The sequence below is a fragment of the Elgaria multicarinata genome, chromosome 5, assembly GCF_023053635.1.
Source record: "Elgaria multicarinata webbii isolate HBS135686 ecotype San Diego chromosome 5, rElgMul1.1.pri, whole genome shotgun sequence".
Lineage (NCBI taxonomy): Eukaryota > Metazoa > Chordata > Lepidosauria > Squamata > Anguidae > Elgaria > Elgaria multicarinata.
Genome location: NC_086175.1, coordinates 99,095,953 through 99,156,900, shown reverse-complemented (window position 1 = coordinate 99,156,900; position 60,948 = coordinate 99,095,953). Strand labels below are relative to the sequence as shown.

Below are 60,948 nucleotides of genomic sequence, written 5' to 3'. Positions count from 1 at the left end.
TCCCCCTCACCCCCATGGAACCAGTTTGTGCAGTACTCACAACATTCTCTTAAAATTTCAAATGTGCACAACCTACCCAAAAAGGTTGGGAACACTGCTCAACTTGCTCTCCACCCTTAGGCTCTGCTCTCCAGGTAACACACTTCAGGACCAGGAATATTCCTAATGAATATGCAGTGGAAGTGAAGAATAGATTTAAGGGACTAGATTTAGTAGATAGGGTCCCGGAAGAACTATGGACAGAAGTTCGCAACATTGTCCAAGAGGTGGCAACAAAAAACGTCCCAAAGAAAAAGAAAACCAAGAAGGCAAGATGGCTGTCTGATGAGACACTGGAAGTAGCCCAAGAAAGAAGGAAAGCAAAAGGCAACAGTGATAGGGGGAGATATGCCCAATTAAATGCAAAATTCCAGAGGTTAGCCAGAAGAGATAAGGAATTATTTTTAAACAAGCAATGTGCAGAAGTGGAAGAAGACAATAGAATAGGAAGGACAAGAGACCTCTTCCAGAAAATTAGAAACATCGGAGGTAAATTCCAGGCAAAAATGGGTATGATCAAAAACAAAGATGGCAAGGACCTAACAGAAACAGAAGAGATCAAGAAAAGGTGGCAAGAATATACGGAAGATCTGTATAGGAAGGATAATAATATCGGGGATAGCTCAGACGGTGTGGTCAGTGAGTTAGAGCCAGACATCCTGAAGACTGAGGTTGAATGGGCCTTAAGAAGCATTGCTAATAACAAGGCAGCAGGAGACGACGGTATCCCAGCTGAACTGTTTAAAATATTGCAAGATGATGCTGTCAAGGTGATGCATGCCATATGCCAGCAAATTTGGAAAACACAAGAATGGCCATCAGAGTGGAAATAATCAACTTATATCCCCATACCAAAAAAGGGAAACACTAAAGAATGTTCCAACTATCGGACAGTGGCACTTATTTCACATGCCAGCAAGGTAATGCTCAAGATCCTGCAAGGTAGACTCCAGCAATTCATGGAGCGAGAATTGCCAGATGTACAAGCTGGGTTTAGAAAAGGCAGAGGAACTAGAGACCAAATTGCCAATATCCGCTGGATAATGGAGAAAGCCAGGGAGTTCCAGAAAAACATCTATTTCTGTTTTATTGACTATTCTAAAGCCTTTGACTGTGTGGATCATAACAAACGGTGGCAAGTTCTTGGTGGTATGGGGATACCAAGTCATCTTGTCTGCCTCCTGAGGAATCTGTATAATGAACAAGTAGCAACGGTAAGAACAGACCACGGAACAACGGACTGGTTTAAGATTGGGAAAGGAGTATGGCAGGGTTGTATACTCTCACCTTACCTATTCAACTTGTATGCAGAACACATCATGCGACGTGCTGGGCTTGACGAATCCAAGGCTGGAGTTAAAATCGCAGGAAGAAACATTAACAATCTCAGATATGCAGATGACACCACTTTGATGGCTGAAAGCGAGGAGGAGTTGAGGAGCCTTATGACAAAGGTGAAAGAAGAAAGTGCAAAAGCTGGGTTGCAGTTAAACCTCAAAAAAACCAAGATTATGGCAACCAGCTTGATTGACAACTGGCAAATAGAGGGAGAAAACGTGGAGGCAGTGACAGACTTTGTATTTCTGGGCGCAAAGATTACTGCAGACGCTGACTGCAGCCAGGAAATCAGAAGACGTTGACTTCTTGGGAGGAGAGCAATGACAAATCTTGATAAAATAGTTAAGAGCAGAGACACCACACTGACAACAAAGGTCCGCATAGTTAAAGCAATGGTATTCCCCGTAGTAACCTATGGCTGCGAGAGCTGGACCATAAGGAAAGCTGAGCGAAGGAAGATAGATGCTTTTGAACTGTGGTGTTGGAGGAAAATTCTGAGAGTGCCTTGGACTGCAAGAAGATCAAACCAGTCCATACTCCAGGAAATAAAGCCAGACTGCTCACTTGAGGGAATGGTATTAAAGGCAAAACTGAAGTACTTTGGCCACATAATTAAAAGACAGGATACCCTGGAGAAGAGGCTGATGCTAGGAAAAGTGGAAGGCAAAAGGAAGAGGGGCCGACCAAGGGCAAGATGGATGGATGATATTCTGGAGGTGACAGACTTGACCTTGGGGGAGCTGGGGGTGGCGACAGCTGACAGAAAGCTCTGGCGTGGGCTGGTCCATGAAGTCACGAAGAGTCGGAAACGACTGAACGAATAAACAGGAATTATTATTCCATGTGTGAGAGAAGACTCTTGAGGAGCCACACACCAGACTGCCTCACCCCTGAGACTTACACTAAGAATGAAAAAGGCAGTCCCTGCTGTACTTCCAGAAAAGAAAGAAACGAAAACTGCAGCTTTCTTAAAGATATATACACTGGACCAAAATAGACATTACTTTAAATGTGTATCTAGCAGCTATGTCTCCACCATCCCTGGCGAATTTTACTCTATATTAGGCATACCCTCCCCGCAAAAAATCTGTATGTTAAAACTGGATTACAATCTGTATTACTTTTAAAGTAATATATATTTTGATCCACAAAATATGAGTGATTATTTGTAGTGTGTTACATTCGCCACTAGATGGTATGAAAGGTTTTTTTTTTACAATGATCTTTCCCCTTTGATGATTTCCCTCCCTTTGATTTGACACCATGTTTTGTAATACTAAAAACCCCATTGAGGTTAAGTAATCTGTATTCCCTATTTCTTCGATTCTAAGACGCACTCCCCCCCCCCCATATAAACATCTCTAAAAATGGGGGGTGTCTTAGAATCGCAAGTGTGTCTTAGAGGTTTTTTTTTCTTTTGGTGGTACTGAAATTAGTGTGTGTCTTATAATCGATGGCGTCTTACAATCGAAGAAATACGGTAATTTAAGCCACCAAATTGTGGGTTGGTGATGAAAGAAACTGCTCAATGTTTGAAACATACAGTGGATTTTTGCTGCTGTTATGAATTCAACATAAATCTTACTCCTGGAGTTCAGATTCAGACCCTGCCTTTCATTCATATCTATCTATCTATCTATCTATCTATCTATCTATCTATCTATCTATCTATCTATCTATCTATCTACACCCACACCACTTACATGAATTTACACCTGCCAACTGAATTTAACATTGCCAACTGACAAGGTATATTTCATGAAGTGGTCTCTAATCCATGAAAGCTTATCCCACAATATATATGGTAGCGTTTAGGATGCTACAAAGATGTTTTTACTGCCAAAGACTTAACATTACTACCCCTTTGGAAGTAGATTATATTAAAATTCTTCCAGGAGGAACTACATATTGGGTTGGATCCAGTACAATCTTATACATTTCTACACAAGAAATCCTATAGATTACCTCCCAGGATTGCAGCCTTAGTTAAATTAACTTAGTTCCCACTGAAGTCATAATGATCTTTTCCCTTTAATTTCAGTGGGACATCACCCTGCAGTTGTCTGGGTCTTTGATGCTTTGCAGTTTGGGAGCTGTACAGACAGGAGTTGCAAACATCTCCTCCACGGCCCACTCCAGGAACTACCTCTCCAGAAATCCTAATTTACATCTATATTCAACCCATTACGTGTAGTTCTGTGATGCTTTTCACAGTCTAATTTTGTTTTACAAAATGAACCTACTGAGGCTGAAATGTTGTATGTTGCTTTGGGCGACTCCTTTTAAAAAATAATAAAAGTACATTTGAAGGGAAGTGTGTGCGTGTTGCTGGATGAGTGAGACATGCTTCTTAACTCTAACCCCATGTCATTTTCCTGTTGACTTCCTCTTTAGCTGTTTTTATCCCCACAAAGAAAAATGTATGGATACTTGCAATTTAAGCCTTACTAGGTATATTGCTCTACCATCTTTTCATGATAGGCAGAAATTTGGCAAGTGAATTTTTTCCCATTCATAATGGATGCTTTGCCACAACAACAACAACAACAACAACACACACACACTTTCCAGGTTACAAATCAAGAGATTTTCTGTTCTTCTTAATCTGCTATTAACTGCTCCTGCCTGTTTGTTTCCTGGTTGTTTTTTTATCTGCTTCTCTCCTACTTCCCAGGCAGTACATCAACTTTCCCCAACTGGGTACCCTCCAGATGTGTTGGACTACAACTCCAAGCATGCCTCAGCCATGTTGTAGTCCAACATACCTGGAAGGCAAAGTTGGGGAAGGTTGCAGTGCAGCAACACATTCCAGCAAGTGAGAGGGAGCGGATTTAAAGGAGGGGAATATCACATCTCCCAATTCATCAGTGGATTTAAAAGAAAAGAGGATTCTCCATGTTGCAAGTTGGCAACCTTAACTGGAAAAACATAAATGCCACGAAAGGAAGGTAATAGATAAGGAATGTGTTTTATGCAGGTGCCCACTCCACATAGCTTTATAAATCACAATTGAGACTTACGGGCTTTGCCTCTTGATCAAAACTATACAAGATATACTGAATCTGATAGGGGAGATAAAGGTCTAACTCACCCTGTTGACTTTCAGCGAGGAAAAACTGGATCTGAAATAGACCTGATATAGAAATATTTTGTAAATAAAATGAATAAATAAAACCCCTCGTGTCACAACCCCAGACTCCTTCACAGCAATCAGATAGTAATCCTATAAAACTAGTATTGCCATTAGCATAGAGCCACTGTCATACCTTTATATCTCTTTAATTTGTGATAGTGAGTCCAAAATCATGTCCTCAATCAAATGAATAGATGGATATTATCTTAAATTTATCATCTTTCTGTCTAACAGGCCAATGTGAATTGGGTCAAAGTAGTCATGCCAAAGAGAAAGTTTTGCATGTCTGAACTAGGCAGATCTCCTTCGGCTCACCCACTCATCCACTCCCATCTATCTACATGTTAACTTTCTTCATAGGCATGAATCATCCTTTCCTTTCTCTCATATCCTTCCTTTCTGCCAGGATCTGTTTTACCCAAAGAAACTTTCCACTAGTTTTCTTTCCCCCAAATTCTGCAATTTTTTCCTGGTTGCCATTTCCTACACCTACAACCACATGCTATTTTCATTACGTTCCTTTTAGCATCAGAAGAGTATAAACCATGAAGTGCTGGATGTTTTGAAGCAGCAGTTGGCAGAACTGGGGTATGAAGTTTCTTTAGGAGGCAAAAGTTGGTAATGACTTAAAATACACACACACAGAGAGAGGGAGGGTGGGAGATTAGCTTTTCTCCCACCATTCTTGCCAAGTTTTGTAGCTGCTTATAAAGATGCCTTTGTCCTATGGATTACAGACTCTAGCATAATTAACTGGTTCTCTTCCTTACTTGAGAAACTAAAGATTGTTGTACTGCTGTAAGCACCCAGGTGATGATACCCTAAGCTGGACACTGGACATATGGTATTAATGCCTAACTTTGCCACTGTGCTGCATTTCTGATCTTGGGTGCTTGCAGATGAGGCTTTTATCATGCCATTGGCCTGCCTCGCTTGTGGAATTTTATAGGGGGGTAGACAATGGGTGTCTTTACATTAAGGGGGAAATCACGTTGCTTACCCAGGGCATTTGTGCTTCCTGCTTTTTGGTGCAATTGTTATGGACTGCATTGCACAGGCAGAGAGGGGTGACCTCGTGCTTTGAATTGAATACTTCACCTCCATTCACTTCAACTGAGACAACGCCATCTAGTGGTGGAAGTTTCCACTTTTTTTAGGATGTTCCCACTTTAAGAACAGTTCTTTTCATGGTGGAATTTGCAAGGGATACAGCGGGAGAAGTCCTGTTCGTTCATGATGTCATGTAATCAACCGGCAAATTTCTTTGAATGGCCAGTCACGAGCATGCTATAAATTGCTCATTTAAAGCATCCCAATGTTGTCTTTCACTTGTATCTCTCTTTTGTTTGCCTACCATTTCCTCTGTCTTTCTTTTTCTTACTGAACAAAATTTGTTAAGGAGAAAAGATCGCAAGAGCTGCACAATGTCTTCTAATGGGTAGTGCTAGGAGCCCTCCATCTGGAACCACCCCTTGAGTGTATTCTTTTCCCCTGTCTTCTTTCTTAACCACTCCAAGATCTTGCCTTGTTTTTTTTAAAAGAAACATTGCTCCAAATACATTTTTACTCTCTTGTTATGTGGGTTTGTCCTGTGCTTAACACAGAGAAGAGACAAGTTTTTTTAAAGGCTTCAGTCCTGTGGACATTGACTTGAGGATAAGTTGCATTGAAAATCATGAGCCTTACTTCCAGGTAAACATAACACAAGAAGCTTCCATTGACTGAGTCACATCTATCCCAGTAATGTCTATTCTGATTGGCAGTAGCTCTTCAAGGTTTCACACAGAGGATTTCCCCAGACCAGCTACTTGAGATCCTTTCAACTGGAGTTGCAATAGACCAAACCTGAGACCTTCTATATATTAAGCCTGTGCTCTAGCACTGAGCTATGGATGTATCCCTAACATTTTAGCTGCACAGAACAGGAGGCGGTGACTTGAACTCGAAGACCAACTGCTACAGTGCAAACAAGAATCCAGAAACTATAGGATGCCATGTAAAACTTGCTATCATTAGACATTCTGGATCACTGTTTCTCCATGATGAGAACTAAGTGGGAAGGTGATAAGCCAAATGTTCACCGCTCCGACAGTTAACTGTTCTAATGAATGTGTAGACTCACTCTAACATAATTGGATGAGACAAAGAGAAAATGCATCATCTTTGAAAACCAGAAAATGTAGAGGTGGTAGGTATCAAGTGATAGCCAACTCTCTCTCTCTCTGTTAATACAATAATCCAGAACTTCCCCCCACCCTCCATATACTTAGATTCTTATTTAGGAAGTCTGATCACATGCAGAGACCTTCCGCTATGGGGCGGTATAGAAATAATAATAACAATAATAATTTCCTTGGAAATAAGTCCCACTGCATTTGAGGCTTACTCCCAAGGAAGTGACCACAGAATTGTAGCCAAGATCTCCCCAGCCCCCTCATCATCACTGAACACTTAAATCATATGCAGAGCTAAGCACCCCTAAGCCCACTGATTTCAATTTACTTAGGCATGCTGAACCCTGCAGAGTATCCAGCTGTAAAATAATGCAGGTTTTCTACTGCTTGGAAGAAGCATCTTAAAGCAATTAAGGCCAATTCATGTTCTGCTCATCAAGGTGCTCCAGCAATATAATTATATAACATCTCTTGAGAGAACAGGAAGGCTTCACCCACTCAGCATTTCCTGGCTTCAGGGAAGGTTTCGAAATGAGAACCTTTGAGAAGGGGCGGCAATCTTGTGCATCTTTCCACTTACTCAGACGGGAGAGGGTAGAGGTTCACACACGTTTGCTTCATGCCCACAGAATCTGCTGTAGGTGGCACTGAGGCGAGAGGCGGAGGGAAGTTCCACAATGAATTCATGAATCTGCCTCTAGCAGATGGCATTGGCACTTATTCTGCAAAAGCACGCTCAGGAGAAGTGTGTGAGGCAGTAAATGCATCGGCCCTTAATATCCTGCCTGCTTTTTTTGCAAGTTGGTATGGTAAGTCCCGATGTACACAGCTGTGAACATACAACTGCGTAGATATTCCTGGATGCCATGGATATATTATTCTTTCTGCTTTTAAAATAGTGTTGCTGGAAATCTTCGTACTTTGACTCTACCAGGGCTGCTTCAGTGTAAATTGTTTGAGGAAATCAGTCACTGCGTTCGGTTTAAGGATGCTGAGATGCCAGCCTTTCCTCATCCCTTACCACTACATAAACCCACCTTGAAGCAATGCATGGATAGAGCAAGATATAAATATATTAAATTAATGAACTAACAGCATTTATTTCCTGTTGCCTAGGATGTTCATGAGACCGTTTCATTTAATCAAATCCACTGCCCCAGATCATGCACTCGTGAATAATTCTGCATCTTGCCAAAGGTACGTAGCTGCTGATGGAAATGTAGACAGACTGGGCCACCCTGGAGCACAGCACCCTACTTGGCAACTGCTCTAGAATCTAGCAAATTAAGTTTGAGATGAGTCAGATCCCCAAAGCCATGCAGGTGTTTTAAAAAGGTGAAACTTTTAAGAAAGGGCTCATGTTCTTGCTGTTTACCTTTTACTGGTGATGTGCATTATTTACAATAGCCTGGATGCAACTAGTGAGCAATGCAGTATTGGCATTAGAGGGGACTGCCACTCCTCCTCTTCCCCGGATGCACACCTCAAGCAATGGAGGAGAAGGGCTGGACCTGGGTCTTGCGGTACAAAAGCTGGGCCTATCCTGTTTGTCCTCCTGCAGTGCCAGTAACTTGATGAAACACTGGACTTTCCCATTCATTATCTCTCAGGAAACTGTCAGCACCACAACACAAGTTCTGTCAGCTTCTGTGCAAGGCTTGCAGGTGCTATCCGTCCAGAAAGGAAAGCCCAGTAGCCCAACAGGTGAATTGCATACATGTGACCAGGAAAGCAGCCATCATTGTAAAGGTAGGGATGGGAATGGACAAGGGGGCAGCCATATTGTAAGGATTCTTCATATCTGCATAGCCACACCACACAGAACTGGCATCTGTCTCTTTCCGTCTCTGTGTATGATATTCATGTATGCTTCTGTTGCTGGTTTTTGTTTTTATTTTGGTGCTATTTTGAATTTTATATGCGTTCTGCATTTAAAAAAATATTTTGTAGTTTTAAGTTGTTTTCTGTACATCATAGAGAACTTGGCAGTAATGGGCAGCATAATAATGCTGTTCATTATTATTTTTTTGAAACAGTTGCCATGGAGAAAATTATCCCAACTCTATTTTGTGTCAGGCTAAGGGTGCAATCTTATGCAAGCTTAGACAGAAAAAAAAGCCCCAAAACTCCCAGCAGGCCCCAGTCAGCCATGCTGGCTAGGGGTTGCTGGGAGTTGGAGGGTTTTTTTTCTTGTCTAAACATGCATAAGATTTCACCCTAAAGATATTTTTTTCTAATCCTGCCACTGCCAAGGGTGGATTTTGCTACTACTTTTTCTGCAAATATGCAAGCTAGAATGTTGGCAAACTCGCTTAGAACAAAGCAAGTTTGCAGCTTTTCCAAAGCTTACTCTGAACGAAACGACCCTCCCGATCCTGTTTTCACACACTTGTCCAGAAACCTTTAGCTCCCCGAGGTAAGCAATCTTATCCAAAACTGGAAAGTTTTCATAAAGAATGAGATCCTTTGTGCAGATCTCTTAGCAAGCGCTCGTTTTAAGAGCTCTTGATGAAAAACGTCTATTTGCAGTAGGAAGAGGGGGGAAAGAGAGAGAAAAGAACAGTGGAGGCTGGTGGCTCCGATTTCGGTGGGACGTTGAATCCATTCAGAACTTTAAAGGAGCTATCCAAGATGCTGGATCTGGTTGGGGTTCAGCACCTTGGGTGGCCCGTTCAGAGTACTGGCTGGTTCTGAAAGAAGGCCAGGACGGATTCATTGCCCCAACGAAATCGGACCCACCAGCCACCACTGGAAAAGTAATCGGCGCTGAAGTCTAGATTAGGAGGCTCAGAATCCTCTCCTTCGCCGTGAAACCAGTCCGGGTTTTCCAGCCAGTCGACGGGGCGGGGAACGTCCCGGCGAGAGGCTCAGCCAGCATGGGAATTTCCACAGTGCCGAAAAAGTCCAAGTTGCAACTCTCGTCCCTCCGCCAACTTCCTCCCTCTCGCATGTCACAACATCCCCCCCCCCTCCGCCACTTTTAACCATTGCAAAACTGAAAAGACAGCTCACCTCTGAATCACTGCAATAATAATTTAAAAAGCATCCCCCCCCCCAAAGACGTAGTAGAGCTGATGTGTGAAACTTTCGCTTTGGGCTAGAAGAGCAGTTGTGCCGGCTCTTAAGGCGGGGGGGGGGGGGGAAGGGTGGTTTTCCCGCTGCTTCGCCTTATATGATTTAAAACCTCGGAGGATTTTTTGAGGGGGAGTTGGTTTTATTTTGTCATATATACGGATCCACAAACTTGCTGAGGACCATTCAGCTGAGGAAGCTATTGGCTCATTTCCTCAAATCTAGCTTGAGCTTCACTCCTGAGATATGAAGGTATAGCTTTATATATATGTATATATTCCCCTTCTCATTCTTTTCGAGTACTGAACAGTGGCTGGGATTTATTCTTCCTACACAATCCCTTAAAAACACACAGAGATGGATGCTATTGGTGCGTGTGTGCACGACAGACAGAATTGTCTATATAGCCTTTAACAGCATGAGCCAAGTTTCACTGGTTGAATTTTTGCCTATTATGCGGAGTTCGGGGGTGGGGGGCGTTTTAGTTTTGGAAACGATTTAGTGTTGTAACAATTCTCGAGTTCTTTTTGGTGTGGGAAATCTGAGCTGAGGTGTATGAAAGGGCTGTTATCTAGCGATTGAAACACAAAGTTACATGGAAGTGGCTGAGATCAAGTAACATGTTCTGTGTGGCTGCGTGGACAGGTGCATATGCTGGCCCTGATACAACTGAAATTAGTTTTGCTTCATTTCCAGTGAAAACAATTAGACATGTTAGTCATGGTTGACAAGCCTAATTGATCTGAAAAGAATGTAAGTGCAAATCATGTAATTGGATCAGGATTGCTAAGTAGTAATGGGGAAAGAATAAGATGGTTGAAAGGAAGAAGTATATCATGGGCAAAGCAAGGGATTAAATTCTGGTTATTACTGAACTATTTCTGGTTTAGAGCAACAAGGACAAAGAGCCCTGTGGGCTCTTAAATGATCAAATTTATTATGGCACAAGCTTTCATATACCTTATCAGATACATAAAGTGTTATCCTAAGTTTTCAGGTAAACATGGTTGAGGGGTGGGTAGTGGGGTAGAAATGTAAGCAATATGAGGGGAAAGAGAGGCTAACATAAATTACACAACAGCTTAAATGTATGTAAAATAATTACAGTGATGATTCAAGCAGTGCCAATAATACACAAACATCCATACAGTAGTTTCTGCTTTCAGGGGATCTTTTTTTGTATGAACCTGTCTGCATCATGGAATACCTGTCTGTTGTAAATAATTCTGGGGGATTCTGTTCTGCTAGGCCTGGTTACACCATCATCCTCTGCATGCACCCCAGAATGGGGGGTGGAGTTGGTCATCACTGCCTACTGGGCAGTCTGTACTGGTAGTGTTGCTGGATGGAGTGGCTCATTTCCACCTCAACTGAGCAGTTTGCTGGAGGTGGTGGGAGCAGTCAGTACTCTTCTCCTGGGTTCAGGCCAAACTACATCTAGGCAGCTGCTTTGTGCTTGACTTCAGTTATCCCAGAGGAAAATACTTAACTGGGCTTTTCTTTTTCACTCAAATTTATTTTACTTTAGCAGAAAGTACTTAAGCACTGTTGTATTATTGAGACTAATTATCGTTTACCTGATCCTAAAATTTAAACTAAACATTTTCATTGGATTTGGGGAAGTTCAAAGCAAAACAAAACAATTTTACTATAGCCTAATTGTATACTATACCAGACTATACCAAAAATATATACCAGATTTTTTCAAACTGGTGCGCTCCAGATGTTTTGGACGCAAATCCCAGAATTTCTGATTTTTGGCCTGACTGGATGATGAGAACTGAAGTCTACAACATCGAAGGGCACCAGGTTGGTGAAGACTGATTATTTTTATACCATCCAATAGTTGAAGCTCTCAGTGTGGTTCACAACAATTAAAACCACAAAATACAATGCAATAAAATACAATATACAAGTTTAAAACTATGATATAAAAATAACCAAACAGAAGCTCTCTCACTCTCTCTGTGGTGCAATGCTATGTATGTTTAGACAGAAAAAAGTCCTACAATTCCCAGCATGCCCCAGCCAGCCATACATAGGATTGTGTTGTTAAGTTCTTTTCTGTTGGGTGATGCTAAGAGTTCAGTTTTAAGTAATCAATATTTTATTACTTTTATCTTCCTCAAACATCTTTGGCACATGTATTATTATTATTATTATTATTATTATTTATATAGCACCATCAATGTACATGGTGCTGTACAGAGTAAAACAGTAAATAGCAAGACCCTGCCGCATAGGCTTACATTCTAATAAAATCATAATAAAACAATAAGGAGGGGAAGAGAATGCAAACAGGCACAGGGTAGGGTAAACAGGCACTGGGTAGGGTAAAACTAACAGTATAAAGTCAGAACAAAATCAGGTTTTAAAAGCTTTAGGAAAAAGAAAAGTTTTTAGCTGAGCTTTAAAAGCTGAAGTTGAACTTGTAGTTCTCAAATGTTCTGGAAGAGCGTTCCAGGCATAAGGGGCAGCAGAAGAAAATGGACGAAGCCGAGCAAGGGAAGTAGAGACCCTTGGGCAGGCGAGAAACATGGCATCAGAGGAGCGAAGAGCAACAACAACAACAAAAATACAGGGGGGAAAAGTGCAGAAAAGGGCAACTAAAATGATTAAGGGGCTGGAACATCTCCCCTATGAGGGAAGGTTACATCAACTGGGATTGTTTAGCTTGGAAAAAAGGAGGCCAAGGGGAGACATGATAGAGGTGTACTAAATTATTCATAGTATGGAGAATGTGGATAGGGAAACTTTTTTCACCCTCAAAATACTAGAACCAGGGGTCATCCCATGAAGCTGATTGGTGGGAGATCCAGGACAAATAAAAGGAAGTACTTCTTCATACAGTGAATAGTTAAATTATGGATCTCACTACCACAAGATGTAGTGATGGCCACCCATTTGGGTGGCTTTAAAAGGGGGTTGAATAAATTCCTGGAGGAGAAGGCTATCAATGGCTACTAGCCCTGATGGTTGTGTGCTACCTCCAGTATTCAAGGCAGTAAGCCTGTGTGCACCAGTTGCTGGGGAAGATGGGTGGGAGGGTGCTGTTGCACCATGTCCTGTTTTGTTGGTCCATGGCCGATGGCTGGTTGGCCACTGTGTGAATAGAGTGCTGGACTAGATGGACCCTTGGTCTGATCCAGCATGGCACTTCTTAAGTTCTAACAAGTTGAACTGGAAAAATTAATACTGAAGAATTATAGCATAATTATATGCTATATCCCAAATTATTTTCAAATACATTCTCTGTCTTGTACTCTGATTTCTATGATTCTCTGATTTCTATGAGTCTCTGTCTTGTATTATGTTTAAGATGAGTCACTTTTCTCCATTTATACTTTAAATGTTTTTAATTTTCGTGAACCGCCCAGAGAGCTCCGGCTATTGGGCGGTATAGAAATGTAATTAATAGTAAATAAATAAATAATTTTTCTCTGCAGTAGTGGCCAGCTAAATGCCTCTGGGAAGCTAAAACACTAGCTTGAGACAGCAGTGTTCCTGTGTGATATCACCCCTGGCGACATTTAGTTATTCAGAGTGGGGAGGTGTTATGTGTGGTTGTATGATACAGATAGAAAGGGTGTGAGAGAGTTATGTGCGGTTGTATGAGCCACTGAGTGTATTATGTGTGGTCGCAAGAGCCCTTGAGAATTGAGTTATCTACTCTACATGTAGATTATATTTCCTGCTTTCTGATCGTATCAAAGTTGTACACTGTATTGTATTGTAATATTTGAGTGTGGGCGTAGTATAGAGAGGCTGAACTGCATAGAGCGCTGGGCACAGGAGACATCTGCTATGGGTTTTCACTCAGCAAGTGAAACAAAAACTGGCTTGTATCCAGTGTTAGTCCTACATACAGCAGACCCATTGAAATGCATGGGACTTAAGTTAGACTAACATTGGATACAACCCAATACAAACAGCTCATCTTCATTTGGAAAGCTGGTGATCCTGACCTGCATGGCCAGCAAGGTGTTAACATTTGTTCTTTTAATCCATGTGAAGATTTACAACATCAATACCTGTTCAGGAAATGATGTATACATGAGTGATTTGTGATCAGACCTTTGCCTCAGATTTATTTATATGAAAGCAATAAATCTTTTGTACAAATAATGTGTCAGAGTTATAAATTGGGCTATAAATGCAATAAAAATAAGGCATTCAGAGGTTGAATAAACAGAGGAGGCTTCTGAAAATATCCCTATTCTTGGCTGCCATTTTGTCTAGGGCTAGTCCTGTCCGTGAATGTGATTGCTGGGTGACAGCAAAATTATAACGACAATAACAGTCAGCTTTTATTTATTTATTTATTTATTTATTTATTAAAACATTTGTATCCCACCCCATTATAACTGGGATCTCAGGGCAGAGTACAGCTTTTGCACTTTTAAAAGAGTTAGCAAAATAAAGTGATACTAGTTCACTAAGCCTGCCTGATCACTGTCTGAGCTTGGATGACCTGGCAATCCTAGGGCAGGGGTGGAAAACTTGTGTCCTTTCCAGTGTTGCTTGGCCACAACTCCCATCAGTCCTAGCCAGGATAGCAAATGGAGAGCGATGTTTGGAGTTCCAGTCCAACAACTTCTGGAGGGAGGCATGTTCCCCATTGTTGTCTCATGGTATGCATGCCTTTTGGAGGAGCTTGTTGCCAAAGAAGTCCTGATTAGCCACCAAGGAGCCTCAGGGCTCCCTGGGAAATTGTTTGAAAGCCACGTCTTTAAACTTTAAAGTGATCTCTGCATGGGCAGATATTGTTACATGCCCCCAATTCTCCAAGCAGTGAGGATATCCAGGGTTGCAGCAGCTGCCCTATGTTTGATTTCCCTTGGAATGAGGTCTCTGGAGGCTTCCTGGTAGTTTGTAGTATTTGTGTTTATTTACAAATATACCAGTGGAGCTAAAATAGCAAGGTAGAGGGGAGAGAAGAGAAATAGTGAGGATATAGCTTGAAGGGGGGTTGTGGAGAGAGCAAAGGGGAAAGGTCTGTGCAGATGGAAGAAGATTGAGCGGCACCAGAAAGTAATTCTTTCCTTCTCTTCCTGCTAATCAGTAGTAGGTTCAGGAACAGGAAGGAGAACATGGTTCCCTAATGTTTTTCAGATTTGTTTGAAATTAAAAATATTTTATTTTGAAAAGGCAGGGAATTGGCAGCTTTGGTTGCACCCTTGGAAATCCCCATGGGTGCCATCTTGGGGACTCATATTATACCAGTCCTACTCAGTTGCAATGGCTTCCAATTTCTGAGGCCAATTCGAGATGTTGGGTTTTACCTATAAAACCCTAAATGGCTTAGGGCCAGGATATCTGAAAGACTAGCTTTTCCCATATGACGCTCCCCATAGTTTATAATCTTCATCTGAGGCTGTGCCCCCGTCTTGACAGCGGCGCTTTGGCACTGCGAGGCGCCTTGCTCCCACACTTGCGTTCCCTTCCGGCATCTGCATGGGAAGAACGCAAGTGAAAACTTTCCCGCTCTGTAAAAGTTTTTTTAAAAAAAAGAGGGGGGAGGAGAGGAATGAGGCAGCCAGAGGAGTACGTGAGGAGGACTGTGTGGCCGAAAAGTGGTCTGTTCTTATTTTCATAAAAATAAAATAAAAGTATCCCACCCAGTCCTATAACATCCCACTTTCTGAGTAGTATTCCCCCCAGACCACCTGAAAAAGAAAGAGAACAAAATAAACAGGTAAATGAAGTTTTTTTAAAAACAACAATACAAAACCTCCCCCCGTTTCTTTTCCGAAGACAATGTCTAATCTTTAAACAAATTAAGAGATCTAGGTCTCATGTCTCACTGCATAGCAGAGCCAGGGTGCTTCCAGATTAGGTTTATGGCATCATCACCCTAAGCCTTTATAGTGCGCTTGTGATTGCTCATTCACAGAAGTTTGCAGGTCTTTTATACAACATCATCATCCTCTCCCGTACTTTGCAATCATTATTGTGGGTTTTGCTAGGCTAAGGAAAGTCTGGTAAATTCTGAATGGCATTCCATGTATTGGCATAATTCTGCTATTGGGCAGAATTATTGAGCTATTGAGCTTCGGCTATTGGGCGGTATAAAAATGTAATAAATAAATAAATAAATAAATAAATAAATACGATGCCATCTAGTGGGTGTATAATGAAACAGATAGAACAGCAGAAAAAGAAACCCCCCAGAAAAAAAAGCATGTGTAAAGGAGTTGATCTTAATCCTCTAAAGAGATTGGGAAACAGAAACCCTGGTAAAGGTGTAGAATAAAAACCTCATGTTGAAATGCCTCCTCTCTCACTCACAGAATTTTATGAGGAGTCTAGATATCATCACTTCCCATCCTTAAACATCCTATGTTTTCCCACCACTTCTTCCATGGAAAAAAGATTGAATTGCTGCACAATGCATTCTGACTGATAGCGCTAGGAATACTCCATATGGAAGCACCTGCCACTGGTTTTAGTGGCTGCCTCCCCATCTTTGCTTCTCTGCTTTTAACAGTAGCCTTACACATAGAAATTGAAGGAGTGAAGCTTTTCTGGCATGGAGATAAGATGTGAGAGAAACCATGCCACTTAAATGAGTCTGTTTGCATGTCACAGCAGTTAACTACTGTGTTATTTAGCTCCTAAACAAGTCATTGGTCCAGGTTCGCATGTCACACTGACAACCTCCAATTAGGTCAGTTGAAGGTTGTTTATAGTAACTAGAAGAGGCTCATAGGCGGCATGTATACCTGCAAATTATGAGTTTATAACCCATGATTTGCCACCGTGATGTGAGAACTGTGTCAATGTTTGTCAATGCAATGCTAAGCATGCTTACTCTCAAGCAAATCCCACTGAATTCAATGGGACTTGCACCTTAGTATGTATTGTCACCCAACCTCTCTGAATGAGCATCCAGTGCCCTTGGAAGAGGTCACTGGATGCCCAAGAGATGTCCTCTTCCATGCAGTGTAAATGCTGAGAGGCAAAGTGATTCTGTCCTCAAGCCTAGACACATCTTCCAGTACAGAAGCTGGCACTGAAAACGTTCCAAGACCAAGCCACTGGTCAAATTAAGCAATGCTTCCAAGTTCAAACATACCCTTACATGTTCATTCAGCTCTCTGTGACTCCTGTGCAAAGTCACAGCCAGCTTTTTGGTAGCATGATGTTTATGGAAAGAGATCACATAGCTGAAAGCCATCTAAGCAATTCCATTTGCTTCCCAGACATGACAGGAATCACGTGGATATTGATTGGGTTACTTATCAGTCACTCATTTGATTCTGCCATTTTTCTTCTTCCCATAAAGTAACCTGATCTTTGCATGAATCTATTTAGATTGTTAGAAGAGTTTTGGATGTCTGTACAGGTGGACTGAGGCAGATATAGGTTTGCACATGCGTTACATGGTTTGTTGCATCAACTTTATAACTCTCATGATGCCAATGATCTCATCTTTAGTTTTGGTCCTGGTCATACCACTATTCCTATTTTTCTAAATGTAACTATATCTGCCACTGATACCAGTAGCACCCAGATGAAGATATCTCTGCTAGGTTAAGCTATGTGCTGCTTCCAGCATTTGACTGACCCATGCATGGCAGCCTCTCTCTATTTCCAAGAATATACTTTAATACTCATAGTTATCTCACAACACATACCTACAGAATTAGTCACACCTACAAGATACAATCAATTCTTATCAATTCTACTCACTACAATGCATATTCCACTATAGAAGCTCCTTGAAGGAGATATTCTGAAGAGCTCCTAGAGCACCTTGTCCATACCTGTTACTAGGTCCTTCCCCTGGAAACCATCCTTAAACCAGAGCCTGCCTTGTCCTTTAGAAATGTCACACACGCAATATATGGTGCCTTGTAAAATCAAGGGGGTGGGGGAAGAACCACCATTTGTATCTTCATATGTTAAAGTTACACACAGATAGAATAGTTTGTTACAGCAAAAAAACAAAGACACATTGGGCCACCTTATGTGGCATAAGGTTTCATTGCTCAAGTCCACAAAAGCTTGTGACCCAACAAATGTTAGTCTTTTAAAGGCACAATAAGGACTGCCAGACACTTTTTGAAAACAAGAGAGAAATGAAATCTCCAAAAGTGCCAGATTTTGTTTTCAGTAATTTAATTTCTTGGTTTTGCATTACATACAGTGCCTTACCTTCTTTGCTTTTCTCTGACTGACACTTTTGGCATTTGGTTTCTGGCAATCTCACTATCCAATGGGTGCTGACTAATTTCTAGAACAGCCAAATGTTGTAGTCTTTAAAAGAAAAAAACCTTCCTCAACACCAAATCTGTCAATGTTACCTTTATCATGATTCGGCATTGAGGCCATTCTCCAGTGGTAAGGGTATAGTAGCTGCTTTTGTGTAAATTAGCTTGGACTTGAGAGTATTATGCTAGCTTGAAAAAAAAGAATGCTGACATCAATGGTAAATTGATTTGGCACAGCAAATATTAATGCAGATAATGCAATGTTTGCAAATTGTAAAGTGTCTACTTTGAGAATGTTCTTGTGACCCACTTCCTGTATAGTGTCAATAAAAGATTCATATCAGGTGATTTATTTAGCTCATATTCTGTTTATTCATTTGAATCTGTGTATTGAGGAGAAGAAAAGCAGCACATGCTGTTCAAAGGAACAGGTTGAACAAAGTTCTTTAATCCTTGTTTTGTGCAGTCCTATGCACAGTTACTTGTAAGTTAGGGCTAACATAGATATGGTGTTTGTTATGTGAGTTCCTTACCATCTCCAAGCATTGATTAAGAAGTTCTACAGACTTCTGGAGGCTGCTTTCTTGGACAATGGGAATTTCCTTTGACATGGAAATAGCAACTTCCCAGACAAGATTTTTCTTGGGATCCTGCCTGAGAAAAAGAGTAGCTGAGCTCTTTTTCAAGTTCAACTCACTTTTGCTTTCATAAGAAATTAAAGCAAAACTTTCTGAAAATACATTACAGTGAATTTAGCAGGCATAGTTGCAATTATATTCTTTCGAGTTTCACTTTGTCTGTATAGATGTATCTATTTCTTTATCAGAACAGATGGTGTATCCAATGGTGGCTTTCTGTAAGTGGAAAGCACTTTCACTAGCACAAGGCTGGGCACTTGGTTGTTGCCAATCTGCACTGTCCACTGCAGCTACTAAGGTCGGGGAAACCTTCTGGAACAGTATGGGATATTCCGCAGTAGGGAGAGGGATTAGTGGAAGTAGGATGCCCCATTTTACACAAACCTAAACATTATCCTTTTGTGCAAAGCCATGATGAGATACAACCAGCAGAGCCAAACTACACGTTACGCTAATCACATAACATGTAGTTGAAGGTTAGTTTTTTCTTTACCTAGTATAAGGCCTTCATTGGCAATAGAGTTTTTTTTTTTTTGAACTCTTCCCACCCACCTCCATCCCTGCAGGATGGATTTAAGGGGAAAAAGCTGAAGGGAGATTTAACCTCCCCTCCTAGTGCCGGTGGTCCCAATGTGATTGGGGCTGTCCCCCTTCACAAAAGTGAAGGGGGAAAAAACTAATTCCTTCAGCTACACCTAGACCATCACTAGATACAAGTGCTTCTTACTCTTGGCATGGACTGCATAGCTGTTCTACTTCCATAGGATTCTGATGCACATTATTGTGCACAATATGATAGCCCTTGTTCATTATGTCTGATTTGTTCATATGTATTAATTTTTAAGTTAAGAGTAGTTCTTACAAACAAGACTGATCAGAAGATGTTATATGCTTTTGTCAAGCCACAGTTAATATCTGGTCACATTTGCTAAAATCTGCATGTAGTTATATGATAAAAAATCTATTGATTTAGATATTAATAACCAGTTCTGTCCTCCAAGAAGCTCAGTCAGACGCAACCATGTCCCCTTTGTCCTCATAACAATGTAGGTTGGGCTATGAGATATAGACTGGCCCATGATCATCAAGGGAACTTCATGGATGAACAGGGTTTTGAGCCCAGATATCTCTGGTCAAAGCCCTGTTACTCTATCTGCTACACCACATTAGCTCAATGTGTGGTTTTAATTTATTCCTAGTTGGAAAAGTAGTATATAGAGCTGGACCAATGATAATCAAAAACCCTGACTAAAGGGACCTCCACCCCACAAGCAACCCAAGCAATAGCATTCAAATAATTGCAGGTCACCCTGTGTAGGGATATTGTGCAGTCCCTTTAAATAATACTATCTAATATTTATTGACCACTTTTGCTAGAGTATTTCATACATATTATTTCAGTTTACAACTGGCTAGTATTATTATCCCATAGTACAGATGGAAGTGAGGAAATGACTGAGGCAGAGAAACTGAGCCTTGCCTAAAGGCCGCTGACTGAGTACATGATGAGATTTAATTGGGAACTTCCAGCTCATGTTCATAACCGCTACATTCCCATTCCTCTGCATGACTCAGCAGGGCTATCGACAAGCTACAGTACAAATGGAAAGTTCACACTAAGCAGCTATATGCTGGTGGTGATGGAGACGCTCCTAGGACAATACCCTATGATTATATGGACAAACTGACCCCAGTGATTTCCAAATGAAGTCTCTGCTTGAGCTGATATCTAAAAGGAGACTTAAGTGATAAAACACACACATAGACTTTAACACCAAAGTAACAATTGTTGGCTTTTATTGTTAGTTTTATTGCTACTTTATTGAGTTTATGTTTTATCGTTTTTAATATTTTAACTGTTTCTGTGTATTTTATTGTTGTAAGCTGCCTTGGTGGCATAATAGGTAGCCAATAAATGAATAAGTGCAATTAAATAAAACTGCTAGATACAAGTCCAATTTAGAACTACCTGGTTTGGGCTAGTTGTGGCACTTTGGGAAAGGCACCAAAAATCGTAAAGTTTTTTTAAAATTTAGATTTATTTATTTATTTATTCTGGATATTTGGTGGTATAGAAATGCAATGAATAAATAAATAAATAAAATTTAGATGGTAGTTCGGTTCTCTGGTAATTCTATCTTATCAGAGATCTAATGAAATACTCCTTGGCAATTATTTTGATAAGTTCACTTGAAATCACTTGGAGATTTGTCTCCACTTTTCAATCTAGGGTTAAGTCAGCTACTCTGAATTGCCCAATCATGTAATCTTTCCCACTCATTTCAGATGTTAAGAGCCTGATTAGAAAAGCAAAATCAACAGTGACTTGAAAGCTTTGATAATGACAAGGACCAATGACTGAAGAGGAAATATGGTTTGTCCATAGAGGGGAAAATACAACATAGGGCATGTCTACACCTAGGGAGGGAGCGGGGAGGATCTCGCGATATGCTGATTGTGAGATCCTCCCCCTGGGTTCACACGCTTCATCCAGGGAAGAAGCAGGATGTCACGCCCGCCATTTTTTTTTAAAAGGCAGGAGCTGGAACGCACTTGTGCTCCAGCAAAAATTTAAGTAAAAAAAAGAAGCCCTTACCACTCCCCACCCACCCCTGATGTCCCTGGATTCCCCCCATCCCAGCTCCTTTCCTCTGCTGATCCCCGCTACTCACGGGGAGGGAAGAAGCTGGGGTGGGTGCCCACACCACCCGTGGCCCATGGGATCGTCCCGGGACTGTGGGAAAAGCTGGGAAAAATGTGTCTGCAGATATTGTGGGGAAATGGAGGGTTCATCCCTATCTGCTCCCAGGATACCTTGTGCATCATGTGGACGCACAGGGACGATCCTCGGGATAAAGACTGGTGTAAACATGCCCATAGTTTCTCATGTCCTTCAGCTGAAACAGATTTAGAGCTCCATCACACCAGGGGGAAACATGCTCTCTACCGTCGCTTCTCCGCCCGTGTTTTCGTTGGTCATTTACCTCCTTTCTCAAAAGAGGAAGTACACAATGAGCACGAGGCCTATTCAGTCCGCTGTTCTAATCACACTGGTTGTCTTGCACACAGCAGGAGAGAGCAGAGATTCCGTGTTTAAAAATACATCTGACTTAACAAAGGGGTTTTTTTGTCACAAAAGGAAGGCCAGAAGGGGTGGAAGGCGTGCGGGAGGTAGACGATGTCATATGAGGGACCTGAGAAAACTCTGTGAGTGCCCAGTAACGAGCGTGCAATAAGATGGAGCTCTTAGGGATCATTTACACCAAGCAGCCCCGAGATCTTAATGATATAGGGTGGGGTATAAATGTTTTAAATAAATAAGCAGGATATTTCACTGTGAAAGCTGTATATAAATGGCAGGAGCCACACTACTGCTTTATAGCGGTATTGAAGTGCACTTATAACTGTTGGAGCCCATTGACACATACCATATACCACTTTCATAGCGTTATATCCTGCTTGGTGTAGATGTGTCCTGGGCCCCAACAGGTGTCAGTGCACTTCAGTACCACTATAAAGCAGTAGTGTAGATCCTGCCGTGCATTTCAATGCCACTGTAAAGAAGTAGTGTGTCTCCTGCCTTTTATATACTGCTTTCATACCACTTTCATAGTGGAATATCTTGCTTGGTGTAGATGAGCTATTAGTTCACCCATTCCCAAGGTTTCTTAGGGTTAAAATGTTGAAAGAGAGGGCACTCGTAGTCATACTCATGAACAATTGTGTAACATGGGGATTATAATATTGGTCATTGCCTTGTGTCCATATCTATGCACTTTGGTTGAACTGCTAGTTTTTCCTCCTAAACCTTCTCCTCACCTCTCATTCTCCCTTACTGTCAACGATGTCACGCTTACTCCGGTCAAGGAAGCTCGTAGTCTTGGCTTTATATTTGACTCCTCGCTCTCCTTTACTCCTCACATCGAGGCAGTAGCTAAATCCTGTCGTTTCTTCCTGTATAATATTGCCAGGATTCGACCATTTTTGTCTGTCTCTTCTGCCAAGACTCTCGTTCACGCACTGGTTATCTCTCGGTTGGACTACTGCAACCTTCTTCTCTCTGGCCTTCCTTCGTCTCACATCAGTCCGCTGGTCTCTGTCCACCACTCTGCCGCTAAGATCATCTTCTTGGCCCGCCGCTCTGACCATGTCACTCCACTTCTGAAATCTCTTCATTGGCTTCCAATTCACTCCAGAATCCAATATAAACTTCTCCTACTGACCTTCAAAGCTCTTCACTGCCTAGCTCCTGCCTATCTCTCCTCTCTCATCTCACACTATCGCCCCGCTCGGGCTCTCCGCTCCTCCGATGCCATGCTTCTCGCCTGCCCAAGGACCTCCACTTCCCTTACTCGGCTTCGTCCTTTTTCTTCTGCTGCCCCTTACGCCTGGAACGCTCTTCCAGAACACTTGAGAACTACAAACTCAATCACTGCTTTTAAGACTCAGCTCAAAACTTTTCTTTTCCCCATAGCCTTCAAATATTGAGTTTGTTCTGACTTTACACTGTTGGTTTTGCCCTACCCTGTGCCTGTTTACACTTCCCTGTGCCTGTTTGCATTCTCCTTCCCTCTTTATTGTTTACTACAACTTATTAGATTGTAAGCCTATGCGGCAGGGTCTTGCTATTTACTGTGTTATCTGTACAGCACCATGTACATTGATGGTGCTATATAAATAAATAATAATAATAATAATAGTGTATGTCTGGCTTCCATTTTTTTCTGATTTGCACTTTTCCTGTTACGATGCTATTCTGAAGTATAAGTACACCAACAGTAATAATTATATTGGGCTCCAAGTTAAAAACTTTTAAATCCTCTTAGCTTTCCCATGGAAATCAGTGAAATTAAAAGTGCCTCCCTTTGGCTTGATTATTCCCTGTAAATTTGCATGACTAAATCACCAATAGTATTCTATTAAATTGGTGTTATTTGTCAACATGAGAAGAGACCACTGTAGGGTTTACTTCTGCAAAGCTATCATTTCAAAACCTGAAATAAATTCCATAGATTGGAATAACAAAAGACATACTTTAGCATAAGTACTATCATTGTGGTCTAAGGTAGGGTGACCATATTTGGGAAACCAAAAAAGAGGACACCTAGTGTGTGTGTGTGGGGAAGCAGCTTTCTGAGTCCTGCAGAAAGTATGTTATTCCCCCGCCACCTTAAAGAACCCGATTGGAGTGGAGTGTTGGAGTCTTGAATTAGGACTGGTTTTTGTGATTTCCATATTTTTGTACAAGCCTGCAAAACCTGGAAGAAACTGAAGACTCAGCATCAGTCAATCAGCTTAAAGGTCAAGTTTGCAGGTGGACTTTATTGAATTATTGAGATGATGCAAAAGTCTAATTGTCTTGCCATTGCCAATTAGTGGTTTCATCATTTGTTCAGGGAAGTGTATATAAAGAGAGTTTTGGAACTTTGTAACCAGATTAAAATATTCTCTCTCTGCTGCTGTGAGCCCTGCTGTAATGTGTATGACCAAGTGGGTGAGTATGTTGGTGTAAATTTGTATTGCCATAAACTGTGTTATTTTCTATCAGTAAAATACTTTATTTTTGTACCAAACAAAACAGACTCTGTCTTGAAGTTAATTTGGTCTTTGCTGACTTTCATAGTTAAGAACCGCTGCTACTCTGCTAATTCACTGGTATAGTGAAGAAAAGAATTTAAAATTATAATACCCCTCAAGAGGTTATGGGCCCAGTAACCCAGTCTGGACATAATTCTAGTTCTTAACAGAGAAACAATAGGACCTGATAAGACAGAGAGCCGTGCGTTGACTAATTGCCCTGGAGCGTTGCTTTTTCTAAAGAACGTTGGGATTTAGACAAAGGAAGAGGCTTTTTCGTAAAGCTTTTTGTCTTGCAAAGTCACACGGTGTCTGATAGAAGGCTATTTTTGAATTTGAGGAAATGAGGTCTTATATTATTCTGTCTAGCTTACCACCGTCTTGGGACATGTTAGTGACTACCCTAGAGGGAGTGACCGTCCGTGATTTAACCCTGAATTATGTGTGCAGGAAATTATTGGAAGAACAACAGAAAAGACATTCCAAGAGAGAAGCCGTGAGCTCAAACGGCAAGGCAGACTCATTTCAACAATGGTCTGGTTCTGAAGAGGTTAAGACCGAAACTGTGAAAAAGGAAGAGACTGAATCTGCTTATTCAGTTTCTAAAAAGCACAAGCCGCAAAAAACAATTGTTTGCTAGAGATGTAGTAAAATTGGACATACGAAAATTGACTATAGAGTGAGATTACAACCTGAGAAAGTTTCTAAGCATCGCTGGAAACATGCTTCTTGTTCAAAGAAGTCAGCACAGCTCGTTACAGCCAGAGTGAGCAAGATTTCGAAAGAAGAAAGAAACAGAAGCTCAGCTATCTGGCTGATAGACTCAGCTTGTAATTCCATTATTTCTACTAGAAAGGAAAGCTTCCTAGACTTCAGAGTCACGTCTAACAGATTTATTTTCCTTGCTGACGGCTCAAAGCAAGAAGTGAAGAGAGAAGGCATTTACCATATTCCTGTCCTTAACGAAAGCTTTGCTAATGCTATTTTTGTTCCCAACTTAAGTCATTCTCTTTTAGGTGTGTCAAACCTAATAGAAAAAAAGTTCTCTGTCTCCTTTGAGGAGGGGAAATGTTTTATTTCCAGGCATGGAGAACTGAAGGAGACTGCCAGTTTAAAAAACGGTTTGTTTTTCCTAGACAAGAGCCAAGATAGAGAAGAAGATATTTCTTCAAGTTCTATGACTTACAAAAACATTTCTCCCCATGACAATTGCCTACATTTATTTCATAGGAGATTTGGACATCCTTGTTTTAGATCTCTGGGCAAAACTCTCAAGATTGCTGAAGATGTGAGAGTAAAAAATTGCCAGAATTACCTTGACTGTTCCGTTTGTAAGTTGGCAAAATCACGTGTAACCAATATTCCACGTGTAAGAGACTAGAGACATAAGGACATTCTTAGTCTAATACATTTAGATCTGACTAGTCCTTTCCCAGAGAGTTATGGGAAAGCTAAATATGCCCTAGTCATTTTAGATGACAAAACACGTTATTCATAAGTATATTTATTAAAGCAAAAGTCTCAATGTCTAGCCAAAGTAAAAGAATAAATTAAAAAGATAGAGAGATCTTTGCAAAGGCAAATACAGAACTTCTGTTCGGATCAGGAGAGCGAGTTTAGAAGTCTAGAGTTTGCTGATTTTTGCAGAAAGCATAGGATTTCTCATAAGTTTACAGATCCCATGGTGTCTTAGCAAGCTAAGAATGTAGAGCGGCGGATTAGCGTGCTGAAAACGAAAATAGAATGCTTAATGAAAGATGCCAAAGCAGAACCCAAGCTTTGGAGTGAAGCTTTTATGGCTGCAAACTATCTGTGCAACAGAACGTAGTCTTCAGCCATTAACAATATTCCTTTTTTCTTAATTTTTAGCAAAAATCCTAGTTTAAAACACATCAGAATCTAAAGATCCTATGCAATTGTGAATATTCCTTTAGCTCAAAGAAGACAGCTAAGACCCAAGAGAGTCAAAATGATGTTTGTTAGTTATGAAAATAGTAGTTGGAAGTTTTTGCACAAAAGAAGAAGAATTGTTGTCTCAAAATCTGCTTCCTTTGCTGAGCAGAATTAAGAATCAGTACATGATAATCCGTCAGTTTTACTAGATTTAGATTCTTCTAGCAGGCAAACGCCTGTAGCAACTCAGACCGAGCCAGAAGACAGAGAGCAAGAAGAGCAGAAGCAAGAAGAAGAAGTGCAAATCCCCCGCAAGTCTCAAAGACAAAACAAAGGCGTGCCTCCCCATAGGCTTAGAATACATGCTTATAATATGAGCTGTGAGCCTAATTCTTAGTCTTCGAGTCAACGAAGTTTTTAGAGAAGAAGTTTTTGCCTCTGAGACAGAAGTCTTTAACTTGCCACTGAAGAGAAGTTTTTAACAGCAAGTCGCTTGTAAACAGAGTTTCTTAGAAACTAGTCGCCAAAGAATTTAGTCAAGATAGAGAAGGACTTTAACGTCATTTTCTCTACTGTGAAATCATATGCTTTACTCTTTGTGCTTATTCTATGTAATAAAACAAATTCAGCCTAGAGTGTCTAAAAGAATCTTAAGGTATCTCGAACCTTAGAGCACTAGAGAAATTTTTCTGCAGAAGTCAAATGAGAATTTTTGTGCTATTTTGATTCAAATTGACATTAGCTGTGCAAATGATAGAAAAGCAACGTTAGAATATTGAAGTTTAGAAGTAAGCCAAAATCATAGAAGTTCCAAGAAACAAGAGTTGTGTAGCGAATTACAAAAAGGCTAAGTATAGTGCTAGTGAGTAATAAAGTTACTTGACTGATCCAGCAATAAAGGACTTTAAAGTCCCAGTAATGAAGCCAGTGACTATTAAAGTTTAAAACACATAGTCTACTGTGAGTCCCAGAATAATTTAGCAGACGTCTTTACAAAACTGTTAAGAGCCATCAAACATTAAGAGATTTGTGAAACGTTAAGTTTCAAGCAGAGCTAAAAATGTGATTAACTGTACAAATGGAGGAGGGAAAAGGATTTCATTCTGCACCACCACCATCCACTCCAATTGGGGCCTTTTCTATAATGTCCACGAATGACCCACTTTCACCTTTAAGACCTCAATTGGAGCTCGGGGTGGGGGAATGACGTGCCTCAAGAAAGCATGTCATTCCCTCCTGCCATGCTAATGGCAAGATCTCTATGCTTTTACAAAATTTATGTACTATTATCTCATTATCAATTATCAAAGTTATTACATCCCAGACGCCCCAGCTTCACTTCCGTTCCCATCTGCTTCTTCCAAACTTGCACCATTACACAAACCCAAACTCTTCAGCAACTCCTTGCCCTGCTAATGGCAGCCTTAAAGAGGAAGGTGTGTCATTCCAGGACATTATTGAAAATTATAGAAAATCCCCCCTGACACCATGGAAAGAACAAAAACCAGGACAAATCCGGGGAAATCCTGACAGTTGGTCACCCTATCTAAGGGGGAATCCACACGTCGTACTGAGGCCGCTTCCATGCGGCCCGAGTGCACCCCGAAAACGATCGTGTAGCTTGCCTGTAAAAGAGACGAGGAAGAGGCGTCCTTGCCGGCGTCACCCACCCCCCTCCTCGCCGGTCAGCGAGGAGAGCTCGGCGGAAGAAGGCAGGGTGGAGAGCGGAAGAAGCTCTCCACCCCGCCTTCTTCTGCCGAGCTCTCCGAGCCAGGCGGCGAGGAGGGAGGTGGGTGACGCCGGCAAGGACGCCTCTTCCTCGTCTCTTTTACAGGCAAGCTACACAATCGTTTTCGGGGTGCACTGGGGCCGCATGGAAGCGGCCTCAGTACGACGTGTGGATTCCCCCTAAGAGCCATTTAGTCCTGTCCTATTGTCAATTTCAACATCTTTGAATCTGTATCATCTGTATCATCTGTACGCCGATGATACACAACTATATCTGTCATCTCCGGAACTTTCTCCTGATGTTCACGATCGTATCTCGGCATGTCTTTCAGATATCTCAGCTTGGCTGCTTCATCGTCGCTTGAAGCTTAACATGGCAAAGACTGAATTCCTTGTTTTTCCTCCTAAACCTTCTCCTCATCTCTCATTCTCTCTTACTGTCAATGATGTTACGCTTACTCCGGTCAAGGAAGCTCGTAGCCTTGGCTTTATCTTCGACTCCTCGCTCTCCTTTATTCCTCATATTGAGGCAGTAGCTAAATCTTGTCATTTTTTCCTGTATAATATTGCCAGGATTCGATCATTTTTGTCTGTCTCTTCTGCCAAGACGCTTGTTCATGCACTGGTTATTTCACGGTTGGACTACTGCAACCTTCTTCTCTCTGGCCTTCCTTCTTTTCACATCAGCCCGTTGGTTTCTGTTCACCACTCTGCCGCAAAGATCATCTTCTTAGCTCGCCGCTCCGACCATGTTACTCCGCTTCTGAAATCTCTTCATTGGCTTCCAATTCACTTCAGAATCCAATATAAACTTCTCCTGTTAACCTTCAAAGCTTTTCACGGTCTAGCTCCTTCCTATCTCTCCTCTCTCATCTCACACTATTGCCCCGCTCGTGCTCTTCGCTCCTCTGATGCCATGTTTCTCGCCTGCCCAAGGGCCTCTACTTCCCTTGCTCGGCTTCGTCCATTTTCGTCTGCTGCCCCTTACGCCTGGAACGCTCTTCCAGAACATTTGAGAACTACAAGTTCAACCACAGCTTTTAAAGCTCAACTAAAAACTTTTCTTTTTCCTAAAGTTTTTAAAACTTGATGTTGTGCAGACTTCTACTGTTACTTTCTACTGTTAGTTTTTCCCTACCCTGTGCCTGCTTACCCTTCCCTGTACCTGTTTGCATTCTCTTCCCCTCCTTATTGTTTTACTATGATTTTATTAGATTGTAAGCCTATGCGGCAGGGTCTTGCTATTTACTGTTTTACTCTGTACAGCACCATGTACATTGATGGTGCTATATAAATAAATAAATAATAATAATAATAATAATAATAATAATAATAACAGTGCTCCAAAAGTCATGAAGATAGCTTACAAATCGCAATACAAATTAGTTTAGGGTGTGATGGTTTACAGTTTTCTCACACTTGAACCACCAAATTTTGTAGATTTAAAAAAAATAAATATATAATCCAATGGGATTAATAACAGGAAAAATATTTATTTTATATATTAAACTATGTGAACAGATAATATGGGTTGCATCCAATGTTTTTCTAACTTAAGTCCCATTCCTTTGGATGTGTCTACTCTAAATAGGACTAACACTGAATATAACTCTGTTTAATTCTTACTGCTGCTACTATTACTACTACTATTTGTTCAGAGCAGCCTGTTACAAAGCATAGGGAAAGGAGGGGATGCTTCATTCTCTAAATTAATGGCATTTTAAATATCAATGTGTATGCTTATATTTTAGGGGGAGTTGGTCTCTTAATTGCTGAGGTGTCTGTATAAGAGGATGCCAAATTGCTAAAAACTTTTGTACTCCACCCCCACCACTGCAAATAAAAGACTGTCAGGTAGGATGGATATTGGCTGTGGAAAATAACACCAAAAAGGAACATTTTGGCTCAATGCCCTTGAATTTTGAAGTAAAGAGAATGCAATCTATTAGTCTTTAACAGGGAATGTTCAGAACTACAGGGTGGGAAAGCACTCTCCTGCAATCTTCTAATCTTTATTCAGTGGCACTTGAGAGCACTACTTCTGTTTTGTAATTCTGGCCCCAAATGTCCAAACCACACAGAATTACTGTGGATAATCACAGGAAGACTAGCCCAAGGTATTCCCCCAACTGGTTAGGTTTAGCTGTGCAGATCTTCTTTTTCAATACGAACAGCTGTAAATTTGAGCTGGTTACTAAATGTGACTGTGGGATATTTTAAATTATCATCTTGTACCTTAATTTAGGAAGGACCATTTTCCTTGTACTCTTTACCCCAGAGATGGGGAACCTCAAATCGGCAGCCAAATCTGTCCTTCCTGGCATCCCAGTCTAGTCCTCTAGCATTCCCCAGAGGTCAGTGCCCTCTTCCCTTTCCCCCCCAAATACTGATCATTTGGCTGTTTCTTGGCTTTTGTGCAGTCCCTCCTCCCATTCCAAAAGGCTGAAATGTTTCTTCTAAGGCAGAGGGCTCATCTACACCAAGCAGGATATTCCACTATGAAAGTGGTATATAAAAGGCAGGAGCCACACCAAACAGCATATAGCAGTATGAAAGTGGTATATGGTCTGTGTCAATGGGCCCCAACAGTCGTCAGCACACTTCAATACCGCTATAAAGCAGTAGTGTGGCTCCTGCCTTTTATATACCACTTTCATAGTGGAATATCCTGCTTGGTGTAGATGAGCCCTTAGTTACTGGAAATAAGAGATTTAAGTGAAAATATGCTGTATTTTTACCCCCTCCCTGTTTTGCCCCCATTGCCTTTGTCCCCACCCTCCACTGGAGTGTGGTCCCCAGTAGCATATCCAAAATTAAGATTTCCCCTCTGACTGAAAGGTTTCCCACACCTACTTTTACCCCCTTTGAATCACTTCTCAGGTGGAGGAGACTGATAGATGAAGTGGTGCACAAGGACTTAACTTTCTTGGAGGCTCCTCTGACCCAGTAAACATTGCTAGTACAGAGCTCTCCATGACTGCAACACATTGGAATGCACACAAGGGAATTACTTCTTGGAATACATTGCCCATGTAGAAAAAAAAAAGAATCCCTGCAGTGGGAAAGCAATTATGTCAGGAGGAAGGATTCTATTCTTGTTTGTTTCCCATTTCCAGAGTGGTAACCAACCATGTTAGTCTGTTGCAGCAAAAACAACAGAGACTTGTGGCATCTTAAGAACTAGCAAATTTATTATGGAATAACAGAAAAAAATTGTTAGTTTTTAAGTTGCCACAAGACTTTTTACTATCTTTCCCTGGTAATAATTTAGATGTTCACAGGCAGAGGGCCTTTTTTTTTTTTTAATGTGAGGTCTCTTTTCTAACAAGTAATCCCCAGTGTGCATTCTGATGTGGTTTGGTGACTTGGAAGACTATGGCACATATCTTTCCTAAAAGACTGACTCAGTTCTCATCTTCATCCTAAGCAGTTTCAAAAAAAATCCAGAGTAGAAGAGATTTTTGCAACTGACATGTATCTAGCTGGATTACCACTTACCAATAAAATTCCTACCCCCACTACATAAGCTCTATATCTTTTAACAGCTGCTTGATTGAAAATCAGTAAATAGATGCACACACACCCATCACTATACATGCATGATGATGTTTCATCTGCTGATATTGCTTAATTTTTAAAATGAGAGATCAGTATTCAAGGCTTCTTGGAAATCATACTATTTGACCTAGAAATCCTTCCTTCAAATTGCTCACATGTGTGTAAAAGGAACGTATCTTCTTTGGAAACTAGTGCAAATCCCATACCATCACGGGAGCTAGTAGTCTTGAGAATGATAGAATAAAAATATGTTTGCCTGTTTTCATTGCAACTGGAACAACTTTACACTTTCAAAACAAATGTACTACAAATAAATTAACAAAGGTGCAAACAAACAAAAAAGGTGTTCTTTTTTTTAAAAAAAGATTGTTTACCATTTCGTGAAGTTTGAGGTCAAAAACATATGATGTAAAATTTTTCTTTCCCTTCTCCTAGTGTCCTTTCAGCTTCTCTTCCTTCTCTATCTACCACCAACTGACTTTTCTTCAGCCTCGTTCCCAACATTCTGTGCCTGGACTTTCATTGGCCTAGCACTCTAAGAGCTCACACTGTGTCACATGTTACATTACATTCACAGTGTGGGGCATATGCATTAACCTTCCCTGTGCCTCATCCGTCTCCCCTCCTGAGCTGTCTAAAACATGAGATTTGAACTTTTTAGAAGTTTAATCATTTTCTGCATGTCTACATTGTTCAAGCTTCAGTTTTTTTAAAAAAGTGAGCAAAATCAGTCCAGTAGATCTCTAGTAATAAGCTTTACACTACCATATTCTTACATATGATACCACTTACATGCAACTTTTTGCAGTGCACTCTACATATGCTCAAAGCCCTTTAAAAAATACATAGCATATTCTCTAGTTGAAAACAGGAGCCAAGGCTGAGCTGTTTTATTTATTAATTTATTTGAAACGTTTCTTGGCCCTCCCCCAGGCAGCTTACAGCAATAAAATATGTAAAAAGAGTTAAAATATTAAACAATAAAAGACAAAATTAAAACACTAACAGCAGTAGAAGCAGCAGCAGCACCACCACCACCAGTCATATCAAGAGAAGGCCTTGGTAAAAGAATGTTTTCAAGGCCTTTTTAAAAGCTTGTAATTAGGGCTGTGCACGGACCCCCTGATCTGCTCTGGATCCCAATCCGCAACTTCTGGATCGGGTCTGCTCCGCTGTGCATTGATCCGCCTATGCTACACTCCGATCTGCTGCGGGGCTCCAGATCTGGATCGGAGCTCTGTGTCCCCCCCCCCCGAGACTTGCATTGAAAATCAAACGCCTATAACTTTTTTACTTTTAACATTAGAAATCTCAAAATCGGCACCATGAGAGCTTATACACATATCCACATTCATGCCCAGTTTGAAGCAAATCCAAGCATCCAGAGCCAGGTAAGGCCCCCTCCCCCTTACCTGCCTCTGTCGCGGTCCAGCGGCGGCTTCAACTGAGGCCTGGGCCTCAGTTGAAGCCGCCCCTGGACCTTGACAGAGGCAGGTAAGCCTCCCTGCACCCTTACCTGGCTCTGCCGCCATCACCGCACGGACTGCAGTGGCACCAGGTAAGCCCCCCACCTGCCACACTTACCATTTTTTTGGAGCTCCGGATCAAGGTGAAGGATCCGCTTCGTCTCGATCCGTTGCTCCCCCGACCTGATCCGTCACCGCCTTTGTCGGAGGCGAATCAGGCTGCTCCGCTATCGGTTCTAAGAACCGAAGCGAAGTGGAGCACAGCCCTACTTGTAATGATGGAGCTCAGCAGAACGCCAATGGCAACTTGTTCCAAAGGAGTGGGGTCATTGGAGAGAAGGCCATCTCGCATGTGATCACCCACCTAATTGCTTTCACAGGTGGACATATGAGAAGGGCCTCTATTTCTGATCTTAAAGTGCGGGCAGGCTGATATTGGTAAAGGCAGTCCTTCAAATATCATGGTCCCAAACCGTTTAAGGCTTTAAAGGTCAAAACTAGCTGTTTGAATTGGGCTCAGAAACACACCAGTAACTAGTGCAATTGGCAGAGTAGGCATTATGTGATCAAATCACTTGGCTCTCAGCTGAAGTTTCTGAACTGCCTTCAAAGCACCTCAACGTACAGTGCATCACAGTAGTCTGGCCTGGACTACTTAGCTAGTTAGCTCAGAGTCCAGGAGGCTTCCCAGACTGTGCACTTGATGTTTTAGGAGGAATGCAACCCTATCTAAGACCAGTTGTAAACCTCCATCCGGAAAGGTTGGTTTCCCAACCCACACTACCTCTGCCTTGTATGGATTAAGCTTCAGCTTGTTTACTCTCATCCATGTTTTGTCATGCAACTTTTAAAAACATTTTTTTAAAAAAAAGTCTCCAAGCCCATAGAGATGCCAAAGTACCCTAATGTGGGTTTTCTGACCCCAGAAAGGAGGACTGGCATAGTCATTAGAACTCGCAGTAGGTTTTTTTTTTTTTATCTATTAGTTAATTTTACTTCCTGTCTCCAGAGGCAGCTCTACCATTAGGTGGAGTGAGGCAGCAGCTCAGGCAGCTGGTGTTGGGTGTCATGAAAGGGCAGCAAATGGTTAATTATTTAGGACTCAATCCTATGCCTGTTTAGGCAGGAAAAGGTCCTATAACTCCCAACATTCCCCAGCCAGCATAGCCCACCAATGAATGCTGTGAGTTGTAAAACTTTTTCCTATCTAAATAGGCACAAGATTAATGAACTGTTGTAATAGTAGTACTTTTAGTACCAGGGAGAGCTGCTCATGGGATTTTCTGCCTCTGATACCAGAATGATTGGGCCAGCCTTGAGTTCTAATCTTGAGGGGGCTGGGCAGGGCAGGTTCCATTTGCCTTTCAGGCAAAAAGGTGTCTTGGGCCAATCATGATACTCTGTTATGTGATAAAATCATGGCAACTAAGCTACCGTGGAACTAAGAGATAAAGTTTCATTTCCTGTATAAATAAATGTAAATATAATTGATTTTATCTAACAACAACTGGGGGGCAGGCGGTCGGGCGCTGTAGACAAGTGGGAGGGGGGTCCTGCATCTATGCAGAAGGAGCGGCAGCCAACCTCTGCTTCAGGGGGGTGGTCAATGGCTGAGACCCCGAGGAGCCACTGTCAGTCAGAGCAACAGAAACAGTACGGGCTAGATGGATAAGCAGTAGGTTTCTAGTTCTTTTTATTTTAATCATGAAACCTTACTTTATTTCGAAACAGCGTTAACAAAATAAAAGCACTATTTTATTACAGTTTAATTGCGTTTTTAAAAGTGGCAACCCTAGCTAGCGATAACTCGTCAGCAATCGTCTATTGGGCGGTAGAGGACGGTCATTCAATAAAATGCCTTCTCCTCTGCAAGCGAGGGCGAGACGTGAAGCGCCTGGGAAATGAGAGCGCGCCGACCTAACCCAAGTTGTCTTCAGTGGCGTGGCTGCCGCGGCCGCCAAACCCTCAGAGGCTGCCAGGTCGAGGGCGGTTCCTCCGGCCTGCTTATTCTGTAGACGACGCACAACCGCGGCGCGCAGACACGAGACAGCCGGCAACCCCCTCGCAACGCGTTTACTGGAAGCGCCGCTTGAGGACGTGCCTCTCCCTCCCCCCTGCCTCCGCCTCCGCCTCTCCCGTCCTGCTGGCGGCCGAGGCTCTGCCCTGCCTGCCTCCGCCTCCGCCCGCGTTGTCAAGGCGTGGATTGCCCAGGCGCTATAAGAGCGGCGGTGCCCGCCTCCGCTTTCACCTTCCCAACCCCTTCTTGCCGCGTCTGCTGAGCCGAAGCTGCTCGCTTGGCTCAGCCGCCGCCTCCACCTTTCTTCGCGTTTCCCGCCTCGCAGCCCCTGCCCGACTCCAGCCATGATTGTGGACAGCAGCCGAGACGCGCAGCTAGACGGCGACTGCGGCTCCATGAGCAGCCCGTTTAACTTGGCTTTTTTCTACGGAGCATCTCCCCACTCCAGCGAGGGGAGCTGCTCGCCCACAAACTCCGCTCCGGGATCCCCGGGGTCCGATTCCGAGTGCTCCAACAACGGTAGAGGCAACAGTAGCAGCGGCGGAGGCGACAACGACTTCTCCAGGAGGCGCTGTTCCCGGAGCAGCGCGCACTCAGCCGGGGAAGGTACACAGCTCTAACCGCGCGGCTAATTTGGCGCAGCCCGAGAAAAAGCCTTTTTTGGGGGGGGGGGGGATTTCTCTGGTGCTCCGCCACGCGGTTGCTGCTGCTTTTCCGGGCGGGCTGGGCGTGGTGGTGGTTTGAGAGGTGTAATTGTAGACCATTCCGTCTGACAGTCTGGCACGACTTTTTAGCTCTCAAATTCAGTTTCCGCCACGCGCGTGTAGATACATGTGTCTATCTATCTCTTCCTTACCAAATATAGTCCCCTTTACCAATTTGGCAAGGGGCGATATAGAGAAGCAAGCCGCTTTTGGCTCACTCCAGGGTAGTTTTGATCGTCTGGACAGGCTCCAAGGAAGGAGAGAGTTTAGGGTTTGTCCGTAAAAGAGCTACAGAAGTCCATAGCCTCCCCTGACTCACAGTGTAGCCTTCCTCTCCGCATTGTTCACAAGAGTGGCTTTGGAGAGGCCCTTAATAACACGGTAGAAGCGCCCAGCTTCTTCTTTGCCTGCCAGGATCAGCCTAAGACATTTCCACGCACAGAAGCCGACTGGGCTGGTAGTTCACTCTTACTGCAACGGAGATGATAAGGCAGCATCGCAACACACCTTTCTGCTGTGCTGTCAGTGAAAGGGTTTTTGAATATTGTGGAAGGGACTGTGATTCTTTCTCCAGCTACGCAGCAGGGAAATTGAAAAAATGGCAGTTGTGGCATCTTAAATTATTTAATTTAGAATTCAGCAGCTATCAAATAAACTTGTGCGTTAGCTAGAGCTTGTCAGCATATGAGCAGTACCAATTGATATGAATCCAAAGTAACTTCAGGGGCACCCAGTCCATCCTTTGCATGGAGTCAGTCTTCTGTAAATTATATTGATTTGTGTATTTTTGCCTGTACTGGCATTGGTGTGTGAGTGTATATATGTGTGGTGGAAATCTCTTCAGATTAAATTTCCTATTTATGGAGAAAGGCGCCAAGCAAATAATGTTATGCAACTTAATTTGAAAGAATACTGTCCTTTTAATATGCAAAGAAGAATTGTAAATTGTTAATACAATTGGAAAAGAAAAATAAATTAGTGGGAAATCTTTTTACGCACTGAGGTATTGTGAAAATGGAAAAATTTACAGCAACTTGATTACATTTCAGTCAGCGCTAACATTTCTCTTTAATAGTTCCATGCTTCCTCTTTTATGGAGTTAACATGGCTAAAGCTGTCTATACCAAATATAAATTTAAAGAGAGGGACAAAGCTATTTTTTTTTTTAAAAAAAAACTTTTTCGATTTCAAAATGAAAATCTCCAACGTAGGAAGTAATATCTATGACAGAGATTACTCCTATTTCTTATGTGCCTGCGCAATTGAGGTGATATGCAGTTGAGAAGAAAAAAGTTTCTGCAATGTTTTCATGTTGAGTTTTCTTCCATAAGTATTTTTACTAGCCAGAATGTTGTTTGGATTTGAAAAAAAGGAGGGGATTTTGTTGATTCTAGTGACTTTATGATTTTGTGTTTCAGTCAGGAATTATATTAATAGGCAGCATGACAATATCTGTCGAGTTTCTTTATAATATTAAGAATTTGTATTAATTTTCTTTCCCTGGCCAATTGGATATTTAATCATAAGGCATCTGTTACTGTCTTATATTTTTTATTTTACGTTTGCTTGTATTTTCCATAAAACATTTGCTTGTAATATTTGATTAACTGAGGTCTAGTGGGTTTGTTTTTATCACATTGCCTACGTTTTTTCAGGAAGAACATTACAAATTGTGTCTCTTTGCAGCACTGTTTGTTGACTTAAATGGTATCCTTCACGACCATGTAATTCAAAATAATAGTTTTTTCAAGTAGGCATTCTTTTCAGGATCCCATTAAAACCTGTAAAGAAGAAATCATTCACCTTAAATTGGCTTTTTTTTCTAGGGAGAAATTCCAACTTCATGGAACTGTGGTTTTTTTTTAATGATTTAGTTTGAACTGCAGTAATTCTATGATTAAAACTTGAGGGTTTTTTGTACTTTCTAAAATGAAGTCACAACTTTTCTGTGGGATTCTCATGAATTGTTTCCTTTTTTCACTTCTGGTTTTTAACCTTCAAATTAGGTTGTGTTTAAAGAGATAATAGGCATAAGAGAATAAATGAAATATTTGTAGTACATCACTTTTCTTGTTATGGACAAGCTATTTCATTATGAAAGTGACAAGCGCAAGTAATACTGAAAATCCATTCACATGAAGTCCAATAATGCTAATATATCTTATATGGGATTGGCTTTTTATCTTATTTGAAAACGAGAGAGAGAGAGAGAGAGAGAGAGAGAGAGAGAATGAGGTGGATGGATGCTTTTGTGAAAGCAAAGTTGAAATATATATTTTTTGTTCTTCTAGAATATTTGGTAGTGAGTTTTTGTGTAATTAGTTTATATAGCTATTTTGCTGTTGATGAATTTTAATGTTTTAATTATAACTTTATTATTTTGTCTTTATTATATTGTTAGTCGCATTGAGTGCTATTTTTAGTAGAAAAACAGTATATGAATTTAATGAATAAATTCTTGGCTAATATAATTGTGTACAAATTCTTTTGTCTTTCTTTCAAGACTTAGTCTGTTTTTATACCTGCCTTTTCCCCCAAGATTGTCCCGTGATCATCCCTGTGCATGCAAATGACATACTGGGATCCTGGGAGCAGGCAGGGACAATCCCTTCATTTGCCTGGGATAATCCTTAGGTGTGGAAAGGGCCTAAATCTCCTGTTTAATGGATTGTGTCAGTGTCTGATTTTGTTTTCTGTTTGACTTAACAGTTGAGCAACATATGGGGGGAGGAAAGCAACAGAGAGGACCTTTCCAAGGCGTTCGTGTGAAAAACTCTGTGAAAGAACTGTTGTTGCATCTTAGAAACAATAAACAGATGTCCTCAGATCACAGTGCAGATATCTTAAAGGTGCGTGTTATCAATATTTTTATTTTATTTTTATTCGGATTAAAAATAGTTCAATGTCCCTTCTTTGGAAATACCAGTCACAACTTTATACAGTGTGTACTTAACATATGGAATTTATTATTGTGCGTGATGTGGTAATGGCAACTGGCTTGCATGGCTTCGAAAGAACGGAATAGACAAATTTGTTGGCTCTAAATTTGTAAGAGGATATGAGATGTGAGTGATAGCTAAAAATGAAGTGATAGCTAAAAATGAAACGTCTTAATCTGAAGAAATATATCTTCGTTGACAGATGCTGCGTGTATAACTCCATCAAGCCCTGCATCTGATCAATCTAGTCAATGTTTGTGGCTGAACTTTCTACTAGATAGAGTTTTAGTCTGCTCTAAAAAAAGATTCTTATGATTGCAAATATCAGCCTTTCTGTATTTTAGTGAAGGGCGATGACTCTTCGCAGTTTTAGAAAACTTGTTCAGAGTTCTGGACAAATAGCCACACTCTGTTCCAGGATTCTCCATTTCATTCCCTGCCCCTTTCCCACTTTTACATCCTCCTGCTAACAGACACACAGTGTTTTGTGGTCACTTAGCATGCTTAGTTCTCACTGGGTTGTTTGGGGTTCCCTGATCACAGCTCCCCCCCTTTTTTTTAATGGTTTGCATGCTTTGGATTCTCTCACAAGCTTCCTGATATCTCCCTCTCACGTTCGGTTGGTGCTGTTTTGCTATGTATATATATTGTCACTCAGAGAATGACCTTGCTATTAGTACACGAGGTAACACTTGGGAGAAAATAGAAAGTGTTTTCCTAAACATTTTTTACAGGCATATCTACCTGTAATAACATTACATTTCATTGTTTGGGGTGCTCTACTGTCACTCCAATTCTGTGTGCTATCTTAAGCATCTCCCTTGTGATGCTGTAGTTTTTAGAATTGGTGGGTTGTACAAGCATATTTATTTCATTCCTTTAGTTTCCTTCTATTTATTTGCAAATAACTATTTGTATGAATAAGATGTAAAGGCAATTTTGCTGAAAAAGTAGAGTAGTGAAAAACGGCAGGTTGGTAATCCAAATTTATTTATTTATTTATTACATCTATATAGCCGAAGCTCTCTGGGCGGTTTACAAAAGTTAAAAACAGTGAACATTAAAAACAAATATACAAAAATTTTAAACCATCGAAAGCATAAAAACAACAATATCCATTTAAAACTACTATTCTGGGGTCAGTAAAAAAATCTCAGCATATGTTGTTAACTGCATGAGAGAAGGGAAAAGTCTTAACCTGGTGCCGAAAAGATAAAAAAGTTGGCGTCAGGTGAGCCTTGTTGGGGAGTTCATTCCATAATTGGGGGGCCATCACTGAAAAGCAATAAGATTTCTTTGTTGTGTTTGGATGAACAAATGTGTTCATCCAAAAGCAGTAATGGAGTTCAATTGATAAGTTTCTGTAGAAAAGTCCCTAAAAGCTTGTAGAATGTATATGCTTTCACTACATTATAATTAACTTCACTTTTTTTTTTTTGAATAGGCACAGGGAGGATTACAAAATTATGACCCATATACAGGTACAGTTTTTTAAAAAGTATTTCCCTGAAATACTGTATATTTTTGTTTTGCATATCTGAAAATTGCAGTGCTGTGGAAATTTAACAAATTTGTTTTTTTCAATAGAATTGAAAAACATATTAACTCATAGTCGGAAAAGAAAATCTCACGAATCTCTTTCTGATGGACCCTGTTACAAAAGAACAGCTACTTTTCAACCTCACCTCTTGGTAGATATTTTTATATTATAAAAATAATTTTTTATATTTTTTGCTCACATTTAAATACATTTTCTCACCTACCTTATGTGACAGGATGTGATCAGCTCTGTTTCAAATGTTTGCATTCTATCTTGCAGACACCTCCACAGACACCAACATCAATGGATAATATGGAAGATGCCCATATGAATGAGCCCAAACAAGATAGCAGTTGTGATATGCTGCAGAACATAATCAATATTAAGAATGAATCGAGTCCAGTTTCTTTGAACACTGTGCAAGTTAGCTGGCTTCACACCATGGCTAATCCCAACTCTCCAAGGGAACAATATCAAGAGATTGCTGGTGCACAGGCTTTCTCGCCTCCTCAAAAGTACCAAACATTTCAAGGTAGCAGCCCTTCACAAATGCTAGAACTGCCCCAGAATTACCAGTTTTCTCCTACGCAAGCCCAGGACTTGTCACAACATTACAGTCAGAATTCACTTCTGGAGTACAGGCCACACTCTGCAAGCAGCCAGTCCTCTGACTATCAACAAAATGTTTTTGAAAGCCAAGATATGCAGTATCAAAGCTTTGCTTCTCTCTTAAGCGATTCAGAAAGACCAGACAACATTTCAGCCTCCCTCGCTGAACCACTGCCTGGTACTCATCAGCAAACTGATGTCAGTAGCCACCCTCAGCATTTCAGCCAGCTACCTAATAATATCTGCAGTAGCCTTGAGGAGCATGGCTTACCGCTGGCTGCTTCAAATATGTCTGTGCAACATCAGGGTATTGCTACAAACACTGCACAGTTGGGCAAATCGTTTTTCCAGTGGCAAGTGGAACAGGAAGAAAACAAACTGACCAACATCTCTCAAGATCACATCCTTGCTAAAGACTCTGATGGTGATACGTGAGTATTGTCCACATATTAATTGCAGCTAGAATGGAGATGATGTATCAGCAATAAGATTCCCTTCTCATTATTAGTGTATGCATCTTGTGAATGTCATTCATTTTGTTGAATGAAGCACCCACTAGTGCGTTCAAAGTCTATGCCAAGCAGACTACTATGACTCCACACATAAATATGATAAAATAGAAGAGTGCATTGGGTGATGTAACTACATATGAACCAAGGAAAGATTTTATTATATTTAGCAGGCTATAAGTGTCACAAATTAAGATGACGATGAAGATAATAATAATAGCAACAACAGTAAGGTAGCCTTTGCAGCCAGCAAGTTCTCAAGGTTGGTTTCGGGTTGGTGGTTTTTGGAGGGCATTTTCATAATGCCTTAAATGTATATTTTTTTTAGTATTAAAATTAAAACACACACATTGTTTATTCCCCACAGGTTTCTCCACATTGCAGTTGCCCAGGGACGCCGGGCAGTTTCCTATGTGTTGGCAAGAAAGATGGCGGCTCTGCACATGCTGGATATTAAAGAACACAATGGCCAGGTGATGCTCTCAGCCTAACAAGCTCCTACTGTATGCCCTTGAATGCTGCACATTTCCAGGACTTACACAAAGCGTCCTGGAATGCCTGTTAATATTAACTTTGAAGGTTAGCATGCAAGTTAATATGTAACTGTGAGCTACTGCAGAAGTCCACAAGCTAGGCTGAAGCCCCTAAAGAGATGAACTCTGAAATGGTTGTGCCTGATTAGAAATACTCCAGTATAGTCAGCTAGCTTGTTCTTGCTATTTCCTGGTAAAGTTAGATAACCAATACATCTGCTTTTCATTATTACAGAGTGCCTTACAGGTGGCTGTTGCTGCAAATCAGCATCTTATTGTGCAGGATCTGGTTGGCCTTGGGGCACAAGTAAATACTACAGATTGCTGGGGTAGAACACCATTGCACGTGTGTGCTGAAAAAGGCCATGCGCAAGTCCTTCAGGTGAGTATTTTGGGCAAATTCCTAAGCCATTTCTTTTACCTTTCTCCTGACACCCTAGTATGTAGTGGTACATGCTGAAACTGGTTCTTTTAAATTAAAGATTCAAAATATTATTATACCTTGCTTTAGTGTTACCTAAACTGCTTGGGACTACTGTAGTAATAGTGTTGTAGCAGTCTGTTCAGTGCTGAGTGCTCAGGAGTTAGTAGTTATGACCAGTAGTAGCCCATCTCTCTCAAACACACAATGGGAAAACACCCACCAGTTAATTTCTTTTCCAGTGAGTCTTAGGGGCTGCCTTCACAGCGCTGGGTTGGCGCCGCCTCCCTCTTCAACCCCACACTTTCCCTCTCCCAGGGCAGCGTTGGGTAAACCCAACTCTGAGGAGGGAGCATGAGGTTTTTGAGTGGCCATCTGGGTCCCGGAGCTGCTACCGCCCTCTTCCTGATGGAAGGTGACCAATCACTGGTTGCCTTCCATCAGGCTACACCCCTGGGTTGGCCACAGAGCAACATTACACAGCGCAAGTGCCATATTTACATCCCTCTGTTTGAAAAAGGCAGTGTAAATCCCCAACTTTTTCAAAACGCAGCATCGTGGGGAAGCCCCATGGTGGCTGCAAAGCTGTGCCTGAATCGTCTAACCGATGTGGTGCAGGTCCACAGCTATCGTAGGGCTTTCCCTGCGTGTAGAGAGCTCCTTTGTTCTAATACACTGCAGGATGATGAACCACAAGCAGCTGTTTTGAAGACAGTGCTATGATTTTAACAAAGAAATGGTTTTACTGAGTGAATAATCTTGATACATTCTAAAGAAGATACTGCGGATTTTTCAAAACAGCAAAAGAGTTTTGTAGCACCTTAGAAACTAACAAGGTTATTGTGGCATAACCTTTCATTGGAAAAGAATTCATTTTATCAGAAACATTCAGATTTCAGTTACTGTTGCGTAGAACTGGATGGCATTAATGTTTGCTTATTTCTCTTCTGCAGGCAATCCAGAAAGGAGTCATTGTAAGCAATCAATATGTAGAATTGGAAGCAACTAATTATGATGGTGAGCAACTAGTAGTCTTTCATTCTGTTAGGCAAAAAAGCTTAATTAAAACATGCTGGTTCTTAAACCTTGGCATTTGACATGTCAAATGTTCTGTTGTTCTATTGTGTATGTACATTGAAAAGTTTATCAGAAAATGCAAACTTAGGTGGTGAACATGACATATGTTTAATTTTACATCGTTGAACTGCCAAGCAACTTAAAATATAGTTATTTCTTTATTGTACATGTAGATAACTGAGGAACAGGTTAAAACATCTTTAAGGGCAAACAAAAAGGAGCTGAAATCTGGATATTGGTATCGGGATGACTAATGTTTCTGAATTGTTTTGTTTTGCTCACTGGTGTGTTTCATTTTAGGTTTAACAGCATTGCACTGTGCAGTAGTGGTCCATAACGCTGTGGTCCATGACCTACAGAGCCAGCAGTCACACCACACTCCTGAAGTCCAGGAACTAAGGCTGAAAAGCAAGAGGTTGGCAGACACAATCAAATTTCTTATCCAGATGGGGGCCTCTGTTGAAGCCAGAGTAAGTAACACAAGGAAATATAAAAACAGTCGAACTGATGTACGTGCTACTGTTTTGTAACTATTTATAGATGCATGGATTACTTGTACATCTACAGACCTGGAGTAGTAAACTTAACAGATGAAGTGGTAACACACTCATCATCTCCATAGAGATGGCTGTTCTGTAAGTTCCAGTTTATATGGATTTATCTGCAAATGATATCTGTGTTCCATTTTGTACATTTTAATTATTTCTGGGTATGAAGATGTTCAAGAGTTCTTCATGTGTAAATACACGTATTAGAAAAGTGGCTTAAGCTAAACAGCTTCAGTTGGATCAAGGATGTGTAGCATTTTTCGGGGGCTGAAGGGGCTGCTGTAGAAAGAATGAGCAGGGAAGTCCACTTCTGTCAGTGCAGCTGATACAGTGTAAATCTGGATCCAAACCCTGAAATACATTTGATCTGCAGAAGAAGCTTACATTTCCTTAAATAAATATAATTGCAGATTCTTTTTATTTCCTGGAAATATTCTTATTTTTATTTTATTTGTTACAAAAGCATAGTAAGTCATATGAGTACTCTCTCACTGGCTAAGGATTGGTCTTTAAGGTAGCAGTAATAACTTTGTACATCAGGAGACTCTCACTGAAGACAATATGCATAATCCAGAATAAATATGTTGAGGTACAGCAGATTATTGTTTTTGATCCTAAACTTCACTGTGCACCTTTTCAACTTGGTTATATCTTGGGCCAACAACTACTGCAACATTGCTATCAAGTGAACAGACTGATTTGCATGAACTTTAGGTGTATACCACATCTTTTAAAGACATTTTAAATCTTTTTTTCTGATTTGACCTCAGATTTCAGTGTCTTTGGGCCAATCCAGCAGAAGTTAGTCGTGACTGAGGGCTCATCTACACCAAGTAGGATATTCCACTATGAAAGCGGTATGAAAACTGTATATAAAAGGCAGGAGCCACACTGCTGCTTTATAGTGGTATTGAAGTGCACTGACAACTGTTGGGGCCCATGACACATACCATATACCACTTCCATAGTGTTATATCCTGCTTGGTGTCGATGTCAGTGCATTTCATTACCACTATAAAGCAGTAGTGTAGATCCTGCAGTGCACTTCAATACCGCTATAAAGCAGTAGTGTGGCTCCTGCCTTTTATATACTGCCTTCATAGTGGAATATCCTGCTTGGTGTTGATGAGCCCAGGGTCCTATTAACATCAGTGGAACTAAAGTACAATTGAGGTGGCAATTTTAAGCATATTTACTTTGAAGTAACACACTGAAATGAGTGGGGAGTCTGAGTAAACATCTATAGATTATGCTGTGTCCTTTTAATTTCATTAGGACGTAGTCGTGGGTAACTTGCTGGATTGTGCAAATATTAATAAATACAGCACTAGACTGTGAGTTTTCTTGAGAGTCATAGCTTTAATTCCTTTTGTTTTAATTTTTTCAGAATCATTATGTTCAAATAGATAACACTCCTTAATTTGGACAGAACAAAATGTAGATTCGGCACTTGAAATCCCATCCCAGCGTTGAATTATTGGCTGGCCTTAGAATAAATATTGAGTAGTCCTAGAAGTTGCTATCTCTCAAGCGCCTCAGCTGTCTGTAAAATGAAAACAATAGTGCCTACTAATTGTGTGCCTAAATAAAATGAATTATATAGAGCATTTGGTGTTTTCATATAAAATGACTGAGTTTATGTATTCTTGGATTGTGCAGTGATGAAATGTTGAATACGCAAAATTAACTGGCCTTTTTGTATGCGGATAGGATCGTAAAAGCGGCCGTTCAGCCCTTCACCTAGCAGCTGAAGAAGCAAATGTGGAACTCCTTCGTCTGTTTTTAGAGCTGCCAACTTGCCTTTCTTTTATCAATGCCAAGGTATGTGCATGTTAAGCCAAGAGGTAATAGCATAAAATACTGTGTCTAGTTCAGAGGGTGCCTATTTGCAGGAAGAAATCACCCTGCCCTCTTTGTGGAAAAAATCAATAATGGCATTTTTTCTCTTGCCTCAACCAGGCTTACAATGGCAACACAGCACTCCATGTCGCTGCCAGCTTGCAGCATCGGGTGACTCAGCTGGATGCAGTTCGCTTGATGATGCGAAAAGGAGCTGATCCAAGTGCCAGGAACCTGGAAAATGAGCAGCCAGTTCATCTGGTTCCTGATGGACCTGTAGGAGTTGAGGTAAGAGACCTAAACAAGTTTGAGATCTTGTTTTTGAAGTGGAGTAGGAGACAATTTCACACGCACACCCCTTTGCCCTCCTTTCTGCAGAGAGAATACAAGCAGGCTTCCATTTCTTATATTACTAGGAAAGAAATAGATCCATTTATAACCTTTATGGAAAACCAACTAGCAATTTTACTATTGCTGCGTTCTTTGGCTATTTTCTTCTTGCTTCTAGGATTACCGTTAATGAAACTACAACGTAATAGCAAAGTGCTCTGTATTCAGTTCACATGCCTTTTTGTAGAAAAATAAAGGTGGTTTATGTTCTTAGTTTTGAAATCTGGGCCCCTTTATAAGGTGACACTTGCTTTTGGGGTATAAAGTGTGGTCTTCTCTAATTACTGTAATTCTATTAGTGTCTTGGAAGTAAGTCCAACTGAATTCACTGAGATTTAGGTCTTAGTAATTATACTTTGAAATTGCAGTGTATTTTTTATAATATCAAAAAGACTGGGCATTGATACCTTGCTGCTTTGCTTTTGTTTTTCAGATAAGACGGATCTTGAAAGGGAAAACAGTTCCGCAGAGATCATCAGTCTATTAAGCTCCATAAATACCAATCACCCATACTCGCTGTCAGTTAGGCAGCCCCAGTGTAACTGAAAATATACCATTTGTCCAGTGGAGACAAATGTTAGTTGTTTCTATGAAACAAAAATATTTTGTTCACTATGATATAGTGGGTTAATGACAATTCTTCTGAACAGATGGGCATGTTTCATACCCAGGTACTCTGCATCAGTCTGAACTGCTCAGATTAGCAGTTACAAAAAAAGAACTGACTTAGACTGCAATCTTGGAAATACCTACCTGGGGATACGCCCCTTGTATAGGATTGCGCAGTTACTGACTTAATACAGCAGCATAACAAAAACCATGAACAATTGTATTATCTTTGAAGGAGAAACTTAAAACACTTTAGAGCTGTTGTTTATGATATGAAGCCTCAGCTTAAGAATACTAACATAACATTTATATCATAGCTTTTAAAAAAATAGTTCTTGTATTGGTTACTTTGTAATTTTTGAATTGTGATAATCTTTTGAACTTCGATAAACGATACAGTAATTTAAAACTTTTAAATTTGAGAGTTCTGTGTAGAATTCAATTAAGATTTTATTTTATAAGTATTTAATAGTGTTTATATGTTTGTGTAGAAAGGGCTGGTTTTTGTGGAGCACACTTAGCAAACTAGTTTAGGAAGGGAACATTTTCCATCTGCAGTTTTCATAAGCTACAGCAACAGTTCATAAAAACACATAGAAATTGTTTTGAACTTGTGTTTATTCTTTTTAAAGTTACTCAAATTATTGCTTTTACTTTTGATTGGAATAGCATTGGAGATTTACACCAGTAGATACAGTTTCTTCCTATTTTAATAGTCTCCTTCCACATATCTCTGAGTTTCCAGCTTAGCTGACAGATGTAAGGCAGGGGGCGAGGGGAGGCAGTGTTATCTTAACCCCCAGATCTAGCTTGCTGGAGGGGTTAAAATTAGGCGGCGGATGAAGCACCTTACCTTGTGAGAAAATTCTAAAGCAGGCTTCTCTAACCTGGTGCCTTCCATTTAGCTTCAACACCCACTGCCCATCCTGCTTGGGCTGATGGGAATTAAGAGTCCAACAGTATAGAAATATAATAAATAAAAAATATATAAATTAACTAAATCTGGAGGGCACCTGGCTGTGGAAGGCTGTGCTAAAGCTTTTGGGGCTTTTAGTTGAGAAAACAAAGATGACTGTGGGGTGGGGGGAATGGTAGGGATTTATACAGTTATGTATAGTGGGGAGAAAGTGGATAGAGAAATGTTCTCCTGTTCCCAAAATAGGTTAGAGGTGGTGGGTATCACCGAGTGAAATTAATTTGTAGTATATTTAGGATAGGTAAGAAATGTCTTCATAAAATGCATAATAAACTTAAGAAATTCAGTGCCACAGTATGTGCTGATGGCTACTGACTTAGATTGCTTTAAAGAAATATTAGAGGAATTCATGGAGGACTGGTTTTTCAATGGCTATTAGTCACGGTAACATATGGAGTGTCCAGTCCCAGAGGCAATATACCCTTGAATACCAGGTTTCAAAGGTACTTACAGGCTTCATAATGGCATCTGGCTGATGGAAGGATGCTGAGCTATATGGACCCTTGGTCTGATCCAGCAGAGTCTCTCTCCTTATATTCTTATACTGAATTGATTCTCTATTCTTGAATTGAAAAAAGTACTTCTCAGGGCTTTGCAAAATTTAGTTCTATTGTACTGTTTTACCTTATAGGTATAGTAGGCAGATAAATACCAATGTTTTTAAAATGGTAGTAATTATTTTTGTGCGTGCCAAATTTATATTTTTACTTCAAAGATTGTAAATGAAATATATTAAATAATTTTATGTAGTAATTGCTTTCAGAATTACACAGCTTGTTTTTAAGTCTAGTCCACTGCACATTTACTTTTTCTTGAAGGACTATCCTGTATCACATATTATTTTCCATAGTTCATCTGATCATATTGTTTGACCAAGTATGTCTTGTAGACAACTAACTGGAGAAATTGTATCTGCAAATATTAAAGCAGTGCTTATTCTTGTAATTTCAAATGCAATGTTTGGAATAAAGTTATTTTAATCAATAACATTGGTGTATAATGATATGACTAATTGCTGGTTTGGGGTCCTTCTGTAAGGGTTCATGGATAAGATTCTACACTTTATGACATAGTGTCTAGAATGATCCAACAGACAAACGTATATTTGCTTTACCACTGGAGAAATACCTAGTTCCTATGTCTCTTTGGATTAAAACATGAAAAGATCTGGAATCAATGTTCAGGTCTCATGCCCCCTAAGAGCTTCAATTGAGATGTTAGATGTTTAAGATGGACTCTACCTTGCTATAGGTGATGTGGTGTAATGTTCTTTTAAGCTAGTGTGTCTCAACACAGCACAATGTATTTAAGTAATCAAAGTTTTATGGTTAGCTTTTCCACGCATGGAGAGTGTGCTGCTGCTTGCTTGGATGCCATTCTAAGATGGAGAAATAAAGTCATTTTGTTTCCCATATCGGAGCCTTGATTGTTTTGGATTCTTCTCTGCAAATCCCTTGTAAGAGCCCGACATTACGTGGTGTCAAGTCGGAGTGGATTGTGTGTGTGTGTGTTTCTCTCTGCACTTGGGAGTTTGTTTTAGTTGAAGATATCAATTTGTTCCTAACATAACAGATGATGCAGATATGGAAGGGTCCCAAACTATTTTTGGATCATTGGGCCCATTTGGAATTTTAGTGTTGTGGGTGCTCTCATAAAATGGCTGCCATGGGGGTGGGAAGGGTTTGCCCATTCATTTAAATGGCTGTCATGGTGGTCATGAAACACTTATTTCCCAGAAGGAAAACTGGTGGAACTAATAGTCTCATCCCATGTACGTGTTTCCCTCGAATTATCCCCTACAGAGCTAAGCTGTCGTTATTCTTGCTAGCTAAATCACACCATGGGCGGCAGCGCTCCTAAGATCCTTTGCATACCAGGAAAAGGGTTTAAGGGGGAAAATGTAAAAAAATCATTAAAAATCAATGGATGACCCAATCTGATTCAAATTTGGTATGTTTAAAGCTCTCCTTAATATCTATTACTGTGCCAATTTTGATGTCTTTATCTTTAAAACTTACACAGATGTAAGCATTTGTTTAATTTGAAGCTTAAAAGTATCAAATCCTGCTCCTGCACCTCCAGTGGCCGCTCGGAAAACAAATGATTCGCTCCAAAACTAGTAGCAAAATAGGTTGGGTCTTTTGGCTTTATAGCACAATTAAAGCAAGATGCATGGGAGTACTTCACAGTCAAAGCAGATTATAAACTGGAAAACTTCAGAGTCCTTTGCACGCAATTCGCAGTGATAGCACAGTATAATGCTGGTGTGATAAAGCTCTAGAAGAAAAGTAACTTAAGAACCTAAGTACAAGGCAGAAGTGGGAGGGGGTGAGCTCCAAAACACTTCAACCCTCAAAAAGATGGTGCTAGAGAGAAGCACTTTGTTTTGCAACATGCCAGCTTCCCAGTTAAAAAAAAAAAGCATTTTAAATACATACACACACACACACACACACACACACACACACACACACACACTACGGTTAAAAAAAGAAAAGAAGAGGTTTTAATTAGGGGAAAGAAACATTTTTGTAGATGTATTCCTAAGGAAAAGGTTTCATGTCCCCCAAAAGCAATCTGATCTTGCCCTTCATCTCAGCTTTCTGATGGTACCTCCCGTGTCCATTTGAAGTTGCTCAGAAAGAGAAGGAAGACATGCAAATATGATAACTGCAGAGCATTATAGATAGATCTTTCTATGAGTTTACTATAATAGTAGCTTTGTGAACAGTAGATTAGTCTGAAAGAGCAGTATGTACCTTGAAGTCAAGTGAAAACTCTGGTTCAGTTTTCATATATGTGCAGGATTTGCAGTAAATGTTATTCTCAAAAGTACAGGGAAGGTAACACAACGAAGCCTGTTGCCAACGGTATTAAGGCAAAATTTTAAGCCCAAATGGTGATGGCAATGAGTGGAGGTCTGGAGCTGCATAACAAACTCTTGACAGCTCAATTCAATATCTGTGTCTAACACTGGATGTGGATTAATCCAGACAAAAATGTGCTTCCATTCAGGGAGAATAACTTGGCCATATTCACCTCTGCCTTCCTTACATGGAGATTGGATTTTATTTGTTGTTAACATTTTAATTAAATTTGGATGTGTGGACTGTATACCAAAACAATACCTATTCCCCTCTCCCTCTGGGTGTAGCTGGCGATTATACCTAATGGTGGCTATACCTAATTCCCCACCCATTTTTCTCCCCTCACACATACACCTAATTTTATTTTAAAGTGTATAGAAATAAAGAAGAAAGAAGAAAATGTGTATGTACTGAAAAACTACATCTTACAGACCACTCCTGAATTACAGCTAAAATTGACACAACTGACATTTTCCTCCGGCATGAACTAAGTGGCATTCAGTCTTTGTACAGCTCCAAGAACCTACCATAAGCACTGTCACTTTCCCTCCCAAATTGCTATGCCTCATATACTCTGACAGCCGTGAGGCTGGTTGTGTTAGCATTTATTTGACCCACCTCTCATGGCTCAGTGTGGGCTGAAACTTCCAGTGCCTTAGGGCCACATGTTTGGCAACTAAAAATCTCATTAGCCATGTATGCTGGCTATGAATGTGGTTCCAGTCAGTGGGAGCTGAAATCAAACATACCACAGACCCCCGGACATTTATAAGAGCTGTTGAGCATCATGTCAACTTTAGTGCAAACATCAGCCCCAAAGGGGGCACCATTGAGAGGTCCACATCAGGTGAGTTAGATGTGCTCCTGAGAACCCATATCTCCACCAAGTATCAGAGGAGGCTATACCTAGAATACAAGCAGGGGTCCAATGTACCCTAAGCAACTATTTTTGTTGTATGAGGCACAGCCTCAAGCCCATTGCTGACATCTTTATTGCGGCCAGCACTGAATATGGGTCTGCCTCTAAAAACTGTCCAGAAACAACAGGTAGTGCTGAATGCAGCTGCTAGACCACTAACTGGGCCTAGAGCTCTTTGGACCATGTGATGGTGCAATCCCTCTGTTACGCTGGCTGCTCATTTGTTTTCTGATGCAATTCAGAGTGCTGATCATTACTTTGAATACCGTAAGGCTGCAATCCTATACTCTGGAAGTAAGCCCACTGATGTCAGCAGGACATATTAGAGAGTAGATATTAATAGGATTGGAATGTAGATACCTAAAGACCAAGATACCTAAAGGACTGACTCCACCCATACGATGCTTTCCAAACTCCAGGTTCGTACATGTCCCAGCTTAGGGATGTATGGATTGTGTAAAATCCATTCCATGTGTGTTTCATGGATTGCCAAGTGCTTTTCGTTCTGGCATCTGCTCATTGATGGAATTAGATATTTTCCAATTTCCAAATACATACTTGTGAAAATCCCCCCCCCCCCAAGTGTGCATTTTCATGCTTTAGCTTACAAGGGCATTGCATATTTTTGGCCAGTGCTTTTCATAGAAATCTAAATGCATTTGATTACCTTGTGGATTTCTCCAACATCCCTACCCACCCCCATCCAAGGTGAATACGGTGGAAACACATGATAAGACTTATGGCACTTATTCTTTGAACTTCCCTAGGCCTGAAGATCCTCTCTACTTCCTCTTTGATGATATATTGCTTCTTGCTGAAGATTTTTATTATTATTGTTATTTATACAGGACTTTTGGCCTGCAGGTTGGATTTGTTTTGATCCTCCTCCTCGGCTCTTGTTCCATTCTTGTCCCTTGTTTGTTTCTCGTGACTTTATCTGCTTGCTTTCATTGTTAGTGATTTCTTGTTAGTTGTAAAACTGCCTTGATTCAGGTTTTGATTTAAAAAGACAAGATATATGCACATCTATATAAATAAAAATGTAAATGTCCGTTCAAAACAGACGTTATATCTCCGAAAGTTCTTCACCGATTGCTTTGAAATTTTGACACAACGTTGCATTCGAATACGCGAGCGTTGTTATGTAACTATGTTCTATATGGGGTCAAAGGTTTGTCTTAAAATCGAAGAAATAGGCCTCCTGAAAGCCAGTCCTGCTGATCATTGTGACATCGCCAACCAGTAGGCCAATCCTCTGCCTCTGCCTCCTCTCTTATTTGCATGTTCTCTCCTATTTGCTCTTATAGGTCATTGTGACATCGCCAACCAGTAGGCCAATCCACTGCCTCTGCCTCCTCTCCTATTTGCATGTTCTCTCACAATTGGCTGAGTGAATATAGATGTCACACCTGTGACAGTTACACGTTCTGAAGAAAGGTAACTGCCAGGAGTTTCCACTAACCTCCTCACCATAAAAACATCCTTTTTTAAAAACCAAACAGTCTGCTTTACTTCATCCAAATAATGCCTCGCAGAAGATCACACTTAGGTCGTCGTACTCGCAGAGTGGAAGCACTGCGACGAGAAATTGCAAATCAGACTCAGGAAGAACAATGAATTGAATGCACGCTGCGGAATTTATACCGGCATAAAAAGGTCCATCATTTCAAAACTGCAACAGCTACTTCATGAAAAAAACAATTTAGTACATTTGTTCAAAACAGCAATTGACATGATGCCATCTGATACACACAAGATTGTTATTCATGCTGACAAAACGCCTGCTGGAGAACATGTGCGAAGATTCAATGCTCCAACCATAGACGAAGTGGCAATTGTTATAGTCGGAGATCAATCTTGACAGGACCTTTCAAAGGTGAAGATGTCCTCATTCCTCGCATTCCTATGATTCCAACAGATATGCCATTTCAATTTAAGAGATTGCAATTCCCCATTCGATTGGCGTTTGCAATCACCATCAACAAAGCTCAGGGCCAATCTTTAGAATTGTGCGGTTTAGATCTAGACACAGATTGCTTCTCACATGGACAATTATATGTTGCGTGTTCTAGAGTCGGCAAACCAGACAATCTCTACATCTACACAGACAATGGAACAACTAAAAATATTGTATATCCACAAGCATTGCGAAATTAAACATATTAGAAACATCCACTTTGTCTTTTCTTTCTTTTCAATTTAACCAGACTGAGCCACAGCAACGCGTGGCAGGGTACAGCTAGTTTAAAATAAATATAGAATAAGTAAACAAACTCCTCCACAACACAGTTGAGCTAAGCTAAAGCCCTGAAGATAACATTTTAGCTGATAATATAAGACCATAAGAAGAACTCTGGGGCATTGGACGAATAAACCATCTAGTCCAACATCCTGCTTCCCAGAGAAGCCAACCCAATACCTCTCAGAAACCAACAAGCAGAATATGAAGGCAGGAGGTCATCACACACGACTCCTTCTCTATCTAGCCCCAATCAGTAGACTGTGGTAGAAACCTATGTCTTCTGTCCCTTTCCCCTCTTCCATTCCCCCCGATAATGCTCTTGACAGATTTCATCCATCTCTTCACCTTCTGTCCTGTGTCTCTCTTTTGTGGGACCTGTGTGTCTTATTGTGCCACCCACATCACTGCCTCTCAAATTTCCTCCCTCTGTGGCTATCTCTTTCTCACCAGCCTATATTACCTCTTTGGCCACCCATCTCTCTCTCTCTCTGACTGGGTTTGGGCAACACGATAACCAACAGCAAGGGTTAAATAGTCAACTATTGGTTATTGTGTCATCTGTTGGGACTTTTTCACACCATGGTTGGTTATTTGTCCTAAATAACCAAGTCAAATAACCAATGCTGTGCAGAGATGATTACTTGAATAACTGTTGGTTTTCGTGACATGTGTCTTGCACCGTTGACTATTTCATCATACACAGTTGGTTATTTTCAGCGACTACAGAGTCCCCTGGCTAGAGAGACCAAAGTGGTGGCTGCCGCTCTAGTACAGTCAGCAGAACTCACAATGGCTGGTGGGTTAACAGCAAGAGGCCTGAGGGGTGGGGGGAAGAGGGTGCTGAATGTGTCAATCAAACACACCATTGACTAATGGTCAACACTGGCCTTAATCCACACCACGATTGATTATAACCATATCATGTGGGGAGTATCCCCTCGAAAATCAACTGCGGACTATTAACCCAACTTTGACTATAGTTTTGTCTGAACGCAGCCCTCCCCTCTCTCTCATGCCACTCCTCCTCCTCCTCCCCCTCCTCCTCCTCTCTCTCAACCTCTCTATGGTTCTCTCCTCCACGTCCTTTTCTCAGGCTTTACCAGCTCAACAACTAGACTATTGTGTAGAAAATTTCAGTAAGGGAGACTAGTGAGGGAACTAGCATTCTCCCACATTACCTTTATTTTTTTGTCAGTCCCACTGCTTTGCATACCAGGAAGAGCCTACCAAGGAGGTGGTTGCGATCTCTTTTTACCCCACCTCCAATTGAACAGAGGCTTCACCTGGTGCTTCAGATAAGGCAAAGGTTCATGCCATAGCCAGAAGGGCTGTTTGATGCCAAAGTGTACCACCATGCACTGCGATACTCCTTTGGAACTTTTCCTCTTGTAGAGTGAGCCACAAACACCACACAGGCCTTGTAATGGTCACATTCAGCTGTGACCTTCAGAAAACTGGTCATTTTTGGCATCCATCAAAAATGCAGCAAAGTGCTTATTTCGGTACTGCTGACATCATAAAAAATAAAGAGGTAGTGGTGGGGCAATGCCTGTGCTTTCCTCTGCATGAAATCACCCCACTTGTACTGAAAAAACGGGAAACCACCACAGGCTATAAATAAACATTTGTTTTGTACTTATGCATCAAATACAGAAACTGGTTTAGTTCCTTTCTTAGTGGTGGGGGTGAGGTCACTTAATTGATAATAAGACTACAGGTCCAAATATCAAAACATTTGGTATTTACACTGGTGTGCAAATCCAATACCAAATATTTTGGGCTCCCAATGAGAGAATCGTTTGTCCCTGCTTCTCGTAAAGGAAACTCAGGGCCACGCTTATCATAAATCATTATTTCCATCAACTGGATGTCATTTTAGGCATCATTGAATCCAATCCCTTGCCCTGAACCAATGTTAGTTTAACTTAAGACTCACTAATTTCAATAGGTCTACTCTAAGTAGGGCAATCCTTATCTATCTATCTATCTATCTATCTATCTATCTATCTATCTATCATTTCTTCTGGAAACCTTCCCATGAAGGAGATTCTACAACTTCTTTGTGCTAGTTATTCCACTGTCCAGCTGTTTTAGGGTTAAAACGTTTCTCTAATGTCTAACATAAAAAAATACTTTCCTATCATAAAAACTAATTGTCTCTTGCCCTATTGTGTGGCAACAAAGCACAAGACCGTTTATCTTCTTTAAAATGATCATTAAAACATCTGCAGTTCTATCAATGGCTCCATTTAATCTTTATTTCTGTAGATGGACCCCAGCTCTGATCCTAGTTAAGCGAAAATATTTGAAATGGAGGTGATTTAATCCCATTAAACTTTCATGTTGGCATACTTAAGCAAATGAACATCACCAACCAACAATCCCTTTTCAGCCCTTTCCTTTTATTTTTTATTCAGCCCACTGAATAAAGTAGACCACTGAGGGAACTACCTCCCCTTAAACCTTTAAATGATTTAAATGAACATAAAATAAAATTGCATTTCCTTTTGCAGTGTGACACGGGGATTTTATTATTTATTCATTTATTTAATGTATTTCTTAGCCATCTTTCAAGATAGCAGCCTTCCAAAGGAGGCTTTCAGTATTAGACATAATAATTGTATATATTTTTTTATTTATTTATTTAAGGATTTTTTATGCCGCCATTCAGCCAAAAAAGGCTCTCATGGCAGCTTACAAAAGTATTTCTTAACAATATCAATTTAACAAGTTCATAAAATCATAAATTAATTTTAAGGCCAATTTAAAATGAACCGGCAACAAATGCAGGTTGTATAATAATAAAATAATTCAATTAAAAGCTGAAGAAAACAAATATGTTTTTAAAAGCCTTTTAAAAACAGCAACAGATGGAAACAGATATATGTCTCTTGGGAGGAGTTCCATAGAGTTTTTATAATACACGTGAAAAGCCACGTGGTCTGCTAAGAAATAACCATTTCCACAGCTGATCCCACTTGAACTTGTGTTCAAGTTGTATGTTATCCTGGTAAAATAGAGTTAATGGAATGTTGGTGAGTGCTTGATAGGTGGGAGGAGCTTGTCAGTGAGGAGAATTCAAAAGGGTTTAAAAGGTTGGGGCCAGGTAGCATTTAGGGATTCAGCGAAGGTGCATCTAATAAGAGTGTTTTGGGTTTAGAAGGGGAAGCTAGGTAGGCTGGTTGGTTGGTTAAATATAAGACAATTAAATAACAACATCTATAAGCAATTCTTGTGTATAGCAACATTTTACTTTATTATTTTTACAGTTTAAGTTGTCAACTTGATTTATTAATGCTACCAAACAGAAAAATCTATATTTCCCTGTTACTACACGTACATAAGTATGAAAGAAATCATCTAAGGTATTGTGTGTCTCCTGACACAAGGTAAAAGGCCTGAAGCTTTGGGGTTCCATGTGGACAACTGACAATAGTGGAGGCAGACATCCTGGGGTTGTTTTCTAGTTTCGTGCATGTGGAAACTGAAGGGAGAATAACCTGGAGCCAGGAGCTTTGGCTATGGAGCGGTATAGAAATTATTATTATTATTATTATTATTATTATTATTATTATTATTATTAGTCACATAGTACAACAGTTGGGGGACACTAGCTTGGGGGAAAACTGTTCTAGTAGCTGAGTTATGTAACCACTTTCAATATGAGGGCTGACTTCAATTTTACTTAACAGGGACTGGCCAGTGAGACCACATTATGCCAGTCCTTTTACAACTTCATTGGCTGCCAGTCCAGGTCCGGCCCGATTCAAAGTGCTGATACTAACATTCAAAGCCCTAAATGGCTTGGAGCCAGGTTATTTGAAAGAATGCCTCCTCCCATAAGTACCTGCCCGGACCTTAAGATCATCCACAGGGGCCCTTCTCTGTGAGCCCCTGCCAAAGGAAGTTAGGCAGGTGGCTACTAGGAGGAGGGCTTTCTCCGCTGTGGCACCCCGGCTGTGGAATGAGCTCCCCAGAGAGGTCCACCTGGTGCCTACACTGTATTCCGTTCGTCACCAGCTGAAGACCTTTTTATTCTCTCAGTATTTTAACAACTAATTTTAACTTACATTTAAATTTTACTGTTTTAATTCTGTATTTTAATCTTATATCAACTTCTGCTGCATGGTTTTATCCTGGTTGTGCTTTTTATATTGTATTTTTAGTTGTGTTTTTAGATTGTTTGTTGTTTTATTATGTTCTTCATGGTTTTAATTTCTGTGAACCGCCCAGAGAGCTTTGGCTATTGGGCGGTATAAAAATGTAACAAATAAATAAATAAATAATTTTGGAGAAGTCTTTGGGGACCACATTCCAGCAGTGGGCAGGGCCAACGACAATGAGAGTTGAGCCAAAGGCAAAAGAGGTGGATCAAAGTGCAAAATAAAATAAATAAATCAATAAAAATCAGCACATTGTAGTTTAAAGCTGCCAGTAAGTAAACGTTAAGAGAGACCTTTCAATCTTTTAGAAGAGGCGGAAAACTGCAGGAAAGCCAGGAAACCACCAAATGATCAGTGGTTGGGAGAAAGAAGATGGGGCCAGGGGTTTGGGGTATAGCCATCTGGAGGGGTGTACTGGGACCCTTGGAGATGTGGCCGCAGGTACTGAAGTCCCCCACCCTGAAAGCGTGGATGAAAGAGCTGCACAGGGAAGTAGGCAATCCTGACAGCTCCTGCCACTTCCACATGATTTCCATATTGCCTTTTCACTACCAGCCTTGCTCAACAAAGCCTATCTGGGACAATTAAGAAGGAAGCATCCACACACCCACCCACTGATGCATTGAGCGCAATAACCTGGTACTTTTGTAACTTGGCACCTTGGAGTGCATGTAGTAGGGTGACCATATGTAAAGGATGAGGGGCTCCTGTATCTTTAACAGTTGTATAGAGAAGGGCATTTCAGCAGGTGTCATTTGTATGCATGCAGCCCCTCTTGAAATCCCCTCTTCATCACAACAGTTAAAGCTGCAGGAGCCCTGCCCTCCTTTGTATCTGGCCATGCTAGGCAGGGCTCCTGCAGCTTTAACTGCTGTGATGAAGAGGGAATTTGACCAGGTTCTGCATGCATACAAATGACACCTGCTGAAATGCCCTTCTCTATACAACTGTTAAAGATACAGGAGCCCTGTTCTCCTTTCCATATGGTTAACCTATGCATTTTGAGTGAAAAGCATGATACTGAAATTAAAGAATTCTGGCTTTACTTGAAAAATTCTGGCAACAAGCCCCACCTTCTAGCCCTTACTCAGATTATTCTGGGAACTGACCCAGAGGCAGAATAACATTGACCAAACGGTTGTTTCCCTGGTTTCCTTTAGCTTCTTTTGTGAAAAGGGAAACTAGCACCCTTGTTTATTATTTTAGACTATTTTGGTTCTGATGTGATATTGTAATGGGAAGTTTAAAAGAAAGTATTAAGGCTGCCCTTTCCTTCTAAAGAAAAGTGTAGGTTATTTCATACATCCTTCAATATTTTAAAAAGGCAGCTTTGTTGGGGATTTTAATGTACAAATTATTATATGCAATTTATTATTATTATTATTATTATTATTATTATTATTATTATTATTTATATAGCACCATCAATGTACATGGTGCTGTACAGATTATACACAGTAAATAGCAAGACCCTGCCGCATAGGCTTACAATCTAATAAAGTTGTAGTAAACAATGAGGAGGGAAAGAGAATGCAAACAGGTACAGGGAAGTGTAAATAGGCACCTGGTGGGGTGAAGCTAACAGTATAGAGTCAGAACAAACTCAATATTTAAAAGCTATAGGGAAAAGAAAAGTTTTTAGCTGAGTTTTAAAAGCTGTGATTGAGTTTGTAGTTCTCAAGTGTTCTGGAAGAGCATTCCAGGCGTAAGGGGCAGCAGAAGAAAAAGGACGAAGCCGAGTAAGGGATTTGTTTGATTTGTTAACAAATTAACAAATTGATTTGTTAATAGTTTAATTATATAAAAGGGAAATTATTAATCAAAATCCTTTTTACTAGATTGATAGCTTTAATATTTTATTTATTTATTACATTTCTATACCTCCTAATAGCCGAAGCCGAATTAATACATTCACCCTATTAATACATTCAACCTATTATTCCTGTCATTTGGGATCAGGGTTTCACTTTTGTGGCATATTTTTACAACAAGGAATGGTCCTTCAAATTATTTCCATACCTTAAACACCACATGCAAAGTATTCATGTTAGGACTGCAAGCTTGAATTGGTTTAATTGGTAGATTAATAAATTAAAGCTTAAACTAAAAGTTTTGACCAATTTTAATTTGTGACAGCCAATTTATTCGATAAGATTAGGAGTTAAAGGGACCTTTATTTTTCAATTTGACTTTATTTTTCTAAAGAATCACATGAAAATAATTAATGAACATCACTAATAATTAATGAACATCGCTAAGGAAACAGGATCAGGCTGTAAAACTGATAACATCTGTTCTGGTTGATGTGCAGTTTAGTTCTATGCATGTTAAGTTTAATGGCTTACTTCCAGGTAAGTGTGCACAGAATTGCACTTAAATATGATGTCATATTTCTTCTATGCCCCTCAAGCTCTTTGCAGGTTACTACTTTCTTTACCACCTACAAATTACCTCTCCCCTTCTTGTCATCCTTAATTACAGCCTCTTACAGCTCCTCAATTAACTGGCAGCTTTACTGGTGCCTGCCACCCCACTATTTTTCTTTTCCCACACCCCTGTTTAGATTTCTTAAGTCCGTTGTCGGCATCTTCATCTCCATGATCTGCTCACATGGTTATTCAGGGATTGATAAAGCTGGAAGAGACTTAACATTAATTCCATCTTTGTTTTTGCTGTGAAGGTCTACCATGATCAATGAATTTGCAGCTTAGTCCTAAATATGTTTACTCCAAAGTCTCATTGATTGCTCATTGGTTTCAGTGGGACTGAGGCCTAATCTACACCAGCAGCTGTTTCGCAATGGAAGAGGGCTGCTTCCGAATGTTCCCCACTTCCACGATCTGTACTCACAAGGCTCACGCAGCTGATGTTTACTGCAGTTACAGGAGTGCTGTTGCGGGAGCACATGTGCCCCATTGCATTAAATTGGTCGACGTGGGTGGGACGAAGGAGATGGGTATGGGGCAGAGGTTTTTTTTTTATGACTCCTGAGGGATGCGCAGATGTGCAGCAACACATGGGGGATATGAACTCTGTCAAATATGTGCTCCTGCACAGAGATAGGTTTGTATTAAAAACAACAACCAAGCACACTGAGTTATAAAACATGCCGATACTCATCCAAAACATGTGGCAAAATGGCGGACAGGTCCACTCCTGCACAGCTCCAATAACCATGCACACGGCCCTCACAGGTGATTGGCTGTTCACTGAGCCC

At 40.7% G+C, this 60,948-nt stretch overlaps 1 protein-coding gene across 2 annotated transcripts; it reads left to right on the top strand.

Annotated features, from left to right (window-relative positions):
- The first annotated feature begins 9,947 nt into the window (after positions 1-9,947).
- On the top strand, positions 9,948-48,527 carry NFKBIZ (NFKB inhibitor zeta). 2 transcript variants are annotated; one of them, XM_063126865.1, is made up of 12 exons: positions 9,948-10,008; positions 38,260-38,399; positions 39,934-39,970; positions 40,077-40,180; positions 40,309-41,069; positions 41,515-41,620; positions 41,916-42,062; positions 43,055-43,118; positions 43,479-43,648; positions 45,437-45,547; positions 45,686-45,853; positions 46,389-48,527. In XM_063126865.1, the coding sequence occupies exons 2-12, from the start codon at positions 38,271-38,273 to the stop codon at positions 46,440-46,442; spliced, it is 1,851 nt and encodes a 616-aa protein (XP_062982935.1). In that variant the 5' UTR covers positions 9,948-10,008; positions 38,260-38,270; the 3' UTR covers positions 46,443-48,527. The 2 variants fall into 2 exon arrangements, with proteins under 2 accessions (XP_062982935.1, XP_062982934.1); XM_063126864.1 differs by lacking the exon at positions 9,948-10,008 and adding an exon at positions 35,093-35,452.
- The last annotated feature ends 12,421 nt before the right edge of the window (positions 48,528-60,948 follow it).

What these genes read in the sequence shown, in the direction of transcription:
- NFKBIZ (XM_063126864.1), top strand. Translation starts at nt 35,191, where the DNA reads ATGATTGTGGACAGCAGCCGAGACGCGCAGCTAGACGGCGACTGCGGC. An exon ending in CTTTTCAACCTCACCTCTTG is followed by an intron (nt 40,181 to 40,308) that starts GTAGATATTTTT and finishes TCTATCTTGCAG; the next exon opens with ACACCTCCACAGACACCAAC. An exon ending in TTAAAGAACACAATGGCCAG is followed by an intron (nt 41,621 to 41,915) that starts GTGATGCTCTCA and finishes TCATTATTACAG; the next exon opens with AGTGCCTTACAGGTGGCTGT.